At 38.8% G+C, this 60,948-nt stretch overlaps 2 protein-coding genes across 3 annotated transcripts; one reads left to right on the top strand and one right to left on the bottom strand.

The window, feature by feature from the left end:
* The first annotated feature begins 42,047 nt into the window (after window positions 1-42,047).
* Window positions 42,048-48,794, top strand: hnrnpa3 (heterogeneous nuclear ribonucleoprotein A3). Of its 2 annotated transcripts, none has more exons than XM_087804766.1 (11): window positions 42,048-42,189; window positions 42,744-42,878; window positions 43,599-43,745; window positions 43,816-44,026; window positions 44,105-44,194; window positions 44,256-44,312; window positions 44,556-44,600; window positions 44,704-44,868; window positions 45,170-45,280; window positions 45,353-45,444; window positions 46,590-48,794. In XM_087804766.1, exons 1-10 carry the CDS (start codon window positions 42,142-42,144, stop codon window positions 45,433-45,435), a joined length of 1,092 nt encoding a protein of 363 aa, XP_087660892.1. In that variant the 5' UTR covers window positions 42,048-42,141; the 3' UTR covers window positions 45,436-45,444; window positions 46,590-48,794. The 2 variants fall into 2 exon arrangements, with proteins under 2 accessions (XP_087660892.1, XP_087660891.1); XM_087804765.1 differs by lacking the exon at window positions 46,590-48,794 and adding an exon at window positions 45,543-46,124.
* Window positions 48,795-49,268: 474 nt separating this feature from the next.
* nfe2l2a (nfe2 like bZIP transcription factor 2a) lies at window positions 49,269-57,742 on the bottom strand. The gene is made up of 5 exons (XM_087804764.1): window positions 57,536-57,742; window positions 53,144-53,410; window positions 52,932-53,012; window positions 51,971-52,120; window positions 49,269-51,779 (listed from the first exon to the last, which is right to left on the bottom strand). The coding sequence occupies exons 1-5, from the start codon at window positions 57,572-57,574 to the stop codon at window positions 50,571-50,573; spliced, it is 1,746 nt and encodes a 581-aa protein (XP_087660890.1). The 5' UTR covers window positions 57,575-57,742; the 3' UTR covers window positions 49,269-50,570.
* Between the last annotated feature and the right edge of the window lie 3,206 nt (window positions 57,743-60,948).

Here is a 60,948-nt window from a genome sequence, read left to right on the forward strand (position 1 = left end):
TCTCACCGACAAAGGAAACCTTTAGCGTTGATTTTGTAACTTTGTCTGTGACTCAGCTCTGGCAGTAATGATCTCCAGGAGGGCGCCATGCGTGCCAACGGTGGGCCGTAACTGTCTTAGCTGGGGCAGGAAACCTCTGTTGGGAGCATCTTATTGTTCCCGAGATAACAATGCTGGCAGCCGAGCCCACCGTTGGATGGGCTCCCTTTCACGTCTTTATGGTCTTGGCCTTCCCCCTGCTACTGAGGCAAATGTAGGCTATCAAACACCAGGATTTATGGCCCAGTATACATTTGACCTTGGGCCTCCCGGGGCCATCACAGCTCTAGAAAATATTGAAAAGAGAAAACACCACAATTGAGACGCCTTTCAAAGCCTTGGTTAGAAATAGTTTAGCAGGACATTTGTCTTGTTTAAGCAGTTCTTATGGTGTGTTTATTTATTTATTCTGATCGTCCATCAAACTATATATCTGACCATCTAATATCAACCATTTTTGGTGAGGTAACAACTGTCCATCCATCCTTCTTACATCCAGGTGCTTTATATTTATCAATCATCCGTCCATCTATTCATTAATATACAGTATTTCTTCATCATCTATACTTTAAATGTATCCATCAGTTAACAAATCCTTTTGTCTTTTTATCTATAAACATAACCTATTTATGCGTCCAACAATCATTCCTTCTTCCCAAACACTTCCATCCATCCATCCACCCCATAATCGATCCAAAATAAATATTTTGACATATATTTATTTGTATGTTATTATTCTGTCTAAACCATTAAAGTTGCTAACAAATATTATTCAGCCATCCATCCATACGTATAAATACTAACTTATTTCATCCATCCATCCCAATAACTATTTGTACATCCATTGAATGCATAAATCGATCTATTGTTCTATCAGATCATCTCCTGTGCATCCATTTAACCACCCCTTTCTTCTTCCATCAATCTATCAATCCATACAGTCTCATCCACTTTTTATTCCCACGTTCATTCATCTTTGTACGTATCAACATTTGATTATTTTGACAAATAAATTTAAAGCAATTATCCAACATTCTAGTCCATTTATCCATCTGTCAATCATCCACATCCTCTTTGATTTTAAATTAAATGTTAAAAAAGACAACTGTGAAATGTACTAATTAAAAAAAGTAAAGCTTATTTGAAATAGTTTTAAGACTTTTGTTTTAAAAATGATTTTAATTTCACATAAAAAGAGACACTTTTTTGGTATTCCGACAAGTGAAAATGTTTAATGATGCAAAATTAAAACGGTCCTTCAACTTTGAGCACAGTTGATTTGATCTGGAGCAGGAAGTTTGAGCGATGCGAGCGCAGAGTGAGGCTCTCCATCTCTGTAAGTTATATGGATTCTTCTCACGCGTTTCCTTCTGAGACAAGAGGTTCAGTAATCTGTATCCTTTAGTGAGAGAACCCCATGGAGATGCATTAAAGAGATAAATTGGTATCATCCCCAGTGTGACAGACTCCTCATCTGTCTCTGCTCGCCTCCATTGATCACAATTTATTTTATTTGTGTTGTTGCATTATTAGGCGGAAGAAAAGCATTGCATTAATAAAGCCCTGATTATAAAGTTAAAGAGATGCGCCGCACAGGATGCACGAGACTCGTCTTACACATGGACCGGAGATCTCAGTCGCTCAGTGTCCAGCTAATTCATTTTTTAAAGATTGCTCGTCTTTTGTGTTGAAATGGATTTCTTGTTTTTTCCTCTACATGTCGGCCTGACGGAGCAGAGACTCCTCACAATAGGACCAGACGCTGCTGCTGCTCATAAACAATTTGACTTGACAGCACGTGATTTTTATAAGAGATTAGCTCAGACGAAATTAAATATTATACCTGCGGGTGTAATTTACAAAGGTTTGTGATCTGATAATGCTCAAGTTATATTTCTTCATTAACTAGATAATTAGCTTCAACCGCTCCTCGCATTAGATGAGTTTGTTTAATCTTATACAGACGATACAAGAATTAAAATATTGCTGTTATTATTTGTTATATTTGAAAATATAAATAGGAAGGCTGACAAAAAATGTGAGTGTCTTTCTTTAATCATTTTCTCCTAAAAATTCAAATAATTTTACCTGAAACTGAATCAGAACTTCATCAGTTTGACGTCGCTAATCGTGTCATGTTAAATGTGATACTTAATTTTGAGTTAATATATATTATTATATATATAGGTATGTTATACATTAAAATATATATATATTTTTTTTTTCTTAATTTTACAATAGTTGAAATACCGATAGATCAGGTTTGCTTAACTATAGTTCTGAATAAAAGAAAAAAAATAACTGAAATGATTGAATAGCCTTAAAGAAAACTCTGAGGAGAAAAGAGAGTCCAGGCAGATTATGTACCTAATACTTGATTGAAAGAGATGATATTACGGAAATTGTGTTTATTTCAGAATTATGAAAATTCTACAAATGTCATTGAAATTGGACCGTTTGGAGTTTGCTATACTATACTTCCTATATGTTACACATGTGGTTTAAACTTCATCAGATTTGGTCATATGTGAATTTTCCTGAGAGACTTTCGTCCATGACCCGATGGGGTTTGCCTTCCACCTCTAATCCTTCACTGAGAGGTCAATAGTCTACAATCAAAACTAACCCTTGTGATATCCCTAGTTCAACTTGACCTGGAGACTTGAAAAGTGATACCACTAACACATTTGTTTCGGGCCTTAGGGTCACCTTGACCCAGAAAAAACACAAGGGTTCAAATTTAATTTGTCCAGGAATTTGAGAGTATTTAAGACTACTTTTTTTTTCATAAATGTATATTATATTGTATTCATCTTTAACGTTAATATATTTAACTCTTTGTTCATTTATTATGTTCCTAGCTATTAAAGCAACTCTAGGTAGTTTGGGTAGCTTGGTATTTTTGTACTATAATATTTTCATAAAACTTGTGATGACACATCAACTTAAAACTAGTTGAATGACTCGTATACGATGACTTGAGGTGTTTTGTCCGATTTTTATTTTCACTGTAAAAGTTCTTGGGGATGGTGTGAACATGCTACATATCGTGCTGGTTGTGGTGGGGTGAAGGGGGCGAATTACGGTACAAAAACGAAATTAAAGTTGTGTTATTTACAAAGCTGTCATATCATATTTCATTATCCACAATCTGATTCATTATCTCATCGGTATCATCCTTCATTCATCAATGGAAGTCTGGACACAGAAAATTCTTCCAACTGCTACAAACCGGGACATGGCAACTTTTGCGATGTTTAGCGAGTGCTCATGGGAAATGTGGTCTCCCGTCGGGCTAAAACTTTCGTCCACTGTCGTCGCTCGACTTAGAATCGCATAGAATTGCTTTAAATTTCTAATCTATTACAACTTTATCCTGAGGTGGCATTATTCGAGTCAATGAACCGCCCAAACAACTTTTCCAACAAGCGTTCGGTCCAATCCAGCTATTAAAACCTCATCAGACCTCAGACGAAAAATCTTTACAAAGTTAATAACATTTACAACAATCCTTGTTTGTGGATTCATGTCCACTTCACTGCATCACTTTCTTATCATAGAACTGTTTAAAGTTCTGGAACATTGCCATCATCCAGGTATTACTGTGGTCACTATTTTGTTAAAGAAGATAGTTTCACTCACCTTTTGAAATTTAGATAGCACTGGTCGGACTTATCTCAGACGGGAACAAGTTCATCTAGAGATCAGAGGTGAAGCGAGCGGTGACCTGGTGCAGAAAGAACAAACTGCAGCTCAACGTGCAGAAAGAGTTGAGATGAAATTGTGAAGTTTATCCGTCAGCTAGGTACCGTCTTGGACACTGGATATCTGAAGTGAGGGATGAACATCAGTCTCACCATAAAGAAGGCTCAGTAGTGGATGTACTTCAGGTGTCAGTTGTGGAAGTTAGGCCTCCCACGGATGATGGTGTAGTACAAAATTACTTCTTATGGCAGCCCTTATGTGTAATCGTTTATGTCCAAAACCTCCTGCTGACAATCTTCTGTTCGCCTCTGTAACACATTTCGGACACTAAACATAACATATGATTGTTCTGTGCTCTGGTGATAAACGAGTGACTTATCCTCTGTGATGGATCTAAGTTCGGGGGTTTAAACACCATCCAAAAATGTATTCAATGTTTTTCAATCAAAATAATACTTGAATTAAAATAAGACTTATTTAACAATTAATACATCATCCTGAATTATTCACTCATTATCATGTCACCTTTATGTCGACTAAGAGTTGGGAGTAATCTGTTTTTTTTTTAGAAGTATAGGCAGAAATATATGTCCAAGCGACTGATGCCAAGTTGTATTCATACAAAAAGACACTTCAACATCCAAACATCTTTGTTGAGCTAGTCTGAGACGTCCATATTGTATAAAAGCCCCAATGAAAGTAATTTTCTGGAAACACTTATACAAATCTATATTTTGAGCTTGTTTCTAGCAGAAGTTTAAAGAATAACATGCTACACAGACATTGGTAAATATCGCGGGCACTTTCAGAGCCAAGAAATCTTCTGTCTACACTGGAAGATCCAAATATTTACCCAGAATACTTCTTAAAATATAGGCTTATTTAAGTATTAGAAGAACAATTCCTCTTGTTGAGACTTAAATACAAGATGAATGTTACAGACAAGCAGTATCGAGGTATTTGGATGTTTTATAGTTTTTCTTTTTGGACGAATATTAAGACGAAGATAACTGAGCTCCAGTTGCTACATTAAAATGAATTTACATTTTTGTCTATAACTCTAAAAAAGAACATATTACTGTGGAAATAATCTCAACCCTTCGACGACATGAGCGTGAGTAGAAAATGAGTGAATTTGAATTTTACTTTGAATTGTTTTACGCCTTGTTCCTAGTCCTGCTCTGTTGTAGAAATGGATCACGATGTCAATGAAACGTGTGAAAGTGGGTCATTTAAAAAAATGGAAAAATGAGGAACTTTAGAGCAGTGGTTCTTAACCTGGGTTCAATCGAACCCTAGGGGTTCGGTGAGTCAGTCTCAGGGGTTCGGCAGAGCCTCCGCCGCAGAGGTTCGGACACACCAGAATTATCGTGTAAATTCGTGATGACAGACCCCGCTTGGCCATCACTGGCTGCAGATGATCATGCTACACTGTTTGGACAATCCGTGCTGCGGTGAATTTAGTGCGACTGTCGTGGTAATACGTTGTGTTATTCCTTTGTTAATATTTTAATCCATTCTAACTATGTTGGGCAAAAGAAGAAAGTGGACGGACAAATATTTGCAACATAGATTCACATGTATCACGCAACGTGATGGGAGTGAGCGTCCTGTCTGCATGATTTTCAAAGCCAAGTTGCGCAACTCTAGTCTCGCACCGGCAAAACTAAAGGAACACTTCTTGAATCTGCATGGCGTCATGGAGACGGGGAATACAAGAAATCATATTTTATTTTTCATTAAAGAGGGGTTCAGTGAATGCGCATATGAAACTGGTGGGGTTCGGTACCTCCAACAAGGTTAAGAACCACTGCTTTAGAGTCTTAATGAAGGACAGCGCAGAAAAACCATCTATGACATAGTTGTATTCTATTTTTTTGTAGTTCTATTTCCGCTCTTTGTGTGTTTTTGTTTTCTCTAAACAGAGGTTTGGGGGCGACGGCTGCTGGCGCTGTACAACGATTTAAGGACCGAGGGTTCCTGAACGCAGCGCAAGTGAATCCTTTCCAATGACCTGAGGCCAAGTGAATGTCTGCAGCCTGAGACCCACCTCTGTCCATGTTTTTGCTTTGTTCGTGTTTTTGATTTTTATTTTTGTCAAGTTGACCTTGTGCATGGACACTCTGAACTTTAAGGAAAGACTTAAATTATGTCATTGAAAGAACTTCGCGTCTGGGTCCACTGCTTCCTCATACATCACAATCGTTGTATTTCCAGATGGTATTTACAGTGGAAAAACTTGATAATTTCAAAAACACTATAACCTTGTTTGTTGTTCTGAAGCCCGAATGTAATTGAAGATTAAAAGTTGAGTTAAGCTGCCTCTTCCAATGACCTTTGTTGGGGAGATTTTTGGCCCCCGAGGCCGACTCCGCTCTGGACGATGTCGCGTTCCAGCTAAGGTTATTTTTACAGCTGCACCTGGAGCTGTCAGAGACTCATGCTGGCCTGCACTTTCTTCTCTCCCGCCGCACCATCAGGTGCGAGACGAGCGATCTCTGTTCAATTAAGATTCTGCCTTCATCTTCTCCTGGTACACAATTACGGCGGCTGCTGTTTGCTCTAATTGCTCTTTCTGCAGGGATTGGTGAGTAGCCAGTGATTGTGATGGGGGGCTGGAGGGGGGTTATCTCCTTTCCTTTACCTCAGCCCTTAAAAAAAATCATTTGTAAACTCCCCGGTGTAATTACTGAGCCTCATGATTAATTGTGTATTGAAATTAGCACAGGTCTAGCTTTCATTTTTACTGCCACCAATATTAATTAATGTTAACTCTTGGGTTTTTTTTCCCTCTTTTATTGCCCGCATCTTTTGAATATTCATGCGAGGGAACTGAGTGAAGTCCAAATGACAATCCCTATCACATATCTGGAATTAAAAGATGTGTTTGGGGTCATAAATAATATTTAAATAAAGCTGACAGGTGAAGAAAGCCGGGTCTTATTTAAATGATGTCCCATCTGTATCCGAGGTGTCAGGGAATATACAAAGCAGCGGCGCCGCTTTTGTTTGCATAGTCGCATCTCATTCACTCCCTATATTTATTTAACCCTTGTGGAAAATGACAAGTTGAATAAGTGCCATGTAATCACATTTTGTCACGCCATAATGTATGGAAGACAATGTCACCTTGAATAAAGCACGCGGCAGGAGAATACATTTGGGTAATAACATGGAAATTTACACTGAATCAGATTTACATCGAAGTATCTTCATATTCTATCAAAGAGCCGAGAACGCCGGTCTTCTGTAAAATCTGTTAACCCTTAAACCATCAGGAGAACCAATGGCACCTTCAACTTTCTGTATGGAGAATGACCAGTTGTACCTTTTCTTTGAATTTTTTCGACCAATAACGTTTGCTTCCCTCATTATATAATCTGAAGTGAAGCATCAGGGACCCGGTGACCTCGGCGCCATCCTTGATTCCATTAGTGGAGTATGGATTATCCAGGAAGAGGTTTGAGTCAAAGACTGTGTTGTATTGAGCTGAATTCAAGGTAGAGTAAGACCAAGTTTACTTTTTTCATTGTGTACGTCAAAACAAGTTTTGTCATTATTTTGGTTCCTTTGAAGTGGCTTTCTTGCTTTTATTTTATGTTGGTTGTTCAATTCTCTGGTGCTTGGGCTTGATATTTGTGTCCATGAGCAACATTTGCCACATGCTTCACTGGCAAGCATGCTTGGTAGCCATGTGTAGATCAATTTCATCTGTGTTTTCATTGTTACTTTGTGTCTCAGACTTCCTCTATTTCAACAACTACGTTTGACTTCTGTTTCAGGGACTCCTCGGTTCTCTGTATTGTTCTAGTGTTCTTCACGAAGGGTTCCACTCCAGTCTGTATGCAACACTGTTTTTCGAGTTTTATCCTGCTTTCTACAGTGGCCATGATGGGTCAAAATAAATGCAAGTGCCTACACACAATAAAATAAAGAGTTTTTACAACTCCAACATTTTAACTTCTAACTTCTAGTGGGCCACATGGATTGACACTTGAACTAACACAACAAAGTGGGTTTCAGTTTTACCTTACCTTATCTCACAACTATTTTTGTTATATTTTGTGAGAGGTTGAATATGAGAATGAGAATATACTCTGATTTTCCATGACGCAAAAACAAGTTGGACCCGAGGCGTGATGTGTGTTGATGATTTGTCCTTAAAATGGATGATAGTTGTCTGTGTTGTATATATAAGAAGTAACTCGTTCCTCAAAAGTATGGTAACATACTTGTGATGTTGCATTTAAGCCTTCAGGCCATTTAAAATAATGTAAAGTACCAGTTAAAAAGATGATAAAAACGATTAATAACCCCCTACTTACTCTACTCTATATTCACAGATACAAAATCTGTTGTTAAAATGTTTATTCAAAGTAAATAAAGAGAGTGAGAATGAAGTTGAGTCATTGTTAAAGGAACATTAAAATTGTCAGTCCAGGTTCTGCTTTGAAGTTTCATTCTGAAGGGTCGGTTTGTAATAAAAGATTTCAGAGGCCTTTGTCCTCCCTAGCTCACCGTCCAGGCTGTGCATATTCCCTCTGATATCCGCGGTGACTGCAATAAGGAATCCGGTCGACCTTCATCGGGAGCCGACTCAGTCGTCATCCAGATAACTGATCACGGCGGGCAGATGAAACTAACGTTGTCACCTCTCTGAATAAAACGGTTGCTGCGTGAGGAAGCGATGACATAACTTGATCCACGCCGCGACAGCACACACGCCGCTTACACCCCGCAATCTATCAGTGCCAGGAGACGGTGGACACGGAGACGCCGTGATTGAATCAGCCGAGGCTCTGGGGAGAGTTCGTCTGCACTCAACTAGCGGGATCCTTCTTCTGTCTCACCCTGCAGGATCTGTCCTGCTACATTTGGGGACATGTTTGGAACCTCGACTTTTGGAGGAACTTTTATTATGATCTTATTCGGAGCAACTTCAGGGACTAAGAAGTTTAAAGTTGCCCCTAAGTTCTTAGACCATCCTGCAAGGGAAAATGTTTGAGATGTGATCAAACTCTTCCTTTGGGAAAAGACCATGTCTAAGACTCTACAAGTATGTTGGCTAAGTCTTGTTTTTAAAGCCATGACTGTCTACTTGCTTGTCATTAAGGTCAGAATAAAAACACACATAGGCTTCCTCTATGGATTACAACCTCTATAAGACGAACCAAAGTCCTGGACAGCAGTCTGGCGCCATGAGTATGATTTCTCGGGGTGACTTGTTACCGTGCAACAAAGGTCTTTTGAGCCAAGTGTAAGTAAGTAATCTATATTTGTAAAGCGTGTCATCTCTATAATGTGGCGCTATGGTCGTCAATTCTTCATTCATAATAATGATTCTGTATGTAGTATTAAACAATGTCCTTCAACTGAGTGAAATTGTTATTCTAGAAAGGACCTTATCTGACTATCATGTCGTCTGTTGAAAAAAAACTTGTTTCAATTAATCTTTAAGAAAATTTTGCGTTTTTGTTTATGCCTATGTTTTGTCCCTCTTCTCTTGTGTTTATCCACTTGGCAGACTAATGACACTCGGCTGGAGTTCAACAATCCTACTCGCTTCCTGGTTCCAGTCCGCAGTGTCAGACTGTCAGATCGTGTATTTCTCCTGGTGCATTTCTAAATTGACCACGCATTTTTGTTATTTATTGTTTTCTTTTCCATAGTAAATGTTAACCACTAAATTACTTTTGGTTTATGTTTACTATCTTGTATCCGAGTGTTAGTCTGTAATTGTTCCGAATTTTGCTGTTTTGCTCCTGAATTGCTGAAGCTTTCCATTCTTTGTTAGGTCAATTGTTTCTATTGTGTTCTCATATGCTTTTAACACATTATTATACTTATTTCTGCTGTGTTCACTCTGTATTCATTTACATCATTTAACTTCGTCCAGTTAGTTACGGGTCTTGAAACACATAGAGGCAGAAAAAACTGCTTTGGTGGTGGTTCAAATTTCAATAAGAACTTAAGAAGATTTTGAAGATTTAGTCATTCACTTGTGTTGACAGATGAAAAGACAACGTACTCCATAATGACGCCAAGAACATCCGACAAGCGAGACGAAAGCTCTATGCTGTACTTACACCTGAAGCTCTGGTTCAAGTCCAGGCGTGAAACACAACTCTTGGCTCCTAGAAGTTGTTTTATTAATGCGATTGAATGTGTTTTTATAAACGTTAAATTAGCTCTTTTAAAAGTTCTTCGGTGGTTCAATAATACTCATTTTGCCTTTTCCTTATTCACATTAACAATATCTCCTTCTTGAATACTTGTTTTCCTTTAAAGCAGAGATTGTTGCATCATGTTGATGGATATTTGTTGTGTTTTCATATTTAGAGCAAAACAGCCACTTTCAGACGTCAAGCCTAATTTTACATCAAAGTTGTTTTGTTACTCGTGGGCGTTAGCTTCTAGCACAACAAACATCATTCCTCCTCTCCGAGTTAGTTTTGCATACAGATTTCATTTACAAGTAAGACGCCCAAAGTCTATTTCTGAGAGCATAAACATGGGGGTATTTATTGCTGCACGCAGGCTCTTTCAGCGTGGCTTTATGATGCTCACCAACTGCTTCACATCCCACTGTAATGACACTTATTATGTCCCTTCAAAGACAAATGACCAATAACTTTGACGAACGACGATAAAGAAGCTTTAAGGGAGAGATAACAGGATCCACTGACAGCTAGTGGTTATGAGGTTGCACATTTCTAATATAGATATTCTATTAATATCCAATAATTTAGTGTCATTCATCTCATGGAGCCATAATGGAGTTGTTTCCTGGCTCCCGAGTTCACCTCACGTCAACACTTGATGAATTAGAAGCTGTTAAAACACAGACAGATCAAATCAGAGCAGAAGGATGAGTTTTTGTGACTTGAAGGCAGACAAGAAGGTTTTGAGTTCAACACATCCACAAACCTCATTGGTTCCTCTTTGTCATCCCCAACTTCTTTAGACCAACACTGTCTTTCCCCTTTCCTTACTTTGTCTCCAAACTTCTCCCTCGAAAAACTCAGAGGAATCTCTGTATGTTCTCTTAGACTCGCAAAAAAATGAAAATTATGCGGACAACAAACTCATAAATTTACATTTGTATAATATTCATGATTAATTTGATTTAAATAAAGCATTTCAGGAATGTATTTGATCTTTTTCAGTATTCTATTTCCCTCAACATAAACTGAAGACATTTGCATGGGGAGAAAAGAAGGTTTATATCACATTTATATGGCTTTTGGATATTTCTTATAGCAATTTTAAAACAATTGGAAAATGTACATATAACTGAAATAAGTGCAGGTTTGTATAATGTAATCCCATACATGTATTCGTAATATTCCTGCAAAATTTCATTTCAATTTTTTCCCTGTCTGAACCTCATTTTAGTGGTGTAAACAGAACAAAATACATGAAGACACTATATATTATAAAAATAAATCAGTCAGTAAAAAAATCTGAAATAAACAAAAGTATTTTCTTGTTTTTCATTGAAGTGAATGGCCCATTTTAAAAAATCTTATCAAGCTATTTTTTTAGATGTTTTATTTCAATTTTCTGTCATTAAACTGACAAACGAGCACCACGGGGTTATCAGACGACAAAATGTGTCGCCACTATGAGAATAAAAGCAGGATGTGTTTATATTGATCCCATAATGCATCATTTGATGCGTGATGGATGACTACAGGTCTGCGCCACAGACCATGTTCTCAGAGAAATGGAGCATGCACCTGGCTAGCATCTATTACATGTTACACCCCCCTTGTCTAAATTTAATAAAGACTGTGAAAGCAAAAATGTTTAAAATAAAATCAAGAAAAATATTTTTGGTTATTTATTTAAATACAATTACCAGGATTTGAAATTGATGTATGTTGAATAGGAAATTGCTGAAATACGGGAAGGACGAAAATAATATGAATATTGGAAAAAACTAAAATTGAATGATTTTTTTTTTTTTAAAGCTTTCAACAAGACTTTTGAGTTTAATTTAAATACTATGTTGTATGTATAAATGATTGAATCACGTGAAAATCATCCTATTTATGCCTATAAAACTTTGGCATCTGATGGATGACTTTACGTTTAGAATGTTCCAAGTTATATTGTATGATATTTACTGATTCAAAGAGTTTTTCTTGGATGTAAGATCATGACTTGTTAAACATTAAACTGTGTTTTCAACAGCTTCTATTAAATGATGTGCTAATGTTTATTTGGATCCAGGAATCATGGACTATAATAAACTGTGTTTAAGTCTCATTATTTGAAGCTGTTTTGAGATGAAGGATGTTAATGTTTTAGACACTAAATAACAAACATCTAGATTTTAATAGTGACAGCAGTCGAGTGTACTTGGCTTTGTCATGATATTAAGCTGCAAATGGGACACTTCAAATGTCTCTATCAAATTGTAAATCGTAAACCGAACAGCGCTTTGATCATAAAGTAAATTTAGTGCTCGCACTTCACTGCAGTTTTCTGAAGCCAACAAGAGGCTCATTCCCCCCCTAAAAACAAAGCAAGCCCCCTCTTCTCTCCCTCGCCTCCGTGACCCCGATCCTCTCCGGAGTTGTGCTCCTCCAAAGTACCTTGTGTTGCCATGGCAACCGGCTCCTGGCTACTTTGTAAGGTCAGCAGCTCGTCCCTCAGAGAAGCAGCATAACTAATGACTCGCAGGTTGAGGTAAATAGTCTCCGTCGACGGCCGGCCGTACAAATGCTCAATTATGTTTGCTTATAGGAAATGATTTGTTGTAACAGCAAGCACTCAACTTGTGTGACATCAGCGTTACCGCGGCAACAACGGCTGATCGCACAGCCTGGAATTAGGTATTGATCAGAGGAGGGGGTCCGGCGCCAGTGAGGGACTGGAAGCAATCCACCGCTCCGATTTACAGAGAATGGGGGTGGAGGTGAACCACGAACACTTCGCCCGGCTCACGGAGCCGAAAACCCCTCAGGAACCAATTTACACACGGCTACGGTGCAATATCTGCAGCAGTCAATAATGGAAATCTGTTGCCCCCCCGCCGTCAATGTGACCGCTCCTCTCCTCTCGTTAGAGCACCTTGAAAGTTCTAGGGCAATCCATAGACGCAATAGATTTCCAATGCAGGAGAGATATTTCAGCTTCTCTATCTGTAATTAAACATTTGAATATCATGGCGGCCTTTTAAGCACTTAAGGTCTATTGACTGCATTTTGTTATCATTAAAAATAATAGGACCATAAAGGTCAGATGGCATTCCTGAAGTTCCAAAAAAAAAACTATATTCCGTTTAGTAAAAAGGTCCTTCCCTATTGTATCAGCAACACCATGAAGGTTTTTGTTTGTTTCATGACAAATAAACAAGCTTGATGTAGTCAATGTTTAATTATGGTCATCTACATTATCTTTATGTTCCGCATAAAGGTTCTAAAACAAGACGTTTTTTAAACGTATATGAAAAATTAATTTTGACCTCAAAATACATTTTTATGTCACTCCAGCTCCAGCAAGCTCACGACCTGATTGGCCAAAAAGCGAATTGCAAAAAGTCGGTATTTACCACTTAAATTACGTTCAAGAGAACGAAAAAAAATGTTTTAATTAGAAGACTACTTTAGTGAACATGATTTATGTCTAATTGGCCAAAACAGAAGTAGTGGAGTTTCACCCAAAAGGAAAGCTAGTCGAGTATTTCCTAAACTGGAAGTTGCGGCAAATCATTCAAACAGGAAGTACCTGAGTATCACCTCAAAGGAAGTAACCAAATGATATCCCAACAGGGAGGTGTTGAGTCCCGCTAGAAGAAGAAGTGTCCAAATGTTGTCCAAACAAGAATTTGTTGAGTGTGCCCCAAAAAGTCCAAGGGTCTTCCCAACAGGAAGTAGTTGAGTGTCGCTAAAACAGGAAGTAGCCAAATGTTACCCTAACAGGAAGTCCTTAAGTGTTAACCAAAGTGTCGGAAGGTCTCCCAAACAGGAGGTAGTATCACCCGAACAGAAAGAAGTCAACACAATATTTTTAATAAGGTTAATTTGGTGATTCAACCTGTTGTGATTTTTTTTTACTCTGGTTTCTTCTCACTCTGAGATCTCCACTTTTGAGTGAAGCCCGTTCAGCACTTGACGGGAGTCGAACACGGTCTGCGGTGAAGCTGAGGTTTCAGTACGTTGTCAAGTTCTTGTGGCTTTTTCAGAAACACAAACCTCAAACCGAACACGGCGAGACACTTTGATGGCCTCTGGATGGATGACGTGTGAAAGTACTTAGAGTCTCTGTCGGGAGGGAAAACTTGATAACTTGGCTGTGGCAGAGAATTTGTTTGGGACGAAGGAAACATCTGTTGAAAGAAATATCTAGGAGTTGTGAGAGCCTCTCTGATGTCGCTGCATGTTAACCAGGACATGGATCTTCAGCTTTAAAGTGCACGGAGAAGGTTTGATGTTGAAAACTCCCTCTACTGGCTGAAGTCACATCTTGCAGTAACACCCGATGACATCTGGGGTTGTTTAATGGTGGGGCGGAATGTTGTAGCTACATTTCCTCTGGGCTGTACCTGGAGGGATGGAAAATCCTTCACATGAGACAACCCTGACACATGTCAGCGTCCTGTCCAGCTGCAGGATTCAATTACAGAAGACGTTCACAATAATGTGAGGGCTGCATATTAAAGTCATGCCTGGAGGGCAGGAGTTGCTTTAACATGTGTCGCCATCCACGCGATCTGTGATCTTCTCATAGTGTTAATGTCTGGAATTCTAAAATATTTGGTCCTTCTTTTAGTTTAGCGAAAAGAGTTCCAGAGACATACCAAGTTTAAATATAGTGATTGACTCGTTAACTTGTTGCATGTAGCAGTATTTACATGTTGCTTACATGTACATGTTAACATATAATAAGTATGCCATAACAGAACAAACATCAATCAAAAAGGATTCTTTTTTCAAGAACACTCCTATCAGTCGAAAACAAGAAGTGCAAACATAGAAAAGTTCCTACATACAGGGGCAATAAAAACATAATTTTTGTTAAACAGGTATCTTAATTAATATAGAATCAAGAAAACGAGGCAGTAAACGAGTGTAACCTTGTGAAATGAAAAAATGCCAAAGAAAAGACACAAACAGTAAGTAGTTGAGTGTTACTAAGTGTCACCCGAATGGGAAGTTATCATATGTCGTCTAGGAAGTTGCTCAGTATTTCCTGGACTGGAGAAAGTTGAGTGTGACCTGAACAGGAAGTAGCAAATGTTAACCAAACCGGCAATAGCCAAATGTCCTCCGAACAGGAAGTTGCTCAGTATTTCCTGGACTGGAGAAAGTTGAGTGTGGCCTGAACAGGAATTAGCAAATGTCAACCAAACAGGCAATAGCCAAATATCATCTTAACAGGAAGTAGTTCAGTGTCTCAAAAACAGGAAGTAGTTACATGTTGTCCAAGCAGGAAGCAGCAGTGTTGCCCAAAGATGAAGTAGCTTAGTGTGACCCAGATAGGAAACCACTAAATGTTGACTTAAAAGAAAGTTACCAATTGTGGCTCAAGGAGGAAGTAGCTAAGTGTGACCCAAATGTGGAGTAACTCAGTGTGGTCCAAACAGAAAGTAGCTCAGTATTTACTGGACTCGGGGAAGTTGAGGGTAGCCTAAACAGGTAGTAGCAAATGTCACCCAAACAGGCAATAGCTAAATGTCGTCCAAATGGGAAGTTGTCAAGGAGTCTCACAAACAGGAAGTAGTCAAATGTCGTCCTAACAGAAAGTGGTAAATATCTCTCAAACAGGAAGGAGCAAAATGTTGGAAAGTGTCTTACAAGTGTGAAGTGTCAACAGGAAGTAGCTCAGTATTTCCTCAACTAGAGAGAGTTGACTGTGGCCTAAACAGGAAATGGTCAAATGTTTCCAGGAAAGCAAGTAGCCAAATTTGGCAGGCTAATGTCAATCCTCAGTCCTTTGGGCATTTTGGCACAACAATTAAATCAAGAACTGGTCAGTTTAAAAACAATGTCTCATCTTTCACTGGTTCGTTTGTAGTCATCAACAATAGACATGACTAAAAGAAAGAAAAAAGTAGATTCCTATTGATGATCTGTTAAGAATACATGACCTTGGACAATAAAGAAGAGAAACCAACAAAGAAAGAGCAAAAGAAAGAAGGAAATATTATTTTAGGTGCCGTCTTTAAACGTACGAAAGCGTAATGGGGTCAAATTACCGTGAATTTGAGGCTAACTTTCTCTCTTCCTCTTCTGAATGTGTCTCTTCATCCTGCTCCTCTCAGCATTATTAGAATGGCGCTGTGGGTGTAACACGTTCTTCATCTTTTTGTCTCGTCCCGGAGGTTCAATGTCATCTCTTTGTTGTCTCAAAACGCAATCAATGAAGGTGTTCCTCCCATCCACTGAAAGTCAAACACGACCTATCACGGGCCACGAGCAGCCGCTCTGTCAAACCCAGCACTTCAGCCCATATTTCTTGGAGTCATGTTGTGCCGGTCCTCACTCCAGTTTGTGGGTGCTCTCGCACCTAATATACAAAAGATCTGTTGAAATATGCATGAGGCCCATGATGCCTGCACTAAAAATACACTCATATAGGGAATACATTGACAGCTCTGTTATTGAGCTCTCCTTGAGCCTCCGCTGCCACAGCATCCGTCGCTCATGTATTATCAAGCTCACGCAACACGCCTCCACGTCTCACACACGCCATCTATCTCCATGTGCCCCGGTGTCTTTTCTCCTACTGCAAAATCTAAGTTTAGAAGCAGAAAACATGATGATAAAAACATATGTGTAGGATGAATTACAAAAGTATGACAAGACACGAGGCAAACCTGAGGCACGGCGACAAAATCCTTCCTCAATGTGTAAGTACAGGTGTCGCTTTTCGGCAAAGGCTTTGTTTTACGGTAAGCCATGATGCTCCAGTTTAGGTCATAGGCAAGGGGTCGGCAACCCACGGCTCCGGAGCCGCATTCAGCTCTTTCAGCCCTCTGATGTGGCTCACTGAGTTTTTTGAAAATTGTAAAAGTATTGACCTACTGTGGATATTAAATATAAATGTGATATATAGTTTTCCCAGTGATGCTTGAAAAAAGACATTCCTCTCATACACTTTACCTTATATTTGACGACAAAAGTGTTACGGTAAAAGACGTAACTTCACGCAGCCCTGTCGCTGAGGCTCGCGTTCACATGCCTTCCCCCTCCCTCACCTGTCTCAGTCTTAAAGGAACAGTAACACGTACAACACATCTTACAGTATTTTACTTTAGCTTTTTCAAAAATATAATTTTGATTTGATCAGAAATGTAAAAAGAATTATTATTATAACAAGTCTTTCTTAATTCAGGGAATTAATGGAACTGTTTTAAATTGCAAAAATGTAAACATCACAGCAAATCATGTTACAGTCTTATTGTAGTTATACTGGATAAAAACATATGTTTTTTTTACCAGGAAAATCCACCTTTCCCACACTTTTGGGACCTGAGCCAGCATTTGAGAATCAAATGGAGTAGTTGATTATTTTCAGTGCCGCAAATTAAACATATTATACATGTATGTGTTGAATAGGCATGATACAAAAACTACATTTTCTTTCAGAGGCAGATATCTAATCTTCACATGTTCACTATTTTCATTTTTATTAAAGTGATCTGCTCTTAGTAAAAATGGCTTAATTTTTCCAGGATCCATTCTGACTAGTTAGGGTTAACTATGAGTGAAGTGAAGTTTGAATTTTGGGTGAACTAGGACTTTTCCAACAAGTAGTATAACGTGATGAGAAACTATATCTATTGCTATTTTAGTAAATTATCTTTTTTCAATCTGTTTTTGTTCATATATAGTAGGAATATAATGGCCCAGAGAAAGTGGGTTTGGAGTAGTTTGGAGACAAAGTCTGGAAGGACTAGGGCTGGGTATCGAACTTTGGTACTGAGTATCGAAACATGCTTTTTCTTTCGATGTCCAGTCTTGGTACCAAAATGTGATCAAAACGTGATTATGTGTGGATTTTTGGAAATTAAAACTGATTAGTGAAAAGGCAGTGAACATCAGAATGATGTGTCACTTGTTCTTTTGCACTGGTAATTATTTGTTGTTCTTTTTTTCTGAGAGAAACTGACTGTAATGGAAATTATCCAAAGCTGAAAAACAAAAACCCAAGATTTCTACTACGTGTAATGTATTTTATTTTCTATTAGAATTGATCTTATAAAATTGAAATTAGAGGAAGTATCCTTCAAGAACCGGTATCGGAGTAAAGGTATCGGTATCGGTACATCAGAACATTATTTATAGATACCAAGCTTTAGGAGAGACAGCTTTGGACCAATACTTACTAATGGGAACTAAACAAAATCAAAGAAGAACTATTTCAGTATTCTGAGGCTTAAATTATATTCCTCTTTCTAATTATTTAATATTTCTGGTCGGGCATATCGATAATATAAATGTAAAGAGCGTATCAGGAGCTTAGACCCGATCCTTTCTAAGGAAGTACCCACAAGGCTCAGTACATATAAACTTAAAGGGCTGTTAAACCACCTACAAAGTAATTGCATCAATTATCCCTGTGATACAGTCAAGGCCTGGTTTTACTGCCTAATATGATCTTGAGGGCAGTTTTTATGTGGCATTAGCGGCCGCCCCAGAAAGAAGAGCGATGGATACTGACCCTCTGCGTTTATTTGACATAATATGACATAAAAGCCAAACATGTGTTTCAGAATCACCGTCGTTACAGCTTCCGTAAAACAATTCCACGTAATTACACTTGACGAAGTGCACTCCGGTCTCGTCTGCTCTCATGTCGGACTCTACAGTTTGGGGCTAAGGAGACAAATTGTCGGGCATCCACGGCGGCGACACCTCTGTAATTGGGCAGATTTAAAAGAGAAAAAAAAGGTGCAGCGAAATACACCCTTGCAAGTTTTAATAAGTTCCAGAGTCGCTGGCTCCAGGTTGCTGCTCCCATGGTGCCGGCCTGAGTCGGCCGACATTTATCACATAAACGTCCAACAGCACTCCTGCTAAAGCAGACAAATGTTTTCCTGCCCCTGCAATCCCTTCCGCACCCGTCAGAATCAGGGCAACAAATCCAGCTTTAATAGTTATCTATGGAGTTGCTCGCATGCAATGAACACCCACATTTATTTCTCTGCTTTTCTCCCGATGAGGGTAAGTGAATCAATTAGTGAAGACTACAAGTTCAGCATCTTTACACATAGTATCAATTGTTAAGTTGAGCACCAGCAGGTCCCCAGATTATCTCCCATCTCCACTCTCCTGTCCCTCGCTCCGGTATATCCTAAGCTGCTCTCATTACAAATGATTCTCTGATACACACAACCTTGGCTCACACCTCCTCACTAATGGCCCACAGATTGATTTTTAATTAGCAACACTTTTGGATGTTGGCCAGCTCAGACGGACTTATGAAAAACTAATCGCCTTAAAGCTTTAAGTGGTAAAGGTGTAAATAAATGGATTGAAGCTTTAACACTGTTTAGGTATGCACAAATAGAAACGCCGACAGCCGGCCGTACACAAGCGAAAACGCTGGCGCTGAACACGATTATTTCAGGTGGAACCGGCATTTATCATCGCGGGGAGAATTAATGACCTTAGAGCTCTTGAACCCGGTGTCGAGGGGAGCAAGGGGAAAGTGGGTCAGGGCACGTTTCTTCTCAGGGTTGGTAAAATATTTTTGGCCAATGAAATGTCAGTCCAAATTAAACAAGAGGGCCAGAGACCAGCGCTGTGTGTCCAGTGTATTAAAGAGTTTGCCAGCTTCTTAAACTAGGCCAGGATACGAGGCACTTTGACACTATTTTCCCCTCAAAAGGTCACTTTAAATAGTTTGTTTTCTGTATAGTATGAACCATCTGAGGGTGATACAGGCAAATGATCAGGCCAAAATAGATAAATAACGTCTATTAGATACAACATGGGTGATCAATTTAATTTCCTAAGAAGCCACATAATCTGAAGTTGGAAAAAAAAGGTTTTATATCATGATAAAACCTACAAATTGACTATATAACACAGTCAACTAAAGTTTGGGTTTAAAGTTGTTGTTTTTTTTTCATTTTATCCTCAAATCATACAACAACTGTAACATATATATATATATATATATGTATATATATAATACTATAATACATTATAAATGTGATTTTCAGGTGTTTAATTTTTTATTGTTTTTAAGAAATACCTATTTTGATATAAAGAAAACTTGTATTACTCAAACAAATTACTGATTTTATTTTCAATTGAATTAATAATATGGAAAGAACGAAAACCAAATGGTTGTTTAGCTCCATCCATTTAATAGTTTAACTCTTGATAGTCTTTGATACTGCATGAGAAAAGCATTTCAAATTATTTCTACTCCCACCTAGGCAATCGCACTCCATCACATCATCTACCTCTCTTCCTCACACAGTAGTTATGCATCTGACAGCCTCACAACACTATCCCACTTCCAACCCCATTTGGTACAGGAAGCACCACATAATCCCTGATGAACTCTATGTACCATTTGGCTTCTGTAGAAATCTAATTCACATTAGTTCAATGTTCATTATAAACCAATAAATATGTATACAAGCAAATAAATAAACACAAAAATAACCCTGTCAAAATCTTCATAATCATCTCAATCGTAAAAATCCAGATATTTTTATATGATTGAATAAGGTTAAAAATATATATTAGAACGTCTATATTTGGAAATATAAGTATAAAGGAAATGTTGCTATTTTAGCCAAGAAGTCAAAACACATAAACAAATGAAAAAACTACATAAAGATCGTTTAAATCGGGTCTGTATCTTCAAAAAAGAATAAATAAGAATAAAACCTCACAGGGATTTCTTTGGGACTTCGGGACATTTTAGTTGCTCAGTCTGACACTGAAAAGAGCAGATATATAAATTACTTACTTACTTACTAACTTATATACAGCCAGAAGATCAAATGCTGGGACTGGATTCCAATTTGCCCAGATCCAGTATGTGTTTTGATATTTTTTTTGCTAATATTTCCAAATATTTATTGCTCCATACTGTTGCAGATGTAGTCCATTGTGTTATTTAGTGCATGTCGTTGTTTGCTTTGTTGTTGTGTTGTCACAACAAAAGCCCTCCTGCTCTCTAAGGTCTTGAACACACACTCTCACACACATTCAAGCATCTGACCTAACAATCCACTCAACAGTAATTTATCGCTGTGATCCATCATTATCATGTTTTATTACGGCCACTGTTGGAGGTAGAATTCACAAATAGGCACACGGTGTGGAGATGACAGTGAGGGAGAGGGATGTCCTTTACCTTCGTCCTTTGCCAGCAGCCATCAGGAGTCTCCGTGGCCCTGAATGCAACACTAGACCGGGTTTGGAATCTGGGGAGCGTTCCCTGTTAGAACTCCCAGTTAGTTCGGGGGAGAGAGAGAAACAATCGCCAGCCGCGGCTCGCCGTTGGTTCCCCGTCACATGACCACCTTTGTATTCAGCGGCCATAACTCACTGCCGATGCTTGGGAATTGATCACAGGGCCGGACACTCCCCGGAGGAGCCCTGGCACTCACTGGAGTTTGATCCCCTAGATTAATGCAAGAGGGATTCCCGGTCTTAGCCTTTGTCTCCCACCAAACACTTAACGTCCCCCAAATTTGTATCCAGCAAAGGTTGAGTCCCACGTTTATTTGGGTAATGAATAGCTGTAATTAATGCACCTATTGATTCCCCCTCAGTGTCTCCTACAAAGGCCAGTCCGATTTCTAATTTACAGCGAGTGGGAGTGTTGTGCCAGAGGATGAGGTGAGGGGCGGCCAGAGCCGTATAGGAAAAACAATCGCACTGCCAGAATGAAAGTGTAATTGTTCAATGAATCACATTTGAATACATTCAATTAAATGTTTCAAGTCCGGGGCGTTGGGGCCGCGTGTGCGCCGTAATGTCCCGCGCCTGCTGCAATAAAAATGTAAATCCTTGGAGGACATCTGAGAGCCGATGAGGACGTTTGCCGTGAAGCATCTCGGAGCTCCGGTGTCACGCTAATAACCACAATGCAATTTTCTCCGACAAACAGGCGAGAGGGCGAATAATCCCCTGGATTATATTATACTAATCTCTGCTGTTGCTCTCTTTCTCAAACTGCTGCCGCAGCAGTGAACGGAGGATCTCAATTACCTTTCTGGTTGGAAAAAAATGAAGAAAACGTGCTGAGAATGATTTGTTTTTCAACATTGGATAAAATATTATTTCCTTTTGGAATCATAAAGGACTTTAACATTCACATGAATGTATTGTTATTATTGTTTTTTACTAAAATAATCTCAGTTGGTTTAATACATATTTGGAAATTGTGGCTATCAAATATGAGAAAGTAAGTAAGTTATAGTTATTTGTAAAGCACCTTTCTAGACCAGAGTCAGTGAAATTCTATTCTCCTTCAATCTTCCTCTTCTTTCAACATACTTCATATTGTGTCTAAACCATTGACTCTGACTCCTAGTTTCTGCACATTCACCTCTGAAACACTAGGTTTCTGATCTGGTCCTTTCTAGAAACAATGAAAACCTCAACTCTAACTCTTCTTAGGTCTCTAAACATTACATCTTGGCAGTGAAAACATCAAGAAATTTAATTTAATTTCAATTGAAATAGGGGAGGGATTCAGCCCCGATTAGCATCTGATAATAATAAGGTAAGTACTTTATTCGCAACCATCTGAATTCCTATGTTAAATTGTCTTTTTTACGCCTTAAAAACATTCATATGATTTAATAGAAGGATCATTCTACAAAATCACTGTTATCTGTTTCAGGGGTCATTTCATGAGCACCCAAAAATTAAAAGATGTGTCAGAATTTTTCCACACACTTAGATGTATTCGCTCTTTTTGCTAGTCAGACAGGATTATAATGCTTAACTTTACCAACCCCCAACATGATGGATAGAAACTGTTTGTTTTTTTTCCAAGTTTGAACTGTAATGTCATATTTGCTATCTTAGCTATTGGCTAACTTGCTAACTGCAGTCTGAGGTGAATGTTCTACCCGTTAACACATAATAAATTTGTGAATACATCCTAATAAAATCTAAATTCTGTGAATCTTCAATTAAATCATAATAACAAATATAGTAATCGTTGGCTTTATTCTAGTAGAACAAGTATTGTTTTAACCTAAATTATGACTCAAATGGAGTTAATCTTGTCTGCTATTGGGTGATCAATGTGAATTAATTTGTTTTATAAGAAATAACACCTGGTCACAATAGAGAGATCAAATTGAAAGTATTACTGCGTCAGGTGAAACTTTTTCGTACAGGTTTTATTGATCTAACATGATGAGAACAGCAGTTTTGTAGAATGACCTAAACAACCCATGAACACAGAATAATATCAGCAGCATGTAAAGCAGCTCCTGTCAATAAAAGTGTGACCTGAATTCCTCCGGACCTCCCTCGCTTCTTTTAAATGCCGTTTACATCCATCTCGTCCGGGCGCGGGTGTGTGGTTGTGCCCTGTGTAAACACCTGCTCACCTTTGCGGTGGAGCATTTGACCACAGAACAATGAACAGCCAGCTGGTTCATTTATTATTGGTTGTTGAGTTTCACCTCAAGTAGTGCGCCCCGCGTGAGTAATTACACGGAAATGAGCCTTTGACCTTTGCTGTATATTGAGGGGAAAAAAAACCTGGAGTTAACCGTAATATCCCCAATAAGTGTGTATCGATCTGTGCTGTAATTACTACTAAATACCTCGGCGGTGGTGGAGAGGGTGGGTGGCTCCGATGTTTGAACGAAGCGCGCTGGAAAACAATAAATTACAGACAACATTTAACTAATCATGTTGCAATTCATTAGATTCCTTCTTGTTTGTCAATAAATGTGATATTTAAATTAGTGTGAGGAACGATTGTGCGAGCGTAACACAGCCAGTTTGTGCGTCTCATTAATAATGGACTCGGGACTGAATGCATGTCTACTTTCACCATCAGAACAACAACGATGATGGATAATGATTCTCCCTGATTTTCCTCCAATCCACCGCGTGCCTTATTAAAGACAAAATAGGTAGAAGACTAATTACGGACGGCAAATAAGAGTGACGGCATGCTCGACTGCCAGAGCTGAGCGAGGTCTTGAAAAATGGCTCCTCTGCAATTTCAATTAATCAGTTGTATTTTGCTTAATTTTGTTTGACGTCGGAAGAGAAAATGTCCTCCGGGAGTTGTCGTCCTTTGACCGCTGCCGCTGCAGTAATTCTTCCATCAGATTGAAACAATCAAGTTTGTGTATTTGCACACACGTTGTGTTGGAAAAGTGATGCGCTTCTTGATTGTTTTTCCTTGAACCCGTGACGGAGGCGCCGACAAAACAACAACTTGAATATACTTCACTTTTCTTTTACTTATGGGGTCAAATATAATCAATTCTTTGATTTCATAGTTTTGTAATCATGTGTTTAACCCGGGCGGAGCAGACTGTAATGGTCATGGGTTGCTGATGTCTATCGAGTGTAATGGAGTAGCTTCTTCACTGTTTCTCTCTAACATGAATCAAAAGTTGCAAAGGTTTCCTTCACCAATTCAATCAATAGCTTCTGGTTCAAATTAAAACAAAATGAAAACTGCTATTAATAATGGTGTGATCGATCTTATCTTGTGTGTATCTCATATACAGGTATGTGTGCTAATCCGAAAGCACCTTCTTCAATGTATAGTGTGTTTCCCTTATTTATAAAGCTAACCACACATCGACTCTTCGTGCATGAAACTTCACAACAGGTCAAATTCTTAAAAGTAGTCAGGTTGCCTTAAAGAGCAACTAATGTGAAACTCCAACTCTCCAAGATGCAGTATGTCTCTCATCATGACATTGTTCTGAAGTTATTCCTTTATAAAGTGCTCCGCCCCAGTTCTCCCTCTCGGAAATCTTGGCGAACGAGAGGTTACGAGAGCTTCACTTTTCCTCCGGCCAGCTGAAATCACGCCCCGCTTTGTTTAAACAATAAGTCCCTTGGAGGTGGAGACTTCTGGGATTGATAGCACAATGACAAACTTCCAAGTTTCACCATTTTCATCTCCAGACGAATACTGATGAGTACAATAGAGGTTCAAGATCTATTTAAGGGACACTTAAATTAACACATTAGTTGCCATTCAGGACTCGATATTCAGAAAAATAAATTGGGAATTTTAAAAAGCTGTTTTATTGGCAGCTTACATTTGAGAGATGTGTTGCTAATGCAGGAACCGAGGAATGGGTTTAGTTTGTGATGTTTAATCCGATGTCGGTGCCAAAATGGTTGCTTAGATGATGTTTGAAACAATGTTTAAAGATTGGGAAGCATAAAGAATTTCTCAAAAATCATTAAATACATTTAATGCTTTCAATGTGGTTAATTTGTAAAAGTGTATTTTAGGTCAGTGTTATATTAAGTTTGAGTTGCTTCAGTTGTAATTGTCTTCAGGGCATTACCCTGTTGCAGATCTCTGGTTCTGATACGATTCTGTTTTTATATACATGTTGAATGTGAGTATTTTTCCAAGTGTTTAATTAACCTTTTTTTGGTAAAATGGAACCAAAATGAAGCCCCAATACGTAGTGTTCCTTTTTGTTTTTTTCACTCCATTTAGGTCGGATCAGGGACTGCACACCCCTGCAGTTGTACGAGAGGACCTGGGTTCATATCTCCAACTCCAACTCCATCTTTTGAACAAGAGTCACCCTCCCCACATCCCTTTCATTTGACCAACACATAAAGAAAGCTGTTCAGTCCTGCTTTTAGCAGCTCAAAATGATTTCAAAAATCAAACCCATGATCAATAAACCCGACCTGGAAAAACTCACCCAGACCCTCATCTTCTCCCGTTTAGATTATTGCAACTCCCTCCTCTCTGGCATCTCTCAAAAATGTCCTGCAAAATGACCTCCAACTGGTCCAAAACTCAGCTCAGCTAGACTTTTAACTGGTTTTAAGAGACGACATCACATCACCCCAGGATTAGCATCACTGCACTGGCTTCCTGTGTGTTTTAAAATTGATTAAAAAAATGTACTGATTACTTTTAAAGCTCACTGTAGTCTGGCTCCCTCTTACATCTCAGACATGCCGACCCCCTATGAGCCGGCTCGCAGTCTTAGATCCTCGGGCCCTGTTAGCTGTTCCAAAGTCCAGGCTAAAATGAAAAGGGGACACAGCCTCCTCCATCAGGACACCTCGACTTTGGAAAGGTCTGCCCGAGGAGATAAGGCTGGCTGAGTCTGTGCCTTCTTTAAAATCACTTTTAAAGACACTTTTACAGAATGGCTTTTGTGTGATGTCGCCTTTTAACCCTTAACTGGGTTCATCAATAGGCTTTTACTCTCCTTTTCAATTTTTAATCATTGTATTTATTAATATTTCCCCTGAATGGAACGTGTGTTGTTTTATCCTTTTATTACTGTGTTGTTTTAATGGTTTCTAACTGTAGTTGTTTGCGTTTATGTGAAGCACTTTGTAACTTTGGTTTAAAAAGTGCTATATAAATAAAATTATTATTATTATTATTATATTAGAAGGTATTCACGGTTATTCAGTAAAATATTTTCAATGTTGGTATGGCAAAAAGAAAATAGAAATAGAAGGATGAGAGGGCAGTGAGATAGTGAGTAGTGAAGAAAATAAGTGAGTGGAAGTGATTTTAATTGAGATTGAAGACCACTTTTTCAGTGTTATTTCACTTGAAATATTGGTTTAGTTTCAGTTCATGAATGTTTCAATATCTAAAATACCAGCTATAAACACCTGGACAAAGTAAAAAACAAAAGTAAGTAAGTAGGTAAAATAAAAGTCAGTCACTGGTTTAACTCATTTTCAGCTCTAGCTTGTAACTCAATGTGTATCCTCTGTGTCACGACCGTCAAGGAGCCGACAGTGAACACAACATCTACAACCGTAGACTTCAGTAATTACTAAACACTCTGGACACGGACATTTTTCAAGTTTGCCACACAGGTTTCTCAGTGCCGGAGGTGCTCACCTGGATTCCAGGGGCTCCTTGCTCTCCCTAACTTTGTTTTCTGTGACACAGATTAGATCTGCCACCCCATTACAGATTCATTTTCCTAATTTTTCATGTCTTCGCCGCGCCCCATCTGCACAGGGCTGATAATTGTGGGGACCAGCCCTGGTGATTAACATCAGCAGAATTAATTACGCCCGCCATTAAGGCTCCAGGTTGCACACAATGATCAAGAGAAATTAACTTTCTCTCCGGCTCCTAAATCATTTCACCTTCAAGTGGAGTGATGGCGAAGAGACAGGCCGGGAGTGCCGGACCTTCTTAACCAAACATGAGATGACCGGCGTGCACTCGCGCCGCGTCCCACCGAGGTGACGGCGGCAGACGCTGATGGGTATCAATTACTCCGCCTTATGTGGTGGGATGAGCGAGAGGTGTCCAGGGTCTGGTGACTAATGGACCTGGGCCGGATCCACCCTGCAGCTGCAGACCCGGGTGCTGACTGTGTGGCTGGCCAGGGAGCGACGGCCAGATGCTGAGGCAGCCTAACACACACACACACAAACACATACACACACATACATACAGGTATCATTCTAGTGTGGGTGGTCATGTGTCTTGGGTCATTTTAGATAACTGCTGCCATTTTCACTTTTATCATCTGGGACAAAAAAAAAATCAATTAATGTAAGACATGTATGGTTTGACCTGCAAAAAATATTCCACCTCAAACCTTGTTAATGTTAAATAAATGTATTATTATTACCCACTGTCATGTGAAACATGTAATAATCCGTATATTCGTGTAGGAATCTGTAATAATGTCAGGAATAAAATGTCTCAACTTGATATTAGAAATGATGGTTCAAGATGTTCTTGACATTTTATTAAATAAAGTAATTTAAACAGTAACAGTGTCTATTATGTGGCAATGTCTAGCCGGGGGGGTCAATTCACGCTTATGAAAAACTTACTGTGTGTATGTGTTTTTTAAGTGTGCTAACTGACCATTTTAGTTTGTCCTTATTTTTTTTAATTAAAATTAAAAATGTCTTAAATGTCTTTTTGTTAAACTTTATTTAACAATCGATACTTTTTATTTCAGTAATAGTTTAATAAGATGTACGGTGTACGGTAGTGTTTCATGTAATTGGACCCTGGGTTACCAAAATGGTAAACCTCTGCCTAGCCCATACTCAAAAAGCTAGAATCACATCATACCTTTCTGTTGTGTGGAGTCCCTCAAGGTTTTGTTTTGGGTCCTTTTATTATTTATGCTGTACTTGATTCCCTCTGGTAAAATTATCCAGAGGTTTCTTGATGTTTCTTACCACATTTTTCCTGTTGACATCCAGCTCTACTGCTCATTTGATCCAACTGAGCCCCAGAGGTTGAACAGCTTAGTCAACTGGTTACTAGAAATCAAAAAATGGCTGAAAGTGAAAAGTGAAGCTAAATGTGGACAAAACTGAAACTTTGGGTATTGCTCCTGATGATAAGGTTCCAGGGTTGAGTCAGTACTTGGGTGAATTAGGCCAGTCTGTCAAACTGAGCCTGAGAAACCTGGGTGTTGTATTTGACAAAGACTTAGTCGTCTCTAGTACAAGATTTCAGAAAACTGACCAGAAACTGTTTCTTATAACTAATAAAATATGTAAACTTTGGAAAATTTTGTCACAACATTAGTTGGATCTTATAATCTATGCGCTTATCTTCACATTTAGACTATTGTAATAGTTTATTTTTGTGTCTAAACAAGAATAAGCTGTTTTGACCCGCTCTAGTAGGAGAACTCACATTTCCCCGATCCTTAAAACTATTCACTGTCTGCCAGTTTCTTTCAGGATCAATTTTATTTGTGTGGAAGTCTCAAGCAGGCGCTTGAGACTTTTGCGTCCGCAATGGTTAAATTGATGAGGTCTATTTAAGCAAAAACGTAGATAAACAGTGTCTCTGTAAAAGCATTGACATATGTTTCAGCATGGTGTGTGAAATCAAAGTAACAATATACAAATGGACTAATTTGAGATATGATACTTTTATTAACAAAACAAAGTACAGTATCAATTATATTGTTTTAAAAATCCAACAAATTCATATTTGGTTTATCAATATTTTGGTACTTATTCTACATTGGTACTTTTCTGAGATGGAGAAATTCATTCTCTTGATTAAAAAAAAGACCAAAAAAAGCTCAGATTTATATTTAACATTAACTTAAATGACCCTCTTTCCATCTATTCACACCTAAATAAGAAAATGTGTGGCTGTTAATGTCATGGTTGGATCCATTCATTGATTGCGTTGTATCACGATGATCTAAGGATGAGACGGAGAGAGAGAAAGAAAGAGAGAGGGAGGGAGAGAGTGATGTATTTGCACGGCATGCTAATGGAACAGGACCCCTGCCCCTGCCACAGGGAGAACAGTGGTAATGTCAGGAGGAGATAAGCAAATTGCATCTGTATCATATTGACATGTCAAGGTTAAGCAAGAGTGAGCCGGCGGAGGAGTGAGAGGCAAACACTCCCCTTTCTCACCAACAATGAGGGAGAACTTTTTTTTTGTGTTGCCCGGGTAAAGAACAAGGCGAGGATTTGCCTCCCTGCTCTCGTTCAGACTGATTTGATTTAGCTCCGCAGGATCTAATTAAGCTCAGACCCAAACCTCTCTGGTGTTTCAGCAGCCATATTGTAAATGTCAGGCTTTGAGGGATTGCCACCAGCGATCAACCCCGCGCCTTTTTATGTACACACATCGCCGCCGTCTATGGATACACGCCAATAAAAAGTGACAACTGTTTTTGCATGCGGGGGCCTTGTAAATTTTAATGACAGCAAATGCAAAGCGTTGTAAAAATAAGGAGCAAAACAGTAACAATAATGCTTCTGTCACCTTAAGTTGAGTGAAAGAGGGGATTGAAACCCGAAGGTGGACCCGTCGGTTGTCGTCTCCTTTGTTTGGCTAATTAGCTTCCGCCGCTGTGCTTGGATTTACTGCATAATCCCCTGGACGAGGTGCAGTCAGCATCTTTGTGTCGGCTAAACGCACAAGAGGTGCAGGATCATCAACTCTCCGGCTCTGCCTCTCCGTGATCTAATAAGGTTAAAGAAAGCCAGTCAGCGATTACCCCCCACCACGTGGACACGCAAAAACAAGGCAAGCCAAGAACTGGCAAGTCAAGGCAAAAAAAGCTAAATTAGGACCACAGGAATAGAAAGTCCAATGAAAATGTAGAACCATTCGAGATATTCATACTACAACAGAGCAATGTTTCTTGTATCAGAGCACAATGAGGCCATTTACAATCTCCTGCCTCCATTTATCTCCTCATGAGGAGGTCTGTTTTTAAACACACCTGGTCATAAGTTGCATGCTGTATAAAAACAACACACCTTTAACTATTTCATCTGAATGATTACAACTGTAAGCACGGCCTCAAACCTGTGAAGATGAAATAGAATTCTGGCATGAAATAGCACGTAAGATTGGACAAAAATGCCCCAAATTCACAGTGAAACCAAACAAAAATAAATAAACAACAGAAGTAAAAACTGCTGAAAGATCCCCAAGCCTACGCCCAAGTCGTGATCAGAGGAGAACCAAGATTTAAATGAATATACAGGTATATCCAACATATTAATAACATTATCATTTTTAACTTGATATTCTTTCCTATTTTTAATCATATTTATCTCATCTTTCTCTGCCTTTACACAAATACAACTTTTCTCATAGAATCAATTAGACATGAGTTGAAATTAATGATTTGTTTTTTTAATTGGTTTGAAAGAAGTGGAGGAAATTTGAGATTTGATCCTTTTCTTCCAAATTCTGCGTTGTGAAATATTTATGCATAAAATACTTAAGTCATATTATTAATATTAATATGACTAGTAGGATCAATAGTTTTTGGTTCACAGCAATTCCAGTATTTAAAATTGTATTAATTAAAAAAAATAATAATAACAGAGACAATTATATCCATTTATTTTGGCTGGTTTGCTATACAAGGAAATAAAAACAAATTCTTAATTACTGAGTTTTTGACTGTGTAATAGTTTGATTGAAAAATAAAAGAAGTAAAGAACTTTTTTGTGTGTAAAATGTGTTTGTGGTATCCCTTGTGTTGTCTCTGGGTCAAGATGACCCAAAGCCCAGAAAAAAAACGTGTTTGTGGTATCCCTTGTGTTGTCTCTGGGTAAGGATGACCCGAAACCTTGAAAACAAATGTGTCTGTGGTATCCCTTGTGTTGCCTCAGGGTCAAGATGACCAAAATCCCCAAAATCAAATGTGTTTGTGGTATCTCTTGTGTTTCCCTGGGTCAAGATGACCCGAAACCTGGAAAACAAATGAGTTTGTGGTATCCCTTGTGTTGTCTCTGGGTCAAGACGACCCAAACCCCTGAAAACAAATGTGTTTGTTGTATCCCTTGTGTTGTCTCAAATAAAGCAATGGTATTGTCAAGGTTTAAATATCACCACAGAAACAATAAATAAACAAGTTAAAATAATTATTTCGAAAGTAGTGTTATAGCTTCATGGGAGTACAGTTGCACTGACCTCCTGAGGCAAACAAAAGGCCAGACCTGGCACCCGGGCGACACGCGGCAGCAGAAGAATGAGACGGTCCAGAGATCCAGTGACATTTACAGGCTTCCTCTGCTGGAAACAGGTAAGCAGAGCTAGCATCTACAAAGTGTTCCCCTTTGACTCTGGCACTCTACAAATCAGGGCTGAGAGGACAGGCCGGGACAGCGGCTCTGACACTGGCGCTCTTTAGCGCTCATGGAATGTAGCAGAAGAAGCAGACGTCTGGACTCCGTCCGACGTCAACAACTTTCCAAAAACCACTATCTCTCTCTTCTTTCCTCTGATGCCTTTTTAGCAGCGGAGCCGCTGGTGGGAGGTTGGAGCCTCCAGAATTAGTCCTGCTTGTTGCACTTATTAGATAATACTTCCTGTATTAGCGGGCCGGCAGTGATGGCCGACAGATTTACAGCTCTCTGCGGCGGGCGGCAACTAGTGTTGCGTTAACTCCGCTCATTAAATAGAGGATGTCATCACTCCGCGCCACCGCCGCATGTTACATGTCACACACATCCTCTACAGGCCCGCCAATGTCCACTCGTCCACAACATCCTCTAAATCTGTCACCTCCGCCGAGGTCTTTAACCACTTCACCTCTCGGTACATTTGGTGAACACATGTGAGGCGAACACACACACACACACACACACACACACACACACACACACACACACACACGTTTGTGTGGACGGATGTGTGTCCACATGAGGAGAGGTGTGAGACCCAACTATGTACACGGGCCAGATAAGCGGAACAGGACAAGATAAGGAAGCGTGGCTACAGCTCAGTGGAGCGAGATATTCCGATGCCTCCACTGATGCGCTCGGTGGAAAAAAAAACACATGTAAAAAATGGGATAAAACAGTCTTATTGAAGGCAACAGTACTTCCATGCGTGGTGCTCCCTCCAAAGTTGCTTCCCTGCATTACATCTCCTCCTTTCTTTTTTTTTGGAAAACTTTCAGGTCAACAGTTGTGACGTCATCCTCCTCTCCAGCTCCACAAATATCACTTTTATATGTCTTTATTAAGACGCTCTCTCTATTATCAGACGGTTGCAGGAGAGGGGTTCATTTATCTCAGAGGAACTTTTTAAATGATTTTTCAACGTTCAAGAAGGGAAAAAGAGAGTTGGCCCAACAGCGCCCTCTAAAGAGCAGCGACGGTACTTTTTCATTAGACTTCTTCATACAGTAATCCCTTATGAATATAGACACTTGTTTTTTGAAAATAAAGTTAAATATTTCTAAATGTTTCCTTCTTAAATAAACATTTAAAAAATAATTTAATGAATATAATTTAATGAATACAATTTTAAACTGCATATTTGAGTTATGTTAAGCCTGGTTTAAGATCCACTACATTTTGCCACTAATTCATCAATAATAAGTATTTAATTAATTATTTAAAATACCCAACAACAGCAGGGGAAAATGTTATGGGTTTTCTCTCTAACTGACATAAATATAAATGATTAATGATTGTCAGCATCTTAAAATAAAGTACCAAATAACACAGGTTTAATTATCCTTTGTCTATTATTATCACTGTTCTCTGATACGATAAGCGATGAAAATAATATATGTTTCATTAATTATCACCAGCTTGACCGGCTGCTTCAAAGTGATAAACGTTTGAGTCAGGAAAACATTAAAATTTACTTTATATGAAAGGTCAAATGGATAGGTCGAGGTGGCAGAAGCTCAAACGAAGCGATCCGGATTTATTCTTCTTTTTTTTTATTATTATATCTAGCTTGTAGTGTTTTTAACCAGTAACGGGAAAAATAAGTGTACTATCGTTTTAAAACAGGAATGTTCTCTTTGTAATCTTGTGTTGTTGTTGTTTTTTTTACCAGTTTTTTTATTTGATTAACAATGCCTGGCCAAGTCAGTAAATCAGGGTTAATAATATTAAGCAAAATTCTGCTATATTTGTGTCTTAATTTTGGAAAAGCTTTTTGCAGAGTGACATTGGATTTGAACTGTCTGGGAACTGAATGTGTTGATTTATTATAATTCCCAAATAACTCCGAAGAACAAGCTGCTGCACAAATTTACAACATTTATATTTTTTTGAATAAGCTTCTATTAATTAATTTAAAGTATGTATTTCCAGGTGTAACATCTTGATTTCACCGTGTACAGACTCCATCTTAATAGAATCAAACGTGTTAATGGTATTGATGGTAATTGTTTCTCTAACTGGATAAGAGGCCGTGGAGGATTTGCCTCGGCTCAGCTTTCGAAATGACCCACGCCAGCAGTGGCTATTACAGCACATTAGTCACTGACTCCAGGGAACCGGCAGGGCTCATGGTTATTCTTCTTTAAAGGGAGAATTGTCTAATTCGCAGCCCCGTGTTCATCGGTCTGCGCTGGTAACAATGCTTCAGTGTGCGTCTTCAAATATTGACACTGCAGGCACAACAGTCATAATTCACAGTGATGCAGATAGTGTTTACTGAATCCAAGCGTCGCCATTAGACACCGTGTCTGCTCTCACACCGCCATGTATTCCTCTCATCATCACCAGTGCAATCATTCTCTGTGATGGTAAAACACAGGGGAGGAAACCAGAGATGGCTTTGAAAGATGGATGCGTGTTATTGTTTGTGGGATGACAGTGTGTTTCAATCTGTGCGCTCTAATCCCAGGTAGAGCTGTTGAAGTGCTGAGTCAGTTACTGCTTCATCGATCCATCACGGTGGGTTAGTAGTGGGCAGGTGTAGTCCCAGATTCCCCGGAGACGAAGGAAACACCTGCCCTGCTCTGCTCGGGACTTCATCATCCCGCCATTCCTTTGTCTGGTTCTGCTGGGAGCTCAACGTCGGGGCAACAGAAAACTGTGAAAGCAGCACTTTTCTGCTCATTTGTTGCCCATACACAAAAATTAGGGGAGATGGTTTCCCCTCGACTCCCTGCCCCCTACCCCCCGCACCCCCCCTTCACCATAGACATGCGGGGAATAGACCGCCCATTACAGCTAGAAGCAGATCACTGACCATGTTTTCATGCATGGAATAGATGGAGGGTGGGCTATTAAAAATACAGGAACTGTTGTTAGGGGCCATCAAGAAAAACAAAAATACATTTTATTAAAATGAGCAAAATATATTAAATTATTATTATAGACAACTTAAAAAAAAAAATTTTTTTAAAGAATTCTTTTTTTTTTAATCACTTTTTTCCATTTATTATAACCACTTAAATCTTTTTTAGGAGCAATGAATAATCCCAAAAATGACAGTCCTAAAACCAAAGCCCTATAGCCCTATTTACATCTGAACTATCAGAATCAGATACTTGTATTGCCTGTGTTCACAACTCTATGTGGTGTCAGTACAGAATAAGAGAACGAAATAAGACATAAAATAAGAAATGACCTGTAAAATAATCAATGGAAAAACAAAATCAAGCACCATTTTTTTTTTAAATTTTTAAAAAATAAAAATGTTAGTTTTGACATTTGGTCTTTGACCCCATAAGGGCCACATAAATGCAGTCCAAGGGCCTTATGTGGCCCCTGGGCTACACTTTGCCTGGGCCTGGATTCAAGCAAAAGTTTTATAAAGACCTTTTATATATGCATTTGAGAAATTATTTGGTCAGTAGGTGGTGCTGTACATATTTTAAATCTGGACACTATGTCAGAAAGTTATTATTACATTCATATTTTACCTTAAGAATTGTGAGTGATTAACAATAAATGTGACAATAAAATGTGTTAATAAAAAGACGGAAAATATGGGTATATGACTTAATTTAATCGATTAATAATTCATAATTTAAAGGTCAACTAATGTACCGAATAAGTACACATGAACATTATTAAATTTAAAATTTAAAATGATAGAATACAGATTCTTTCATTTATAGATTCATTATTGCTTTTGTTGCTTCAAAATAGAACGATTCAGGGAGAGGTGGTCATGACTTTCTTCTGACTGTTTTCTTTGTAGTGCTGAAAAGATTAAATGTAAGTGTTACATAGCTAAGTGTACACTAATGTAATTTCCCAATACAGATCTATAATCCTGCTTGTAAAAACTATGCTTCGTAGAGATGTATGTCACAAGAATGGACAAAGACCCGAAGACATGTGTGTCCAGTTATACGTACAACTGACTTCGCGACCATATTTAATGATCTTATTGTCTTTATTTGTTTACATCTGGAGGTCTGTGCATGCTAAGCTAACACAGGTGCAGATCATTTGGATCTTTCTTTCTGAGCTTGCATGTAAACATGGTCACTGTTAAGCAGCTTAACCGGGTCAGACTTTGGTTTTTATTATCAGGAGCAACCGTCTTTATGATCGGCGCGGCGGACAGCGACTGCAGAAGTACATTGAGAGGAAACATGTTAGTTATTACATCTGAGAGTGCTGTGGGTGAGAGTATATGTTTCTCTTGCTGCAGGCAGTCAATTAATGCCAGAGGGAAACACAGCGCTGCTCTGTTGCTCTCGGCTCAGGAGCTGTAAATAAAGCCTTTTATTGCACCACACTATCAGCAGCTCTTCTCGCCCATCAATAGGCTGATGCATTGGACTGTTTCCTGGCATAATCACTTCTCCCCTTCCTATTTCACACTTACAGAAGGTGGCGGGTCACTATCTCTGAGTAAATAATGCTTGATGTTCATCACACAATAACAAACACAATACACAATCATAAACGAAAATATTTAAATATGAGGTCATAAGAGTCACTTTAACTGCCTCTATGTTAGTTTCTGGACATATTGTACCTGGACTTATAGGGAATTATTGAATATATAAGGAGAGCAAATAGACCATAACCTACAATAAATGGTATTTAATTGTTATATGGTATATATTTTATATATAAATATCATTATTTTGATATTTAATATAAAGCAAAATTGACCTTCAAATCAAATAAAGGTGGCCTTGTTTATATTATACAGTATATATTATTGTATTTAACTCCTATTCTTATATTCATTCTTAAGATTCTTAATCTGAATTGACAATGAATAAATACTATTCGGTTTTTAACATTAATCTAAATTAAAAGTAAATAGGGTTTTCGCAGTTAATGTATTATATATATTTGCTATATTAGCATGTTAGCTTGACTAGCATCAGAGATTTGTTAGGTGGCATTTTAGAAGGTTATCAAAAGTGACCACTGAAACTTGAGTTGACAGAAGGGTGTTAGTAAATGGTGTGGATGTGAATAATATTCTGTATATAATAATAATTAAATTGTTGTCAAAATGTAATTGAGCAAAGTATATAAATTGAGCTTTTGTTACTCCCGGGAGCTATTAGCTTAGCATGTTTGGTTAGGAGAGTAGTGATTGATGTAAGAGTCAAATGTTGGCTTTTTTCACTTATATTTTGTTTAACAAACATTTTGTTTTGTTTTTTATCCAGAGCTTTTATGTCAAGCTGCAACCTAAGCCAACAGAAAAACATGCTGGGAAGTTTCTAGTTTTCTAAGTTTTTTTCAGTTCTCACATTTTTGCTTAAGTCTTCTAATTATAAATATTCTTGTTTTAAATTCCCTAGATTTTAAACATCATAATCTATTATTTTTTCATATGTTTTTTCGCCAGTATTTGTGTAATTTCTACCCTTTAGATTCCTGTCTTTGTTGTGTTGTTCTGTCAGGCGTGCGACCCAAAAGTCCCAGTTCCTCATTCGTGACTTTTCCCAATTTATCAAATCAGACACTTGCCCAAAATGCTCTTTTCTGTCCTGTAAATTGAGGCTGATTCTATTTATATTTGGTGTGAAATACACGTAGCTTCCTCCTCTTTATAGAACAGGAAACAGATGCCAGGACTTGTTCTTGCCTGAAATTCCTCTGAGAGAAGTTGTAGTCAACACCAACGTGTGAGATTAGCTTTGTAGTTGCATGCCAAAAGGTGGTAGACAGTGACTAAATCCACTTCCATGTTTTCAGTCTCCATTTCCTCAAAGTTTCCATCTGCGTATGTCCGCCTGCCCAAATGCAAGAAGTGCACACACCTCTTCCTTAATGGAGCGATGGAGACACGTCTGCGCTTTCTCGGGGCAACAAGGTCAAGATTCGGAAAACATGGAGGTCGAGGGAACAAGGGTTTATAACGTGATGAAGGACAAATGTTTGAATGAATTTCATGATGAAATGACCAAAAAAACATTAGACTGTTTTGTTTTCTTTAATGTCTGTGTGTTATTCTTTAACCATCATAGGTTTTATGTTAAAGACTTTGCCGTTTTTTCTTCTTTTAGATATATTTTTTAATATTAGTTTATATTTTAACATTGACAATACTTCTTAAATTATATATTAATATATTTATATTAATACTTCTTGATTTAGCTACCATTTTTAGTGTAATGGAATCATTTATTATCGTGTATTTTTAACAATAAATTCATACATTTATAATAAAAATACATTAAATGTTGATATCTAAGTCCTTCCTGAGAGTTTATCTTCCCTTAAGTAATAATAATATTATAATATAAATATTTTGTTATTTTTCTTTTTTCAAAGGATATTCATATCGATGCATGACCTATTGGGATGTGTGTTCAGTGCATATTTGTTTATTAATTGTTATAAATAAATTTCAATTAAATATAAATGTTGTTCTTTCATTTTTACAAATAGTCTTCTAATAACCTCAGCTTTCATTTTTTTCTAGATTTTATCCTTTTTTTACTTTTAATATATCTTATAAAGTTTTGCCCTCGTTAACATTTTGTTCATTGTTTCCTTTGTTTGTTGGTTTGAATTCCCCTCCCTTTAGTCCCAGTATGCATTAAAGGAAATTGTATTTCCCACCCCTGGATGTAATCTTTGTCCTACAAAAACAATCAACTGCAGCGTTTCATGGTACATACTGCCATCTAGAGGTCATTGACGAAAGTCAGCCACATGTTTCTGCTATCTGAATCATTTGAGCTCATTTGTGAGAAGAAATTCCAGGAAATTGGTCTAATAAATTAATCTATCGATGCTTAGTGCTATTTTTAAAAGCCTTAGGTGGAGACATTGTTGACTCTGATCAAACATTTTGTTTAAAAAAATGAAAATAATGTTACATATAATTTGAAAAAAGACAGCATAGAACAAAGATAGTTTGCATGTCATATGTAAGCCTAGTGAAGATTTGCTGCCACTTGCTCCTCCCTCACAAAGATTTACTGTACATGAAATTTTTGCTGACATGCTGCTCTCCAGTCGCTGCTCCTCAGATATACGGCCAACCATAATTTGGAGGTGTAAAATGGGTATAAAACCTGTATTAATTATTTAATCGTGCCTCTAAGTGCTGCCTTTTAGTCCACACAGGGATGTCATCCCCCTCTATTTCAGGGGATTGCGATATCACTCATTCGTCAGGGAGAAAAATTCTAATCAAGACAGAGATTGTAAAGTCGTATGGTAAATCAGAGCCGACTTTTTTATGGCCGTCATTAAATATGAATTCTTATTCTTCTTTTTTTAGCCTCTTTGATGCAAATGAATGGCTAATTATGTCAGTTTTCTGGCAGCAGATCAGCGGTTTCCTGTGCTTCAGGACTGTCCTGGAGGATGGAACTGCCCCACACCAGAGTGAGTCAGTGGCAGGGAGGAATGTGTGATGTATCTTCATGTCAGAGGGCGGTTAGGTACCAAGACTGAGGGTCGTGATCAACAACCGGACAAACACGACGTACACAGAACATCCATCAAAGCAGCACTGTGAGAGCCAGATACTGTACAGTTTACTCACCCTTCACGGCCAGCTGTGCCCCCAAAAGTTTGGGTCTGCCTTTATATATCAAGATTACTGTGGGAAACAGATGTGCCACGATCTTATAGATCCTCAGTGTCTTGTTGCACATATAAGGGGAATTAAATGTGGTCAATGACCTATAAATGCCCCTTAAAACGTCAAGTTTAAATAATTGAGATCAACTATATATAACCAGAGTTAACGTTAAAGTAAGACTTTGAGTTTATAAAAACAACGGTTTGTGGCACCTGGGTCGGTTCCACAGGTACAGGCCATAAAAGCTAAAAGATGTTTGTCCATATTTCTTTGTTCTTACCCTGGGAACGGTTGAGATACTTCTCGAGCATCCAAAAGAGCTGATACGGGAAAAGCTAATCAGATAACTAGCCAGGACTGAACCATTAAGAGCCTATAAACCAGTAAATATGTCTTAAAATTGATCATAGAGATAACGGGAAAGCCAAACAGAGACTTTAATATTGATCTATCTGGGCTATGGTCTCCCTTTCTGGTCCTTGTTAGCAAACGTGGAGCAGAGTTCTGACAGAGAAGAACACAGTCGATGCTAAACCCTTTAAGTATTGAAGTTTCCTCTCATTGTCCACAAACATACAGGTTCATTGATCACTCTCTGAGTGTGTGTGAATGGTTGTCTAAACGAATAGCAGTCTTGATATGCAGTATTATATACAAATCTATCAAAATAATGTGCCCGTCAAACTGAAAACATTCAAATAAGTGCAGAAATTCAAGCCTTTAACATAACGTAATTTATATTTCTAGAGCACTTTTCCAGACAATACTCAATAAAATATATACTTAAAAGGTCAAGACACAACTGAGACCAGCACAAGAGTCTCAGAAAATCAATGGACTGTATATATATTTTAAGTGTGAAGTTATGTACTGTTCATTTTTAAGTGACCAAATTCTGTATTAGAGATTTGATTTAAGCTGCTCAAGTTCTTGTTTTCTTTTGATGTTTAATTGATGCAGGACTATAGATTTGGAAACTGGGTAAAGGGGATTAATAAATAAACATGATCTTGAATATTTAAAGATGAGGAAATTCGAAACATCGGGACTGACATGACTTTCAACGTCACGCAATAATGCATATTTTATCAAGATTATTAATCCATCTCCTTCGATAACACCGTTGTGTCTCTTCGCACAATTTTCCAAAATCCCTGGACCTCCATGAATCTGAATAAACTGCAGAAATCCATCTCCCGAATTTGAACTATGACTGCTCATAAATACTCATCATTAATTGTGTCAGAAAAACATTACCCTTTTTTATTGGGGCTGTATTTTCCTCAGCGACTACAATAAAATTAATGACAGGCATTGTCTGAACCATAAAGCAGTCGTATATTTGGAGATGCTGGTCAGCTTCAACAAGGCTCGCTAGCATCTGGCTCGTATATCTTACTCATTTCATGAAGCTGCATTGTCAATGTGCAAAAGCTGAAGCAAAAACAAAGCCGTGTGTGACTCAATAGATGTAATTGATAAGATATTTAAACTCCAAATGTGTTCATTTCTTATGAGAAATTGCTTCTTAATTACAATCCTCCCACAACTCTGAACAGAATAGAAGGACACTTAGAGAGCATGTTCTCCTGCCAAGGTCCATGCAATATTTTCTCAGCCCTATTCTTTCACTCTCTGGAACATTTCCAGACTTCCAGTAATAAAATACTCCCTAAATAATTACAACAGAAAAGGATTTTCCTTGTCCTAACGCAGCCTTTCAGCGAATTTATATTTCACACTTTGGGTTGCATGCATCATTTGACGTTTCTAGTTGTTCAGGCTTTTCCTTGATTTTCTGGAACTCTTGTGTTGTTCTCAGTATTATCTTGACCTTTAAAGTATATACTTTTTTGAGTATTGTTTTGATTGTTTAAGCGCTTTGTGACCCTGGTCTGGAAAAGCGCTATATAAATAAATATTACTTACTTACTTACTTACAAAAGTGTGTAATAATATGTTTATCCTTTTTTTAAATATTTGTCAACGTCTCCTAATGTAAATTTAAAAAACGTATTTTATTTAAATGTTTGGGTAAATAATTTAAAAAGAAAAAATGTTTGTTTTTCTACGACGTTTCTTTTTATATTATACAAGTGCAAGTATGGCTTGTGGGCAACTAAAGAATCGAAAGGGCTTGTTCTGATTGACCAGAAGGTGGCGCTAAATGTCCATTTGTCTTTATCTTAAATGGTTGTGAACCACAATTCAACTGACTTTTAGACTCGTTTCGCCGTTTAAGGTGGCCAGCAAGTGTTTGCAGTTCTGTGGGGGTAATCTGTGCTTTACAAACTTAAACACTCGTTTAGTCATTACTGCATTCATGCTTAATAATCATACATTATTTATTATCATTCTAGGGAGGTTTATTTTGGGCGTGTTGTATATCGTCTTCAGAGTTCCACCTTGAGATTTTAGTCGACACTTCCACCACGCCCAAGTGCTCTCTTTATCTAAACTGCTGCTCCATTTTTTTTTACTTACAAAACCTTTAAAAAAAAAGACAAATCTGATTACGTTTTTAAATAATATATTAGCCATAGTACTTGAGTTTTGTCAATTTAGCCAACTTAGATAAAGCTATTTTTATATACAAAATAAATAAATAAAGATAAAATGATTCAATGAATTGATATCTTCATTGAATCATTTGATCTTTTTATTTTTTTTATTTTACTAGTCTTAAATTTGGCAGTGCATATGTGAATCGAGTAATACAAATATTAGGTCTACTTTCTTCTGACCGTTTTAGATTTAATTCTCAATATATTTAATTGAACTCAAAGCTCTCGTTTTTATAAGGGGTAAAACAGTTCTTTGATTGACGGGTAGGTGGCGGTAGATGCCCAATACTATCCATCTTAAGTCTTAAGAAAATAAATGCTTTTTAAAAATTCGTTTCGTTAATTATATTTGTCTTCTAGTCGATAATCCGGCAGTTCTGTCCAAACGGTAAACTCGGGCGGAGGATTATATAAACCCGAGGGCTCCACGACTCACCGAACCGGTTTTAACATGTCACGTGACCATTACGCCTCGTCGACAGTCAGCTGCAAAATGGAGGTAAGTTGTACTAAAACGATTAAACCTTCGGTAATAAACGTGTTTAAAAAAAAACATTCGGATCGAACGGCAACGTGGCGTGTTGTTTTCATTTTTGTTGGAAGTTTTTTTGTTGTTGTTGAGGATTTAGTCGTGTGGCGTCGAACTGCGTTTTCTTCCGTGCGCACATCCTGGTTAGCAGCTAACGGCTAATCTGGAGCCAAACGGCTCTTGATGAACTGCACAGATAAAGCCGAGCAACACTGCAATGCTATTTAGATATTTAACGTTGCATGCATGTTTATCATGCATATTTATTGTGGGATTTAACTTAACGTTTTGTTCCAATGTATTTCACTTAGCCGCCCAAGCTAACGCTAACTGCAGTCAAATGGCTACGTCTGCTGCTAACATCCACGTAAACATGTCCAACAGCCCAGACGAATTATTTCACGCAGTTATCAGGTTAAAAGTGGTGTTGTAATTTATAGTTTCGCGGTAAAGAAAATATGGGCGTGGTGCTCTTTAATGTCGACTCATTTTTCAGGTGCATTAACACACTTTGTTGTTTTCAGCGCGACTCAGAGGAGCGAGAGATCAGGGAACCCGAGCAGCAGAGGAAGCTCTTCATCGGGGGCCTGAGCTTTGAAACGACAGAGGAAAGTTTGAGGGCCCATTTTGAGAAATGGGGGACACTCGTAGACTGCGTGGTGAGTATTGTCTATCTGCAGTATATGGAAACACATTACTCAAGGGATCCATGATTGCACAAACAAGTTATTTACAAAAGATGAATAAATGGAATGAAGGAAATGAATAACTATACATTAGATTTGCTATACCTGGCTGAAAAAACTTTACACACACCCATACATCTAAGAAAGTATCATGGTTCTGTTTTTTGATTGGACATTTAATGTTTTATCTTATTTTGTCCACTACAACAGGTCCTATGATGTGTTTACAAAACACTGGCAATAAAACTGTCAGATTCTGAAACTAATTCCGCCGCCTGCGTTGAACCAGTTTTTTTTTTTGTTCATTTGTGTGCAGTCCGGGCTTATATTTGCAAATATTCTACTGCTGAAGACTGCAGGAATTTGATGATTAACATTTTTTTAATTGTTTTTGTGGTTGTTTCTATTAAGTATTTTGTAGTAAAATAGTTGTATTGTTGGCGATCATGGTTTGTTATGCCCCCCAGCAGGAACATATTTATTTGCTTTCCCTTTTTTTTCATTATTTAGAAAACGGTTTCCAATGTCACATTCCGCTTTAGAGACTAGGATATTAAGTCTAAGTTTCAACAAAAGGCTTCTTGCAAAACCGGTTTGGGTCACATGCCATAGTGTAATCGTGACCTTAACCGTTTTTTCTTTGAGTACTAATGTGTTGCCCATGTAAACCTACATTTATTTGCTCATCTTTAGGTAATGAGGGATCCAATTGGAAAGCGGTCCAGAGGGTTTGGTTTTGTCACCTACTCCTCAGTTAAGGAGGTTGATGAAGCAATGAAAGAGAGGCCTCATAAAGTTGATGGACGTGTGGTGGAACCAAAGAGGGCTGTGTCCAGAGAGGTAAAGACGGCGACACAAGGTCAACTCTTTGTAATGTTGCTTCTGTGCTCATTGTTTTTCCTCATCTCAGGAGTCTAACAAACCAGGTGCCCACCTGACGGTGAAGAAGATCTTTGTGGGCGGCATAAAGGAGGACACAGAGGAGTACCACATCAGAGAATACTTTGAACGATATGGAAACATTGAGTCCATCGAGATAATGATGGAACGTGCCACGTCGAAAAAAAGGGGCTTCTGCTTTGTGACCTTCGACGATCATGACACCGTTGACAAGATTGTTGGTATGTGGAAGTTTCAAACAAAACATGCCAGGCTCATTTCCTTTTGTATTGTTATAAAAATAATTTATTTCCTCGTAGCGCAAAAATACCACACCATCAACCACCACAACTGTGAGGTCAGGAAAGCCCTCTCCAAACAGGAAATGAACTCCATGTCCAGTAATAGGGGTGAGATATTGGCTTCCCTTTGTGTACAAGTTCTCGTCTCTGAACTGTGGTCTTGCTAAAGGGAGAAGTGGAGGACCTGGAAACTACATGGGCAAAGGAGGCGGAGGCTTCAATAGAGGTTAGACTACTATAGTTAAGTTAATCTGTCTGAACCCATGTCCAAAAGAGGCACCTCTTTATGTTCTTTTGTGTTAGTTTGATTAATTGCTGATCCTGCTGTCTTGTATCTAATCCGGGCAAACCGGTTTCTCCATCTGGGAGTGGCCCTGTAAGAATTTCCCTGGGTGTCATTAGTGATAATGACTGTAAATACTTTTGCCTACATGTATGTTTATCCTTTTTCCTATTCCTTGTCGCCCAGGTGGATACAATGGAGGACGTGGTGGTTACGACGACTATGACAATGGTGAGGGGAAACAAAAAATCTTATATTAAGAGGAATCTACAAAAGCGATAGCATAAATTTTGCTGGTTGTATAACTTTCATTTATTTCCTTTCATCGGTGAAGGTGGCAACTATGGCGGTGGCGGATATGGAGGAAGCCGAGGCGGAGGAGGCTATGGTGGTGGTGGTGGTAGCAGTGGGGGGGGCGGCGGTGGCGGCTCCGGATATGGAAACCAGGGAGGAGGATACGGTGGTAACTGCAACGGCGGCTATGGTGGAAATGATCGAGGTGAATATTGTCTAAAATTGAATTAGTGCTGCTGTAGTCTGTTTATTGTTAATGGTTTAATAATTATTTTTAAACTATTGGTTATTGTGGGTCTTGTAAGGTAGTTCATGTAGATGCAAATACTGCTAAGTGCTGTGCAATATTTAAGAATCCATGCTCTGTCTATAGTGACAAATGCTCATTGTGTAGCACTAGATACCGTGCTAGTCAAACAAATGAGCTTTTGTTTTTTAATTGGTCGATTTTAGCCTTAAATGTATGTGAACAATTCCAATCATTTAACAAATCCTGGTATTGCCAGGATACGGAGGAGGTGGAAACTATAATGACTTTGGAAACTACGGCGGTCAGCAGTCCAATTATGGGCCAATGAGGGGAAACAACTATGGCCGTAACTCCAGTCCATATGGCGGTACGAGTTGACATTCTTTAAAAAAACGACAACATATTTTGAACTTTTTATTGATTATTGGGGTCATGTCAGGTGGTGGCTACGGATCTGGAGGAGGAGGTGGCGGCAACGGCGGCGGCGGTGGTGGCGGCGGCTACAACTCCCGGCGCTATTGATAATTTTCGGTGAGTAGCATTCCTTCTCGCAAAACCGTCATGACACAGTTGAGCGAGCCCATGACAGTGCAGAATAACTATTTGTTCTATCCTGTATCATTCAACAGGCTTCAGTCTTAGGAGAGGCGAGGAGGTGAGCAAAGGAGTTGTCAGGAAAGCTGCAGGTTACTTTGAGGCAGTCATCTGAAAGCATTAGAAGAATTCAGAATTAACTGCAGCTCAGTCGGAGAAGGTTCTGGAAGAGGACACGAGATGAGTGCAGATGAAACCTTTTTTTCGAATTGTGCTAGATGTCCCCTCTCGCAGCAACTCCCCTATTTGCGTGTGTGTATGATGATGTCATCCTCCAGAAAACCTTTTTTATTATTTTAATCGTAAAGGCAGTTTACAACATGATTATGGTGGCTCACTGGGGTTGCTTTCATTTTCGTCAATTCTTTTGTCTTTTAAACATGTTTTTTTTCCTCCTTTTTTGTAAATTCTCGCCGACGCAGGAGTTCTTCAAAGTAGCACGATTGAAATTTTCTAAACGTTATTATGTTTGTGAAGCACAGTCCTGTAAATCATCCGTAGTGCTAGTGTTAAACTGTCTGGATGTCAAACCAAAAGATCTCCATGTCATTACTCTAGCTTGTTCAGAGATTCTCATTGGTAGAAAGTTTGAATAAAGTTTGCAGTAAAGAAACAAGGTTCAGTGAATCATTGGCTCAGTCAACATGTTTGTGCTGTATCTGTCTGTACCACGATGAACCAAGGAAGTGTTAGGTTTGGAGGGTCCACACCGCAGCATAATATCAGCCGCCAGAACCAGCAGCTGGGTCGTCAGCACCGCTAGTGTGGAGGATTGACTTTCAGACAGGACGACTCCAGCTCCAGCACAGTGGACCGCCAGTCAGCACAGTGGACCAGTCAGCATTGTGACAGAGAAGGCAGAAGTCAACGCCACTGGAGGAAGCTTGCAGTGTCGAGCCTGGTAGTGAGCCATTATCACACTTCCAGCAGATGGAGCTAGCGAAGAAAGTCTAGTTCCCGAAGAGTCAGAGAGACTGTTTACCCAAAGTCGTAGACGCCAAGCATTTGAGGTTTTGACTATTTACAAAGACTGGCTTTGAGGACAGGAGCAGGTAAGAGTAACCACTTTGCTTGATTTGCAGATGTGGTGAGAGGCTTTCTCCTCTTGGTGAAACTGTAAAGACCTGATAACATGGAAGGTACTGGATGGGTAAGCTTTTGTTTTATTGTTTTCCAAATCAAGGTTCTTTTTTTTTTTTTTTCTTTTTTTTACCATGCAGTCACTACGTTTCTTGTGACGCTCTCCTGGCAGTCTGTTGAAATACCGAGTGTTGCTTTTACAAAATCGCTATTAACCCGCATCATCACTGATGTATCGTGACCACGAGATGCAACAAAACTGTTGGCAGACTTCACTCAACATGGGTGTGTGGGGAAGGTTATGAAAAAAGGCTTCCAATGATCACAAATAAGATCAGGTAGTGGAGTTGCACAAGTTTAAAAATATATTGACAATGGACGAAGTGGTGGTGACTTCTGTCACATTGACTGTCAGCCATCAGTTATATTTTAAATGATCCAAAAAAGTTTTTAGTTGTCTAAATTTATTTGGCATGATTTAAAAGGCTCCAGGGTCACAAACCACTTAAACAATCTAAATATACAGCTAAAATACATGCGTTAAAAGGCCAAGGTGCATAAGATAAATACGGGAGTCCCAGAAAACCTGGGGAAAGCCTTCATAAATAAAAATATCTTAAGATCTTTCTTGAAGGAGTCAGTAGATCCAAAAACACAGAGAGGAAGATTGTTCCAAAGCTTAGGAGCAACAGTCTGGAAGGATTTCTCTCCTCTGGTCCTGAACCGTGTGCGAGGAACCATCAGTAGATTCTGATCCAAAGACCTAAGAATCCGAGCTGGAGTGTAAGGCTGGATCACTGATGTAAGGAGGAGCCTGACCATCAATAGCTCTGAACAGAGGAACCAGAATTTTAATCAGGGGGAAATGCGAGTTCTTCTACTAGAGCAGGTCAGATTTAATTTAAATTATTGATTTAAAAAAAAAAACTGCCTTCACTGTAATGTACCTTTTTTGCACCACGGACAGTTTTCTTTACCGACCTTCAGTTAAAAACGATAGAAATGAATCGTGTATAAGGTTGTTTCACCAGTTAACAATTCTTACTTCATAGCCTTGACATGTCAAGGGTCAAATCTTAATGCAACAGTATTTCAGAGAAAATGCCATTTTCTCTAAATATAATTCATATCGGTCTGCAATAATGGAGGGAAAGAAAAAACAATTTCTGTTCCGTCTGTCCTGGACCTGGGATTGGGGACCACAACTGTAGTAGACTCGGGCAGAGAAACTAATACACAAACTCTTTCCTTGCCTACTTATTCTAAGCACAAGAATGAAAACTTCTTTTCAGTAAGCCGATTAATCTCAAGACGCCTCTTTGTGATCCTCCATTTTCTAGATTGTCCTTCAGTTAAAAACTGTCCTTTTCATGTCTTCACTTCCAACATGTGTTCCCGCCCTGTGTCATGTGACCGGTCTGTCCTGTCATTTGTGTAAATTTACCTTGTAAGCACTAACGGTTTATAACCCTTCCATGGCTGATCGCTAATCATACTGATCCGGTAAAAAACAAACATCTTTCCATTCATAGATGGATGTGGTGACTAATTCTGATAAATATTTATTTTATCGTTAACTTGCACACTTAAGATGTCATTATTAACAAACTTTTTTTTTCTTTTTTTAACGCTACTATTTAACCCGTTAAGTATTGTGAAATCAGTCTGTCTACATCTTAATGGGGTTTAAGAGTTGTATAAAAATGGATAACTGCCTAATAGATGATCAAAGTCCACCAGGAGTGTTTTCTGTCTTTAATTTGGTACTTAACAGGAGCCAGTTACATTAATCCACTTTAAATTTGTGTAGGGATTAGTTTTTAGTTGGGGGTTTTTTGAGTTACGATCGCTGCCCCCTACAGGTAGAACTTTTCTTTTTTTTTAAGTAAAATTCATTGATTTAATGTAATGGAATCGATTAAAATAATTTTGAAAATTCTTTATTCCCCGTTTGTTTAACATGTTTTCAACCCATTTACCGATCTCTGCAGTTCACACCATCTATAAATGGTTTTTTTTTTTAACATTTTAAAGGGAATCTTTAAAAAGAAATAATAGCTTTCTTTCTGTTCTTTCTGTCCCCAATTTCACTTTTCACTAAACAAAACTAAGGAAATGCTCTTTTTTTTGTGAGTAACTACCAAATTATTGTATTTCAGGTGTGACTGTAAAATGTGTCGTTTTTAATAAAGTTACTATTTCTTCAACTTGCGTGTCTTTTCTGCTCTGAATGTTGCTCATTAATAAATCTCAACACTGTCCTTCACTGGCGCCTCAACACACACACTGTCAAGCTCAGGCACGCTGATCAAAGGTTGTGTTTGTGTGTGAAAGTGCATTCGGAGCAAATGGCTTTGTTTTTCAAAAGTATGCTCTTCCAGCGGATCATTGTGTTGACGTCACGCATTGGTTCACACTATCCAGGCCAACAATCCTTCTTTGTTGTGTAACACAAATACACTGGGTGTGAGTCCTTTTCGACTCTGCTTTCGAAGTATTAAAAGATTTAGGTTGAGACTTGTGAAATATTGAAAGTTGGCCAACGATATTATCCCGCAGTAAACTAGCGCAGGTCGACATGTGTTAAGTTATGTAACCTTTTGCTTTACCGTCCATCTGGCATCCATTCGTCAACTACACACCAGGCAACATCAATGTTCTCACAAAAGCAGCCGACCATGTGGAGCTATACGAAGAGTTTATTATAAAGAAAAGATAAAAAATAAAGCAAATCATTGGTTATAAAACAAGAATAATGGCTGAAAGAATCAGTGCAAAGGGAATATATATACACACACACACTTATGTACAAACATGAAAAGTTTTAGCTGTCTTTGAGGGAAGTATTTACAATAAACAATCTAAAAGGAGTAAAAAAGAGAAATATAAAAACATTCAAGAGGAATAAGCCACGTCTATACAATGATCTCGCTGGTTTAAAGAAGCTGCAGTACTAGTTATAGTCAGTGTTGCGCAAGTTACTTCAAAATGTAATGCAATATTTAAAAAGTAATTGATTGTAGTAGTTGGCCCTGAAAATAATCTGAATTGTAAGAAAGCTCTTTACACAAAAGACAAAAATACTTCAATTTATAATAATGCAAGAGCATAGCAAAATAATATAAAATGTTCAACTAAAATGTAGATTAAATAAGTAATAAACATTTTTTAAATGTATATGGTGGTTAGAAGTAACAATCTCTTTGTATCGCTTATTTTTGGCAGCCAACTGAAGAAAAACAAATGTGCATCTCTAGTCAATGTCTTTCGATAAAATCAAAGCGCTTCTGGTTGTTTTTTCAAAATAAAAGACGGCTGATGTTGAATCTCCTGTGATAATTCTTGCGAATATTGTAAACACTTTAATACAATCAATTTGAAATGCGTAAAATAAAACAAGATTTTATATTTCGAAATGTCTTCTACTGCATTATTTTTGGAACGTGACTTGCCAACACTGGAAGTGGGAACAGTGATCTCGCTGGTTTAACGAAGGCGCAGAACTACTTATTGCATAGAGTTACTGGGTGTCAAACTCAATCACAACAGGAGGCCAAACATGAAATGAATGTATCAATAGAAGCATCAACTTCCTCTTTCATTTTTGATGCTAGATTTTTCTGGTTCTGGAAACAAATTCAAACTCTTTGGTTTTACCGTTTCCTATCTTAGTTTAAAACGAGTAGTTCCCAAACTTCCTTTGTCACTCCTCCCGTAGATAATTATTTTTTAAATTATATTTTTAAACAACAAAAATGGAATTTTCTTGTAATTTTTGTTTTACACAAAAACTGTAAAGTAACAAATCAACTGTGCTGCGTTCAAAGACACCTGGCAGATGTCTTCTTGTTCTTCATTTCACCATTTTGGGAACTACTAGCTTAAAACCTATGTTTTTAGTGTTGAATTTCAGCTATTAACCTTTAATGCCACAACACGTGATCTTGTGAGCTGTAGCCTTGAGTTCGACACCTTGTAAAGCGTTACATCGCGTGCGAGGGATTGTCTTTGCTCTTGACAAAAGTCTTTTTCGTGCGCGGGACCAGGAAGATGCTGCCGTCAGACGACTGCTGCAGGGAGTATTCAGAGGGCGAGTACGTGTTCCCCTTCTCGTCGCGCAGCATGCTGAAGACCTCCAGGTACAGGCAGTTGAGCTGCTGCTTCATCTTCTTCATGTCGCTCATGTTCTGGCTCTTCTCGTCCCTCAGACGCTCGCGCTCGTCCTTCAGGGAGTCCAGTTCGCCCTCCAGACCCACGATGTTCTCCATCTTGCGCTTGCGGCAGTTCTGGGCGGCCACTTTGTTCTTGCCGCGGCGCCGGATGTCCCGGACCAGCGCCAGCTGGGACTCGTTGAGCTGGTGCTTGGACATCATCTCGTTGAACTCCTCCACCGGTCGGTTGATGATCATGTCGACCGTGAAGGGGATTTTGAGGGCCTTGGCCTTCTGCTCGTCTCGAGTGAGACGCACGTCGGAGCGCTTCCTGCGTTTGTCTTTGGCGTAGGGCGTGTCTCCGTGTCCGCCGTCCTCCGCCAGCTCCGTCTTGTACTGCTTGAAACTCTGCTCCTGCTGCAACTCTTCTTCGCTTATCGGTCCGCAGACCGGGACGGCTTTTTGGAAACACTCCGGCTTGAAATTCAGCGAGAACATCTCGGAGTAGTCGGACTCCGCGCTGCCGGGGTTCAGGTCCATCTCCTCCATGTCGGAATCGCTGAAACCGAAGGAGCCGTCTCCGTATTTCTCGGGCGAGCCGGCGTTGTTGGAGGAGAATCCCGAGTCAGATTCTAGCCTCTCCGGGGTCAGGCTGTTATCGCCTTTCTCGAACGGATCTCCGGGGGAAAGGCTGTAGAGATCCGCCGGAGCGAAGAGTTGCGTGTTCGGCACCATGTGGTCCTTTCCTTCGAGCTCTACGGGATCGCGGTTGTCCTTCAGTGCGGCCTCGGGGTAGAACATGTCGCAGAAGCCGTCGGCGACGAAATTTAACTCTGGGTGGGCGGGTTTCACGAGGTCGTCCGGTGTGGCGGCCATGTTGGGGACGAACGTTTTTGTAAAGCCGGCGGCAGCGAAGTTCATGGCGTTTGTTTCCCCGACCGGGTAGAAGGGGTAGCTCTGGCTCTGGGGGGCGTCCGGGGGGGTCTGGAGAGCGAACGCCGTCGCCTCGAGCGTGTCCTGCATTTGCATGTTGAGACATTGCTGGAGAGAAAGATACAAGTCGGTTTATTAGAGCCTCGCCCTGATTCATAAGCCGGCTATCAAGTGATCACCGCTCCCTCAGTGTGCGAGAGGTCTCCTCATTATACTCCACGCATGAAATCTTGATGTGGTGGAATGAGGCGTGGGCAGAGGGCGAAATACAACAATGTGAAAACGTTTTTCTCTTTTACCTGGAGCTCAGGGAGGGACAGAAGCTCCACCCAGGCGAACTCGATGTCAGAGGTCATCCTCTCGGCGGGTGCGGGTAAAGGGACCGGAGGCAGAGGAGGGAGCTCTGCTGGGGTCATGATGGCGTTGCTGCTACTCGGTTCTGTGGAGTCCTGGAGGAGAAGTTTTAGTTAACAACTTGTTATACATTCTATAGATAATAGGGTTGTATCAGAATCACATCGATTTCCAAAAAAACTTTTGGCTTTCAAACCATGTTTTATTATTGTCATAGTTCTAATAAATTGTATTTTAAAGTCGTATATTTTCATTTTTATTTACAATCAACATGCTCACAGCGTTTGTTCATTTTACTACTTTAACGAAAACAACGGCCTCTTGATGGCAGCAGTAATTAAACAATTAAATCCTGTGAGATCACGACGATGACTCAGGACGAGAGGATACATTCGACTTCAACGGGTTTTATAATTGATTTCTTTTACATATTTTGGTTTCAAAACAAATGGAAACAGTTACCAAGTACTCATACAATACTACAAATATCTCCTTGTTGCTACAGTATCACGATATATAGTAAGTAAGTAAGTAAGTAATTTTTATTTATATAGCGCTTTTCCAGACCAGGGTCACAAAGCGCTTAAACAATCAAAACAATATTCAATGAAGTAAATACTTTAAAGCTCAAGATAAAACTGATAACATAGTATTGTTGTATAGCCAGTTTCTTGCCAATACACCTAATGTCTAGGAAGCAGTTATTGCAACGCTACACATTACTGGAAAGTTTTACACTTTCATAAACTTCCTTTCCTAATCCGAAACAATCGTTCTCGAGATACAAAGAAATTCCAACTCTTGACACACATGCAGGTGAACCTGCTGTGGCAAAGGTTTCTGGATAAGATAAACCGCGGAGCTTGTTCTGCTCGGATTGTCAACAAAAGCCTGAAATAGTTTTACCTTAGTCTCTTCTACTTGAAACGTTTCCGCCAGAAGCTGCAGACATTCGTCGAACAGCATCACGTCCGCTCTCTCCACATTCTGCAGGACGGTCGGAGGTACGTCGTCAGATACGCCATATTTTTGAGTCATGCAAAACAATGGGCACACCTGTCCACCTACACCATGGCTGGTATCCCGGCAACGGGGCCGCGGCTGATTGGCGAACGTACCTGTGAAGCCTCTAGAGGTGTGGTGGCCGTCTGCAGCAGGGCCCCGGGTGCGTGGCGGGGTATGTACTCCCCCGTCTCCTCGTCGAGCTGGAGCTGTGCCAGGAGGGCTTTCTCCTGCTCCCGGAGGAGGTGCAGCCGCTTCTCCTTCTCCAGCTCCTGCTGCCGCTGCAGCTCGTACTCCTTCTGGCGGTGGTTGTAGTCGAAGACCTCGCGTCTCGCGCCCAGATCTATGTCCTGCTTCCACAGTATGTCGATCAAGTCCATGTCCTGGAAGGAGAGCGGGTAAGTCGGGGCTTTAGTGAGCTGGTGTTTTGTTTTTTTCCGCCGCTGCCACACCTTCCTGCTCACAATGTGCTAACTGACAATACTGCTGGCATTAAGGCCCGGGAATGAATAATGGATGCTCTTCTCTTTTTCATTTTGGCTGTGAGGAGCAGATACTTTGTCCATTGAATTACACAGAGGTGTCGGAGAACTTCGCTCCCTCTGTATAAGTTACACCTTGACAACAATCCAATCAACAGCCCTCATCTATTTCAGATCATGGGCTACGTCCCCAGAACACACAGATTTCCTCCCACGCTCTAAATAATGCATTCTGGTTCATTTAAAACTAATTTAGGTGAAAGTCACCCCCCCCCACACACTTTTGTAAAACTGAAAGCAATTATACTTAACCCCCGTGTCATCTCTGGGTCATGTGACCCATAGGCCCGAAAACAAATGTGTGTATGGTATCCCTTGTGTTGTCTCTGGATCAAGGTGAACGACCTCCACCACTGCATTTGTATTTATGGAAGCCAGGGAGGTCATTCACCCTGACCTGAGATAACAAAAGGGTTAATAAAAGTTAATGATTTGGACTGAAGCCTTGAATGAAAGGTTTTATTGACTAATATTTGTGTTTCTGTCTCTTCCTTTATTTATTCTTTTAATTATAGTAAGTAAGTAAGTAAGTGATTTTTATTTATAAAGCACTTTTCCAGACCAGGGTCACAAAGCGCTTAAACAATCAAAACAATATTCAATAATGTATATACTTTAAAGGGCAAGATAAAACTGATAACACAACAGGAGTTCCAGAAAATCAAGGAAAAGCCTGAACAAATACTATCTTTAATGCATATTGATTTGGGGGAAGTATATGTTGTTTTCAGCATTTTAAAATAAACGTATTGTCTATTGTTCATGTCCCCCCCACTCATTAGAAGTCCCATGATGCACGTCAACAGCTGACACTCTAGGTAACACTTGGGCTTAGGGAACAGCTACAGTATATAATCCAATAATTAACTATTAATCCGTGTATTAGCAGTATGTTAGCAATTGAAAGATCATTATTAAGCACTGGTCTAGCATACACTACATTCTGGCACTGTAGGCTTAGTCATAGTTAATCGTAATTGTCGATCATTAACAGTGATAAAGAAAGTAATTAGATGATAAGTGTTTGTTACCTAACCATAAGTTCAACCAAGAACAAATAACGGTTGAGGTCAAATTTGTTTTGGGGATTAAACAGTTTGAGAAAATGATCATTGTTTGTAGACTTTACTCACTTGAGAGTAGTTTAAAGAAGAGCGGCTGGTTTAATTAGAAATTCCAACCGGGTGAGAAAGTTTAGTGAATCTAATACCAGTGGAAGGTGAATAAACACACATGTTTTTGTCTGTTGTCATTCGTGTTGCTTCTTGAGATATGCTGGAGTACTTCCTGGTGTTGCTGGCGATGTAATAAGAATGGAAAAGAATTGGACCAAGCAGGAAACCGTTTTTCTTTGAGCAAACATGGGTGAAATACAGTTAAATGCCACTGTCCAAAAAGGTCTGTTTGCACTGCATTAGCATCACCTGAAATAATTTCCATAAATTTGGACAAATCAATTTTACTATACCCCACATCTTTGGGTAGACTAAATAAATCGTAATAGTACTGAAGTAATAGTTTGAGTTTAGTTTTTGCATTGGCTCCACAATTGGGGCGTCAAACCTAATCACAACGCACACGACTCAGGACCAGAGGAGAGAAATCTTTTCAGGCTTTTGCTCCTAAGCTTTGGAACGATCTTCCTCTCTCTTTGCGCTTGATGGAGTCTACTGACTCCTTTAAGAAACATCTTAAGACGTTTCTATTTGTTCAGGCTTTTCCTTGATTTTCTGGAACTCCTTTGTTGTTCTCAGTATTATCTTGATCTTTAAAGTGGATATACTTTTTTGAGTATTGTTTTGTTTGTTTAAGCGCTTTGTGACCCTGGTCTGGAAAAGCGCTATATAAATAAATATTACTTACTTACTTACTTACTTACAAGCCAACGTGTTAACCACCATCTGGTATTACATGAACAGCCTCTATTTTTACATGAGACTTGAAAGATGTGACTTCAATTATTTCAGGGTAATTTTACCATGTATTTTCTATAATAGTTCTTGGTTTCCAATAATGTTTGCTTGCAAAGAACTGGTGAAAGTTTCTTAATTTTGGGCTAACTTTATAGTATATAGTATATATTTTAATGATGAGTTTATTAAGGCTGTGTTTCATTAACTCGAGCTTATACGTTTTTGCTAACAAAGCTATTATCATTACCAAAACAAGTGAACTAGGAAACTTTCCAACTCTTTTAAATGAAACTGAAGAGCAACACCAAAATCGTATTGCTAACCCGTTTCTAACCAATCCAGAAAAATGTCTTGAAAATCAATTAACAACTTTTTAAGCTCTCTATTTACGGATTACCTAAATGACCAAAAAACTTCTTGGCAGAGGTAATTATTGCCACACATGACTTTATCACTATTTTTATAGCTTTTTAATTTTCCTTTCGATTCATATAATGGTATTTCAACAATAAATTAGGTTGTGAAATGGAGACGGCCCCGTTCAGGGGCCTCCGAGTTCAGTTTCCATACTATGTCGTCTGGTAAATGACTTACGACTGATGAGGAACATTCCCTCACAAGACAACTCATTATTTAGCTCCAGATTAAACATTTACATATTAAACCAAGAGCTGCATCTGACCGGACATAAACTGACCCCTTTTAAAAACATGAAGGATCTGCTGGTTTATGAGAAAGTCTTTGAGCATCTGGGCCCTTCAGAGGGAGGGTGGGGGGGGGGGGCGTGTAAACACACAACGACTTTGAATCAATCACATGTTGAAACCAGAAGAGCTTGAAACAATGAAGAGGATGTGAAAGAAGAACAATCAACTTCTTCTCTGTGGCGACAACATATGCTGTTGACACATCAAAATAAGAACCCACTAACCCTCTTTGCACCAGCGTTGCATCAGAGGCCACCGAAGGATTACTAGTTCTATAAATCACGTCCTCAGTGGGAGATTTGAGAACACAACCAGACATTATGGCTGCTGCGGGAATGAGGAAGTGCCCTAAAATGTCTGAACGCACTTGCTGAGGTCATCAATGTTTTTCCATAACTGACCGAAAACACATTTCGGACTCTTCCTCGGACCGGCTCACCTGACCAATCATGTGACCCGGTTCAGTGACGACACATTTCTGAATGAAGTAAGTTCAACAGCAGAGGAACATGACCTTTAAAATCAATTCAGTGATTGGTTCTGCCCTCACCAGCCCGGTATATAAAACATTTTACATCGTCTATATATCCCCAATAAAATTCATTGTTTGGTTTCACCTCTAAAATCACATTATTTTAAGATAAAACATGTAATAGCTAAGGAGGAATTTGGTAAGAAGGTTCTGGAACTCCTAACTCAGCAGAAGAGCCTGTGAAGAATGAATGTTAGGAACACTTAATAAGTATGTAATAAATTAGTTTTGTTTTACAGATCATGTCACAGACATTGTAAAGTCTATACCTGATGTTTGAATACTATGATATAAATATATATCTAAATATTTAGTTGTTAATTCCTCTACTAAGAATCATTGCTGTGGTATCTTCTTCCAGGTTAGTAGCAAGGATGATGAAACCCGGTGTAACCAAGAAGCACTCGAACACAACTTCAGTTTTTTTTCTGTTTAAAATGTGTCTATATATTGAAACCAACTAACAAAGTATTTGTTGTGTGCCTTTAACCCGCATCAGATATGGGATCACATGCTTAGAGACGGTTATGAAAACCAAATAACACGTTTACGTAACTTGTCACGCTATAACAAATGGCGTGTGTATTGAAGTTAGTCAATTCTAAATAAAAACAAAAATATATTTTTATATCGCTGGTAACAAACGTCACAGGTTTATTTCAATCGACCATTATAAAAATCGTAATAACAGCCAAAATGTGTATTTTACTTTGTTTAAACACAACATACAAGAGGAAGGTAAGTAAAAAACATTTAATTAAACTGAGGGAAAATCTATGTAACGTTGAAACGTCACTGAACATGCTGTATTTACCTGTTGACATGGATGGTTCACCTCCATGTCCATCATCATGGAGCCCGGTGCGTCGGAAAGATGTCTCCTTGATAAAAAAACGTTTTTAATCTTCGATCACACAATAATCCGGTGCCGATAATCGCGGTGTCGTTGTTGCCGAATTGTAGGAAATATTACTTCCTCCTATGATCCTGTGAACATTGTGGGAAGTTGTGGCCCTGCCCACTCTGCTGCTGCTGTGCCGGGATCGTCCCCCTCGCGCCGGCCTATGAGGCGTTCACGGCCGTGCATGCGTGTGAAGGTCCGGCTGGAAAATTACTGCAAACTTTTTAAGATTTTGGTTTAATTCTAGAGGCACTCAACGTATTCATAGCACTTAAAAAGATGTGGAAATAAAAAAGTTCTTTTTTTAGGTTGTATCAACCACGTGATCTTCATCGCCGTCGCAAATTGAGTTTTAATAGCTTCATGGCGCCCCCTGCTGGTGCCTGCGCTCAACTTTAAGGCCATGGCTAAACCCTCAAAAACCCTTTTTTTTAATAAATTAATATAAATTAAAATTAATTATATAAATATTATATTATAGGAATTATATTATATTATATTATATTATATTATATTATATTATATTATATTATATTATATTATATTATATTATATTATATTATATTATATTATATATATTTATTATTGATGCTCTTAGAGGACATTTCTGTTTAGGATAAAAGTAGTGCACATAAATACCAAGATTTGTAATAGTTATTATTAGAATGAATCCTTTCAAGCTAGAAGAGGAGTCTGTTTATCGTAATCGGAAAACTTTATTGTCAGCGTTGTAAACGCCACACTTGATATTCTTGTGTTGGCATTACAGAATATGAAAACAAAATTATAGGAATTAAATTAAATCATTAAATAATAAAACATTTGATCAAAATTAAGAATAATATATTATTTAAAGAAAAAAAATCGCACATAATTTTTTTTATAGCCATTAAAACAAAATAAAATACATAACATTTAATTGTACAATATTCATGATCTGGACAGCAGACGAAGAAGGAGTTCTTGAACCAGGATTTTTATTTTCCTATCGATCTCAATCTCCTGCTGGACGGAAGACGTTGGTGAGAGGGTTCAGCTGCGATCTTCCCTGCACACCTCGATGTCCTGGTGACGTACAGTTGCTGCAGAGATGGAAGAGGGAAGACAATCACCTTCTCAGCAGAATGGAAACCCCGCAGTCTCTTATTGTCTGTAGCTGTAGTAGCAGAGCACCAGACGGTGATGGGGGAGGTGATGCTGGACTCCACATTATTGTAAAACTGCATCAGCATCATTCTTGGAAGTTAGAATTGCTAAACTGACGCAGGAAGTACATCTGCATATGAGCCTTTTTAACCATGTGACTGGTGTTCTTATCTAACTTTAGATCTCCAGTGAAAATTGTAACCAGCTGAGAGATAAACTACATAATGTCAACCAAAGAGAGGCTGACGATGACAGCGCTGAGCGCTGAGCTTCAGGTTTTTCCCACTGCACCAGGTCACCAGTCGACCCATCTCTATTCTATGGATGGACTTGTGTCCATCTGAGATAAGTCCGATCTGAGAGGTGTCGCCAGCAAACTTGAGGAGTTTGACAGATGGATGACTTGATGTGCAGCTGTTGGTGTACAGGGAGAATAGCAGGGGGGAGAGAACCAAGCCTTGAGGGGTACCGGTGATGATGGTCTGAGAGCCCGTGAGATGTTTCCCCAGCTTAACTTCTTGCTTTCTGTCTGATGGGAAGTTGATGATCCATCTGTTCAGACATTTGGGCCCATCCAGCCGGGAGAGTTTGTCCTGCAGGATGCCGGGGATGACTGTGTTGAACACTGAAGAAGAGTACACTTACAGGATATTGGCGTAGTCCAAGTTCCGAGCATCGTTCAAAAATATCTGCCTCATCTTGAAGGCCTGTCTGTGACTAATGCATACAGTAAACTGGTCCCTGTTGATAAAAAAAAGGTTGGTGACCCCAGTGCTGAATAGTACAAGAACACACCAAGATAACTATTTAACTGCACCTCTTGTTATTTATGTAAATATGAATGTGTATATATTATATAGCGCAGATTTATCTTTTATTCTATTTAGATTTTCTTTCTCGTTTTTATTTCTGGGTGTTTTTATTTCTCTTGCTGTTGTTAAACCGAATTTCCCCTCGCGGGACTAATAAAGGTTTTCTGATTCCGATTCTGATTATTCTGACACAAAACTGTCAGATGTTATGTGAATTGCGATGATGCAGATCTGCATTTGTGTATATTTTAGCCCCAACCAGCTTCACATAGTCCAGATATCTAGGTAGTAGATTCTAAAAAACAACATAAATTATTGGTTCAAGGAATTGACCGTAACATAGCAGGACTACTAAAGCTATAAGTAAGTAAGTAAGTAATTTGTATTTATATAACGCTTTTCTAGACCAAGGTCACCACTATTTTATGACCGAAGCAAAGATTCTGCTCCACTAGTCAAGTGAGCTTAACTAAACCTTGTATGGATGATTTTTTTTAGATTTCCTGTTTGGAATATACTCGTCGTCAATACTACTTTATACCTTGAACAGCTGTCTCTCTCATACAACTTCTGTTAGCACTCTACGAACCTCAAACTCTGGCTTTTGAAAAGAACCTCATTTCACAATTTGTAAAAACAGAGCATCACATTTAAATCAATATTTGAATAAAAACACCCCTGAAAGACACCACAGTTTTTTTCAGTATTTACAAGTTATCAAAATTATAGCAACTGTCAGCAACAAATTGAGAAACCACTATGGAATGAAAAATGACGTAACATATTTTGTCAGTCACATGATAGTTGATTTATTTTTGTGAGTTGATTATAGGCTGGGTTTTATAAAGCCAAGTTTTTCTGGTGTTTAAATTGTTTAGCACTGGACGTTAGCAGCGGGGAAAAGAAAAAGAACACAACCAAAATCAAATCACTTTACCTGTGTCTAGCCAAGAATCTAATTAATCATTAAAGAGTCACAACAAAAAAGGTAGATTGTGTCTCTAAGGAGTGTGTGTTTTACCAGCTGGAGTAAGGTAAGGTAAGGTAAAACTTTATTAAAGGTAGATCTTAAAAAATGATCGATAGAATAAAACATGGCGTAATTCCTCTATTCTCTTAGTTGCAGTTATTCATGTCTTTTCTCTATGGGAGTGGTTTCCCCTTTATGAGATTTGTTAAACTGCCACGCTCACCAAGCATCGCAGACAGCAGCTTTAAAGTTCGGCTCGAGATAACTGCCAGCTGGTGAAACCATAAAAATATAGCTGTTTTCTCCAAATTGCTTTTGTTTGCTGCGAGACACGCTGCAGATGAATTATATGTTTACCATGTGTCTGAAACTCGTCCTTGTATGATTGACTGTTAGTG

Source organism: Callionymus lyra, chromosome 12, assembly GCF_982586985.1.
Source record: "Callionymus lyra chromosome 12, fCalLyr1.hap1.1, whole genome shotgun sequence".
In the NCBI taxonomy this organism is placed as follows: Eukaryota; Metazoa; Chordata; class Actinopteri; order Syngnathiformes; family Callionymidae; genus Callionymus; species Callionymus lyra.

Bases quoted from the DNA above. Each gene is read 5' to 3' on its own strand.
- hnrnpa3 (XM_087804766.1), top strand. From the start codon at position 42,142: ATGTCACGTGACCATTACGCCTCGTCGACAGTCAGCTGCAAAATGGAG. The intron at 42,879-43,598 runs GTGAGTATTGTC...GCTCATCTTTAG, and splicing joins GGACACTCGTAGACTGCGTG to GTAATGAGGGATCCAATTGG. The intron at 44,869-45,169 runs GTGAATATTGTC...TGGTATTGCCAG, and splicing joins CTATGGTGGAAATGATCGAG to GATACGGAGGAGGTGGAAAC.
- nfe2l2a (XM_087804764.1), bottom strand. From the start codon at position 57,574: ATGATGATGGACATGGAGGTGAACCATCCATGTCAACAG. The intron at 53,411-57,535 runs GTAAATACAGCA...CTCTCCTTCCAG, and splicing joins TGAACCATCCATGTCAACAG to GACATGGACTTGATCGACAT. The intron at 52,121-52,931 runs GTAAAACTATTT...CTTCTCCTCCAG, and splicing joins TTCAAGTAGAAGAGACTAAG to GACTCCACAGAACCGAGTAG.